General features: G+C 53.9%; 2 protein-coding genes across 9 annotated transcripts in view; both read right to left on the bottom strand.

The window, feature by feature from the left end:
• LRRC32 (leucine rich repeat containing 32) overlaps positions 1 to 4,436 on the bottom strand; it is an 18,066-nt gene extending 13,630 nt beyond the window's left edge. For 5 of the 8 annotated variants that reach the window (XR_010406973.1, XR_010406974.1, XM_064576896.1 and 2 more), the window contains exon 1: positions 4,256 to 4,436. The gene's annotated coding sequence lies outside the window, so the exon portion shown is untranslated. The other 3 variants (XM_064576898.1, XM_064576897.1, XM_045894479.3) reach the window with 3 other exon arrangements.
• A 15,298-nt stretch (positions 4,437 to 19,734) lies between these two features.
• LOC123856508 (guanylate cyclase D-like) lies at positions 19,735 to 57,899 on the bottom strand. The gene is made up of 20 exons (XM_064575850.1): positions 57,883 to 57,899; positions 56,929 to 57,659; positions 54,119 to 54,414; positions 51,597 to 51,951; positions 47,991 to 48,075; positions 47,225 to 47,321; positions 47,013 to 47,141; positions 45,807 to 45,825; positions 45,642 to 45,691; positions 42,970 to 43,146; positions 42,578 to 42,734; positions 42,151 to 42,300; positions 38,655 to 38,803; positions 35,370 to 35,533; positions 34,745 to 34,937; positions 28,037 to 28,211; positions 26,946 to 27,044; positions 26,010 to 26,104; positions 24,131 to 24,216; positions 19,735 to 20,054 (listed from the first exon to the last, which is right to left on the bottom strand). Exons 1-20 carry the CDS (start codon positions 57,897 to 57,899, stop codon positions 19,946 to 19,948), a joined length of 3,333 nt encoding a protein of 1,110 aa, XP_064431920.1. The 3' UTR covers positions 19,735 to 19,945.
• Positions 57,900 to 70,039: the final 12,140 nt, after the last annotated feature.

The raw sequence follows: 70,039 nt of genomic DNA, 5'->3' as shown, positions 1-70,039 counted from the left end.
GCTGCGAGGGGCTCACTTACTGAGGACTTGGCCCAACTGCTAGGAGTACACATCAAGTCCCTTTCTTTCTTTCTTTCTTTCTTTCTTTCTTTCTTTCTTTCTTTCTTTCTTTTCTCTTTCTTTCTTTCTTTCTTTCTTTCTTTCTTTCTTTCTTTCTTTCTTCTTTCTTTTCTTTCTTTTCTTTCTTTCTTTCTTTCTTTTCTCTTTCCTTCTCCTTTTCTTTCTTTCTCTTTCTTTCTTTCTTCCTTCCTTCCTTTCTTCTTTCCTTCCTTCCTCCCTTCCTTCCTCCCTCCCTTTCTCTCTCTCTCTGTCTCTCTCTCTTTCTTTCACACCTTAACTGAATGCTTCCTCAAGTCTGGCTCTGTGTTGGGAACTGGGGTCACAAATAAATGCACAGAAGTGACCAGATGCATACAGAGTGTTCACGAGGAAGGACACATAAAGCCCTCCAAGAGCACTGGACTCAGTCACCCATAACTGACTGCTCTCTCTTTCCCTCCACTTACCTGCTATGGGACCTGTACAAGTCACTTCACCTTTCTGAGCCTCAGTTTCCTCTTTTGAGATTAATGCCAACTTTGCTAAGTTTTGGTAAACATCAAATGAGATGCATTGTATGAAAGTACCTTTACAGAGCCCTTATTATGCACCAGGCACTCTTCTCCATACTTCAAGGTATTAACTCACTTAATCCTTACAGTAATTTAAGGACTTGGTTCTATGATTACCATTCCCATTTTGCAGATGGGGAAACTGAGGCTCAGAGAGATCAAGTAACATGACCAAAGTCACACAGCTCACTAGTGGCAGGCCCACGCCATCTTTACCCTTAACCTCTACTCTAGAACGTCACCCACAGGTGCTCGATAAATGAGTGCTGAATTGCAACTCTGAAGGGTGCTTTAGAAGAAGAGGCATCTATAGGATCTTTGAGGACTGAGTCTTTGACTGTTGGAATCCCCTAGTGTCCTGGTGATGAATTTTAAATTAAGATGGTTACTCTGAGGCTTTTTCTGGTCCACACACGCCTGGGCCACAGTGGTGTCTTTTCAACCCCATTCCCTGGGTTCAGCTCGGGGCCATGGGCCCCCTGCCCACCCCATCCCCCACAGCTGCTCTTCTCTCACCTCCTGCATTCATAGGAAATTTGGTTCTGCTGTTTAAGCAGAACATCATAACCCATTTGAAAGCTAGTGTATTCAGAATTGAATGGAAACCTCCAGTGGGACCTTTACACTCCTTGGGGAGTGTGCCTGCCCACCCCAGCTCTTTCCCCCAGCTTCATGGCTGACTGTCTCCCCTCTCCTGCTCTGGCTTCTGGCAGCCTCTATTTCCTTCAGTTCTGTGAGCACCTTTGCATCGCCCCAAGCCTTCACTTCCTACGCCCTCTCGTGCTGAATGCCTCCTCATCCTCTGGGTCTCAGCTTAGATATCGCTTCCTCCAGGAAGCCTTCTCTGATTCCCCAAGTCTGGGTAGCTCATCTTCCAGGTTCCCACAGATGCTGAGCTTCAAGTGAGCACAGCACCTGAGCACTCCGTGGTTCGTTCCTCTGACCCCGGCTCCTAAGGGAGGCACCCCAGGGCAAAGAGGACTCACTATCTACACCACCGGGCAGGCCAGGGAGGCACTGAGAACTGACACAAGGTGACACTGGCAAGAGCAGTCCTTCTTGACTCTGTCTTCATCTCCCTGCCATACTCCTGCCCCCCCATCAGCAGGTTCTGTCTGTTCTGCCTGAAAAACAGACCCTGAGTCTGCTACCTCCTTCCTGCATTGCTGCCCCACACTGAGGCACCACCACAACCCTGGGTCTCGAAAGCAGCAACACCTGCTTCCACCCTGACCCCCTTCAGGTTGTCCTCCACACACAGCCAGAGTGACGTCTTTAAATCATATATCAGAGCATGGGTCTCACTGCTTGAGAACCTCCAATGAAATCCAGGCTTTACACAATCTCCTCCCTGACCACATCTACCATTTGTCCTGCCCTTACCAAATTCTAGCTTTTTCACCATTCCTCAAACATAGCAAGTGCATTCCTGCCTCAGGGCCTGGAATGCTATCCCCCAGATTCCCACACATTTTGTTTCCTTGCATTGATCATTTCCTGCTAATTTCTTTCTTTCTTTTTTTTTTTTTTAAGATTTTATTTATTTATTTGAAAGAGAGAGAGAGAGAAGGAGCAGGGGGACGGGCAGAGGGAGAAGAACAAGCAGACTCCCCGCTGAGCAGGGAGCCGGATGTGGTGCTTGATCCCAGGACCCCAGGATGCTTGATCCCAGGACTCTGGGATCATGACCTGAGCCGAAGGCAGATACTTAACCAACTGAGCCACTCAGGAGCCCCTCCTGTTCATTTATTTCTGATTCTATGAGAACAGGGGTCTATTAAGTGGTGCTCACCAAACATCTATTGAACAAATGGCGAAGTGAGGGGTAGAAGCTCTACTTCAGGGGGCTGTGAGGTCAGGACAAGGAAGGACCTGGATTGGTTCTGAACCTGAAGGCAGGGCTGCTCAAAGGAGCCCTCACTACGCCCCTCTTCCGCCTGTCAAATTTCACAAATTACCCCCAAGGTGGGCACCTGTGCATCCAGCAGAAGTCCCCGGAGCCCGTGGACCTCTGCCCTGGCATCTCATCTGCGGGCCCCCTTCAGTAGTGTCCCCGACTCGCTGTGTGGCCCGTGAGGGCCACTCACTTTCAAGAGGGAGGACTGTGGTCACTTAGACCCAGGCTTACATTCAGACACTACTGCTTCTGTGCTCCCTGTGCCTCAGTGTCCCATCTGTGCAGCAGGTCGCCTGGTGGCTGTTCTGCCACTGGCTTCCCCCAGCCACTGTGATGATGGAGCTGAGAGTGGCTGTGAAGGTGTCCTGGACACATCGTGGACAATGACCCGGAGGGCCGAACGGCCCAGGTGAGGCACGCTGAGGAGGGAGGCCCCAGGCCTGCCGACTAGTAGCCTAGGCAAGAGAAGGCAGGAGACATTTTAAGACTCTGACTGGCCTCCCAAATGCCAGAGAATATCCGTGTGTGTGTGTGTGTGTGTGTGTGTGTGTGTGTGAGAGAGAGAGAGAGAGAGAGAGAAATAGTGGGGGGATGGGGGAAGGCAATGCCTATTATACTATTATAATAAGGCTGTCCCTACTATTTCAGGGCATTAGACACTGTTCTAAGCACTTGATCTGTATTATCTTATTGAAGTCACAATGCAATAAGGTGGTTATCATAATTTCCATTTTACGGATGAGAAAACTGAGGCTCAGAAAGTGACTTAGCCCATAGTTCATAAGCATTTAGGGGGTGGGGGTTAGCCCGGGTCTACATGACCCAAATGCTGTGTTTTCTCCATTAGGTGCTGAGCTGCCTGCTCCCTCCTCTATAGAACTACTCTTACTGTGCCCAGGAGGAAAACAAGGCTCAGAGAGGTGACTTACCCAAAGTCACACAGGCAGTGAATAGCAGGTGGAGTCAGAATCTGGTCTGTCTGCCTCCACTACACCAGGCCAAGATCTCCCTCCTTAACCACCTCCAACGACCCCCACCCCCACCCCTATACACATAAACAGACAAGCTCACAGGGCTGGGCTCTGGGGTGCTCCTCTCCCTCCTCTCAGCCCCAGTCACCAGCACAGTAGGGTCCTGGGAGAGCTGCTGTGGACGTTCATACCAAGCAGTGAATCACTAAGGGCAAGCCCCATTCTGGAGACATGTGCATCCCACGGGGGAATTAGACCTTAACCCAAAGGAATGTAGCTGTGATGGCGGAATTTCAGGCAGCTCGGGTGGGGGTGGGGGTCCCTCACATCTTACCATTCATGAAGAAGGCCGGCTTCAGAACCCCTCAGGGAGAGGTGGGTGCCCCCCCAGTCCCCACCCAGAGATGGGCAAGCTATTTGGTGCGGTGGGATGGAAAGCGCCGGCCCGCCTGAGTCCGAGGGCAGCAGGAGACTTGGATTCAAATCCTGATCCGCCCTTGACTAGCTGTGAGTTCCCAGGCAAGTAAGTGCCGGCCTTTTGGCCGCTGTTTTCCCATCTGTCAAATAGGAACGCCGGCCTCTCCCTTCGCGGGAAAGATCAGCTGAGACAGGGTCCCGCTCGGCTCCGCGCGGGGAGTGGGGGCGGCGGCGGGAGGGGCCCACTGGGGGGCGGAGGGGGGCATCGGGATGGCCCGGCCGCACCCCGCGCTCTCCAGGGGCGCGGGCCAGCCGGTTCCCCGAGGGGCCGGCAGCCTCGCCCGCGGGGCGGCTCCTACCTGGCTCAGCGCGGCCGCCGCTCCTCTCCCGCGCAGCCCCGGCACATCTTGCGCAAACCTGCCCCCCCACGGCCCCACCCCGCGCCAGACCCCGGGGTCACGGCCCGCGGAGGCCCACGGCTGCTCCACTGCCCCACGGGAACCCGACCCGCGAGGGGGCGGCTCGGGCTCCAATTTAAATACCTCTCCCGCCGACCCGCCCCACCACGCCCCCCCCTCGGCCAAGCTGCGGGGTCCTAGCGCCCGGCCGGCGCGCCCCCGCGTGACTCGGTTTCTCCGGAACGCGCGAGGGGTTGAAGCATCTTTCCGCGGGAACCCCGGCTGGGAAGGGGCGGGGTGGCAGGGGGCGGGATGAAAGGGCCGGGAGGGAGGGGGGTCGCTAAGGAAGCGCGGGGCGGGCGAGGCCGCCCGGACCGCCGCACGTGCAGCTCGTGGCCCCGCGGGGTCCGGAGGGGCGGGAGTGGGGCGGGGGGAGCTCCAGGAGCCCGCAGGTCCGCAGAGGAAATCCGGCCTGGCCCCGTTTTCCCGTTGCCGGCGCCGCCGCACTTAGGGTGAGCAAACAGGAGAGGTGACGGCGGGGCTGAACGCGGAAGGAAATGACCCTTCTCTGGCCCTGGGGCGGCCACAGAGGGGGTTCCCCACACCGCGGCCATCCCCTCTGACGAGTCCAGGCAGGTCCCTTCCCCTCTCTGATTGTGCTCTCTCCTATCCGCGCTGCGCTTCCTCCTTCATCTCCCGGACCCTTAGGCAGTCCTGTGAAATGGTACCATCAAAGTCCCCAGTTTTCAGATGGAGAAAGTGAGGCTAGGGATGGGACAGCGAATATCAATAAAAACCAGTTGTCTGGGACTAGTAAGGTCCCCATTTATATTTAGGGAAACTGAGTCTCAGAAAGGTTACACGGCACATCCAAAGTCGCACAGCCTGTAAGAGCGGGTATTTGAGCCCAGTCTGTCCACAAAGCTAAGTCCAGGCCGATCTGGATGCTCTTTTCAGGCACCATCTTGCTTAGGTAGGTTTATAAAGTGTCGAGGGAAAGTAGTATGGTTGTATTCTTGTCTTTTGCATTAGAGGTTGAGGCACATCTTCCCCCAAAGCCACCCCCTCTCCCAGATGCCTTGGCCCTCCCAAATCACAGGTACTCTGCCCTGCTAGGTGTTGACCCCAGGGTGGGGGTACCTGGGAGAGAAAGGTCATGGCCATCCTCTGGGCCCTGGTTCCAAGGATAGAATGTGTCTCTTCCCAGCCCTGACAGTGACACGGGGTGCCCCATTTTACAGATGGGAAAGTGAGCCCCCAAAGCTTCATGGTAAATCAGGGTAAAGCTGGGCTTAGAAGCTGGGATCCCTGAATCCCTAGGTGGCTGCCATCTTTACTTCCTCCCATCTGGCTCACGTTGGGGACAGGCCTGCGCAGGTGGGGACAGTCCAGAGAGGATAAAGTGTGATAGCAGGGGGCCCAGGGCCTAACCTAGCCTCAGCAGAGGAGATCAGGGAAGTCTTCCCTAAGGAGGGGCCTGAACTGCAATGAAGGTGTGGGTAGGAAAGGGTGCAGAATAGGGAAGGATGTCCAAACCTCCCTCGTCTCTCTCAGCCACTGGAGGCCTCAGATTTATGCTCATGGAGGTCCCAGCTGGTCACCCCAACCCTCTCTCTGGACCCTAGAGCTCTTCTGGTCGAATGGAACCTCTGTTTCCCTGCCTCTAAAGTGAAGAAGATAGCAGCTACTTCTTGAGGTTGGTGGAAGCCAGCAGAGTACAGGGAAGCCAGCCTGGGGCCTGGACCCAGCGGATGTTAGGTAACTGGTTGCTGTTTTTATTGGTGATACCTCTGCTGTAGCCTGCTGGCTTCCTTGTCCAGATCCTTGTGCAAGGGGCCAGATGTCCAGAAAGTGCTGCACAGCGTCTCTGCAGCATGGGCAGAGCACGGCTGCGCCAGAGGCAGGCATCTCCCGGGGTCTCCCATGCGACCTGCTCCCGCCACATCCAGGCCCAGGCCGGCTGAGTGCCAGCTCATCTTTCCCTGAGCTGCTGCCAAGCAGAATCACTGGGCTGGCACAGAGCTTTGGCTGGTCTGGGGGTAGGGCAGGGCTGGAGCTGTGACAGGCTGGGGGACAGCGGTCTGCCTCCCACATACCCCCAAAGGCTGTGGTTGTGGTTAGTTAGTTCATGGAGTTCCACCTCACTCAGTGTCCGGATGGGGCTCCCCAAGATTTGGAGATAGATGGGCAACCAAGTGTGGCTACCTGCTGTGGGTGCCCCTGGGGACGGGAGACTAAAAGCCAAGAACACCACGTGCTCAGCACCCCTTCCTTCGTCCTTTCACTTCTTCAGCACTCATGTTGCTATGTGACTTTTGGCAAGTTGCTTAATCTTTCTGACCTCAGTTTGAGGATCTGCAAAGTGAGACTAATAATATCATCTGACGTCGTGGCTTGCTGTAAAGAATCAAATGCAACCGTGTGTGTAAGGTACCTAGGCAGAGGTCTGGCCCGTGGTACTTGCTCAGTAAACATGACCTCCCTTCCCTGATGGGCCCCAGAAAGCTGAGGAATAAAAGCATCCGGGACCTACCCTTGTGGAGCTCCCAGACCAGATGGGAGGCAGATGAGAACATAGGATGATTGAGTCCAGAGGCCTCGAAGGCCGAGTCCGGGAGTCTGAGCTTGATCTGAAGGAGGGGGAGAGGTTGGAACTGAGCAGGGTCAGGGTGGCCTGGCAGCCATGTGTGTGTGTGGGGGGGCAGTGGCTTTCTTTAAAAGGCCACCAAGGCCAGCTTGCCATCCAGTGTTGATTAGTCCCAGCTCACGCACCTCCAGGAATAGGGAGTTCCATCAATGGGCAGCTCCGTCTGGACTGTGTTGGTATTTTTGTGAAAATGCTTCCATTCCCTCATCCCTCTGTCAATGAAGATAGTAGATGCGTCTTTTCCTGTGTCCTTAGGACTACCACCTTTAACTGAGAAGACCGTCTCAGGCACCAAGTTGGGCTCAAGGCTCCCTGGGAGGGCTTTACCTCAGGCCAAGATGAAACCCAAAAGTCTCAAGTAAGAGTGAGCGGCCCCTGAGACCACACAGGATGGCCCAGGAAGGCAGTGATGTGCACATCCTGTGTGACCTTGGGCAAGTCTCTAAACCCCTGGGCCTTGCTGTCCCCATGTAACTGTAAAACTGAAGTGGAAAGGACCATGGCACCTTGGGCCCTCAATTTGGTTTCCACTGCTCTTTGCTGAACCCCCACTGTGGGCCAGTCTTTCATCTCATGTGGCAAATCAGGATAAAAACAACCACAAAGAGCCTTTCAGTTAGCTGTCTTTATTATCAATTACTGACTAGGCAACAGGTTCACCGAGGTTAAGTAACTGGCCTGAGTCACACAGCTTTGGAGTCAGGAATTGAACCCCGGTCTCTGTACTCCCAGGCCAGATCTCAGTGCAAGGACATGGCCGTCCTCACTCTCTGCCCCTGCCTAGCGCCTCTGTGGGCCCCTGGGAGTCAGGAAGTCCCTTATCAGCCCCTCCTGGGGCCCTGCCTTCTGGGGCAGAACCCTGGGTTCCCCAGTTCTTTTACCGCCAACCCCCCCTTTGCTTCCTAGGGCAACTGGGTTCAGACCGTGCCAGCTGTGGGCCAAGTCCTGGAGTCACGGTAGGAGAGGAAAGCAAATGTTGCTGCATGTCAGCTGTAGGGAGTTTGTGAGCCAAAAGCCCACGTTGGGTGCTTGGGAAATAAGCACTTATAAAGGGGCAAGAGGTGTGTCCCTTGCTCTGAGAAATAGCTGATGTGTTAAATGGGAGTAATGAGGGCTTGCAAGACCAGGCCCGGGGCTAGGTACTACACTGGAACTCTCTCCTCCTCACGGCCATCCGATGAGGTGGGGACTGTTGTTGCCCCCTCTCACAAAAGAAAGACCGAGACTCAGAGGGATGGAGTGACTTGCCCATAGTCACACGACAGAAAAGGGCACAGCAACCATTTCCATCTGCGTCCTCAGACTCCAAGGTCCTCACGCATGGCCAGGGACTAGCTTGGTAAGTTTTCTGTTCTCAGTGGGGGCCCGAGACCAATGCAGGGGAAGGCGAGGCCCTGTGTACCCCTCCTCAGCCGCACAGGAGGCTCCGGGCTCTGAGCCTGGTCATCGAGAACTGGTTCTGAGGAGTCTGCAGGCTCTGGGAGGCCCCAGGGGAGAGGGGGGATGGTAGATGAGAAAAGTCGAGACTGGGCGAAACACGCAGGCAGGATCAGAAGTGTCTCCAGAGCTTGACTGGGCTGCGCTGTGGACCATGAAACCACAGGTCTCTGCAGCACCCAGGCTGCTGGGAACTTGAAGGTTTGTCCCTTTGAGCCACATAACTTTCTCTTCCATTTTAACCATTTGAAGGTTGAACCCCATGTAACCTTTGCTGATCCAGAGTTATTGGTATGGGCTTGGATTATAGTCCACGATGTCGTAAGGAGTCATGTCCAAGAGCAAAGCCCAGGGGGAGACAGCAGGCACATGAGTGCCCCTGAGGACAGCGTGAAGTAGAGGCCGGGCGGCCGAGCCGGCCCGCCTCGAGCAAGTCATTCTCTCCTGGTAGTCTCAGTTTCTCATCTATGTACTTGGGACCGTCATTCTGCCACCTCACCGTTGAGGTGTTGAGATGATACTGTGGAAAGCCGAGTGGAGTACGGGTTGTTGGGTCAGTATGATTATTGATGTCGTCTTGCTCACCTGAGAGGCTGTGACTCTCCGGTTGACTGAAGGGACCTGTTATTGGCAGATAAAGCACCCAGTGATAGGAGACCATGACTGGGAGCGGCTGAGGTAGAGGGACCCAAGTGCTATAGGTGCAGTGGGCCCAGGGCTGAGGTGGGCCCTGGGCTCCTCAGACAAGGCCCGGCTCCCGTGAGGGGAAGGACTGTGGCCCAGGGAAGGCATCCCATGGTGGGCGTACCCTGCATCCAGGGTTTCCCTGGAGGTCCCTTCCGAAAGTCAGGTTCCCCGCTGTGCTGAGCTCCCAGCAGGCTCTGGGCTCCTGTCTTCCCCTGGGAATGGGGTCAAAGCCCCAAGCTTCCAGAAACTGGCTCACACGTACTCAGGTGACCCCCACAGATAAAGATCACCTCCTGAAGTTTCAGAGAATCCTACTCGCCCCTTCTACTTCCACTCAAAGAAAAGAGCAGACGCAAGGCCCCAAGAGGGTGCTGAGGCGGTGATTCCCCTTCCCCACCCCACTTTCTTTGACTTGTCCCACATGAGGTACTCCGGGGTTCACAGCACAAGCTCTTCAGAGGCCTCGCCTAGCTCCTCTCAAACTGTGCAGACGATCAGAATCCCGGAGGGCTTGATAAAACAGACTGCCGGGTACCCTTGAGGCTCTGGTTCAGTAGGTCCCAGGTGGGGCCCAGAAGCTTCAGCTCGTGCAAACCCCTGGTGGCGCTGGTGCTGCCCGTCGGCAGGCCGCTCGTGGAGAAGCGCCGCACCTGTGAGGGTGAGGGGCAGCCTTCATCCTCTGTGAGACGGAGGTGACCACAGCCCCTCCTCACGGAGCTGCCCAGATGAAGGCAGGGAATGGGAAGCTATGGCTACCAGGGTGATGAGTCTTTCTTACCATGAGTGAAATTCTGAGACCAGCGTGAGGTGTCTGTACACTTTCCAGCTGGGAAGGGGATGGGCTGGCCCAGGCAGCTTTCGTGTTGTAACCCGTTTAATCCTACAACACCCAGTGAGGTAAATATTATTGTATTATTATTATTGTTGTTGTTACTATTACTGTCATTTCCTCCATTTTATATAGGTGATATACGAGGAAACCCAGAGAGGTTAAGTGATTAACTCACGCTTGCACAGCCAGTACGGATGAGTCCAGGCAGCAGGGCTCCATCCCCGACCCATTTAACACTCTAACGTGTTGTCACTGGTTGGAACATTAATTAGCCGAAAGAGCACTTGTTCTAAACCTCTTTAAATTTACCACAGTGCCCCTTGTGTGTAACGTTGTATTTTCTGCCCTCTTGGGTGGGAGGAGGAGTGTCCTGAGGGGGGCAAAGCCGAGGGAGAGAAGCAGCCCAGATAGCAGAGGGCGCCCACGCCGGTGTGCTGCCCACTGCTGTGTGACTTTGGGCCGGTGGCCTCACCTCTCTGAACACATTCCGTCTCTGTGAAGTGGAGCAGTGATGGACAACTAGGGCTGTTTGAAGAGTGAGCTCCTTTGTGTCAGTGCCTGCCTGCCCGTGGCGTTCATCCAGTCGATGGCACTGCTTATGATTTCTGGCTGGTTATTGTTTGCTTTTTTTTTTTTCTTTGGCAGCAGTTCTATCTTCTTCATGCTGGTTTCATTTGGGGAAGGAGCGAAGTGATTTGTGAAGTTTGCCCTGGCTGTGCTTGGAAGGTGTGGGGAGGGGGCCTGTCTAACGTGTATCTGTGGCTGCCCCCAGGGGCAATGAGAGTGGGCAGCGTTCCCACTCTGCAGGGGGACAGGTGGGGCCTCTGGAGCATGGGCCAGCGGGCGGAGGGCTGGGCACAGCCAGCTCTTACTGGGACCATCTTCTTTGGCACAGGCCACTGTGACCCCTTCCTGTCCTACCACACTGCCTTCCTCATGACCAGAAGGCCTTTCTAGAATACCTCAAGTACTGGACTTTGAGGGAAATCTGAGGCTGGAGGGGGGCAGTACTAGCTCATGTCACACAGCCCAGAGATGGCAGCGAGGAAGCCAGAACTCCAGCCCTCTCTGCAGTGTTGGGCTGCCCGCCTCCCCCTGTGACATCCCCTCACACCCACAGGCTCCCCCCATAGACACAGTGCACCTGCAAAAGCATACGCCCCCCCCCCCCCCCCGCCACGGCCTTCGTATATCCCCTCACAGACCATACAGGACACACAGGGCCCCAACTCATGAAAACAACACGCGTCACCCTTACACAAACATTACCCACAGGTACACACTGCCTACAGACGTTGCAAACATTCCAGAGAGACACCCTCGAAAGTCACATGGTCACAACACACAGATACACACCCCCTCACAATTCAACTCTCGCGTTAACACTACACAGGCAGCACGCATCCCAAACATACGCCTTGAGCATACGTGATGAGCACACGGTATATATATATCTCCTCTGCAAACACCAGTCACAAACGCCCCACATACGTTGCCCACAAACACACTCCTATCCCATATACACGGCAAAGACTTAAAATCCCCAGGCTCCCAGACCCAGCGCACATGTGCACATGCGTATGGGAACTAGGCTGTGAGCTCACATTGCTTGTGACTCCGATTTTCTCCAAAGTGGGTCATACGCGAGTCAAGTGGCCGATTTCCTGGGGTGTGAAAGGGAAGAAGGGAAAGGACACAGCTTGACAGACGGCCGTGGCCTCCCAGGGAGCCTGTGCTTCATCCCAGTGGGGTGCTGGGAACTCAGGAGTCCGGGAGCTTAGAAGTCAGGCTGGGGCTGCAGGAGGCAGAGGGCTGGATCCTGTCTCCTAAGCACTGGCTGCCTGTCCCTGTCCCCAAAAAGCCAGCCCCTCTCACTAGGTCTGGAAGCTTGGGAATGGGTATTCAGCCTTACAGACTGCTGTTCTCTGGCCTCTTCTGGGCTGTGTGACTTCTGCCTGCTTGCTCTCCTTCTCCTCTGTATGCTGGCGGCAGGAGACCTGGGTTTGAGGCCTGATCCAGACCCCCGAAACCGCCCTCCCCGCTGCTCGCATCAGGGCCCACCGGGCGTCCTGGAGGCCGGGCTCTGCTTCCCTCTGGCAGAGGCCATCTCTCAGGAGACCTGGGCAGCCCCTCTCCCTGCAGCCTCTCCCCTCAGCGTGGACACTCCCCTATCTCCCAAACCCCTCCCAGGCCGACCCACGTCCCCTCCAGCTACTGCCCCGTCCTTTTGTCTCCAGGTGAGCCTTGCCCTTGCTGTATCCATCCCCCCCTTGCCCCCCCCCACATGTCTCCCTTCTTCCTCCACTTGTCTCCAGCCTCCTCAGTCCAACCAGCTCATCGCCAGCTCCCTTGGTCCCTTGGTCACTTGGCTGCTTCACAGCTGCCCACTCCCTCCTTCCCGAATCGCCCTCTCCCCTTGGCAGCCACCCTGTGACGCCCTGTCCTGGCTCCAATGTCACCTCTCTAGCACCTCCTCCCGGACCCTTCTCTGGCCCCTCCTCTTCTTCCTCCTCCTCCTCCTCCTCCATCCGCTCTTTAAATGTGGAAGCTCCTGGGTCTCCCTCTGCCTTCGGCCTGGCTTGTTTCTCTCCTCGCCCTCCCTCCAGGAGACCTTCCTGCCCCGGGGTCTCCCTTTCCTGTTCATCCATCCAGCCATTCATCCTCCACGTGGCGGCCAGATGGAGTCTCTCCAAAACACAGATTTGACCAGGTCATTCCCAGCTTAAAACACTTTGATGGCCCTGGGGGTCCAAGCCCATGTCACATTTCCCATTTTCCTGTCTCTTTCACTACTCACAGGGACCAGATTCCGTATCATGCACCCACATACATCCTCCAGAGGCTCCTTTCCTGCTGTCGCCCAACTGTGCTCAGTGATCTCTGCCACACTCCCGCTCTCCCTGCCCCCCACTCCCTCCTGATCTTCCCACCGCCACCTTCCCCTTCTGTCTCTGTGCCACTCTATGTTTAGAGTCACCAGAGAACCACCCTCCCTAGGGTTGCCTGCCTTGAAGACATCTTGCCCAGTGCCTGGAAGGCCCCGCAAAGGCTTCTGGATGGCCAGAGTCCATTGGCGCCCTCGCTATTTCGTTCTCCCACCGCCCCACTACACCGCAGACACAGACTTTGACCTCTGTCCGCAACACACCCCGATGTCTGCCCACTCAGCATCTCCATCCGCCATCCGGACACCTGGCTGCTGGTCTTGGCTTCACCCGGGGCCCAGCCTCACCTTCCTGCTCCTCTGGACCTCACCCCAGAGCTCACCCCATTTCCTTTGGCTGGTCCCACCCTGTCACTGGCGGTTGAGGCCATCACTGTGGCCGCGTCAGCTTTTTCCATGTAGTGTGTAGCCGTGGCCAACAGGGCAGGTAGGATGGCGCACGCAGTGGGGGCTTTGGAGTCGAGGTCTGGCTCTGCCGTTGGCTTCCTGGGCAACCTCGGACTGAGTCTCAAGAGCTTCATCGAAAATAAGGGGAGAATAATGTCTACCTGGCATGATCGTGGTGAGGCTTAAAGCCCAGGTATTCCATCCATATCGGTTCCTTCTTTTCAGTGGGATGAAGACCCTCCTATGGGCTCCCCACAGGCAGGTGAGCCTGATTCGGCCCTTTAAAAGGCTCCTAGGGGGGCGCCTGGGTGGCTTAGTTGGTTAAGCGACTGCCTTCGGCTCAGGTCATGATCCTGGAGTCCCGGGATCGAGTCCCGCATCGGGCTCCCTGCTCGGCGGGGAGTCTGCTTCTCCCTCTGACCCTCCCCCGTCTCATGTGCTCTCTCTCATTCTCTCTCTCTCAAATAAATAAATAAAATCTTGAAATAAATAAATAAATAAATAAATAAATAAATAAATAAATAAATAAAAGGCTCCTAGGCCTTTGATCAATTTTATAATTGCTCTTCGGGTAGCTACCAATGAAGCAGGATGCGGAGGCTGGGTGCTGGTTGCTTTGGGACCATAGGGTGCTTGGGAGGCAAGGGGGGCATGGGGGAAAGGAGGGGCGGTGGCTCTGAGAGGGAGGGGGCTGGAGGGAGACCTGAGGGGCTGGGAGGGGTCCACGAAGCCCAATTGTATGACGCAGTGATGTGATCGCTTCTCTGGCTCCCGGGAGATCTCCAGCAAACTCTCCACTTCTCACGATGCACTGGGAAGTTGGGTCTCGTTTTAGGGCTAAGTCAAAGTGCTGCTTGTGGGCTCCGGGTGGACACAGAGGGAAAACACAGACTGCCCCCACAGCCTATCTTTCCCCATCAGGGCCATGCACCTGATGCAAATTGGGAGATGGGCCAAGTGGATATTGTGATGTTCCTCAAGCTAGGATTTGGGATTTGGACACCACGGTCACCTAGCCTCCAGGCCACTGAGTCCAGATATTAGGAGGTTATTAAAACTACTAATAAGAATGCCTCATAATAGCAATCCTCTAGGTTGAAACTGAGGGTCTGAGCAATTTGAGAGGACAGGTGGGGCTAGGCAAGGAAAGGGCTGGGCGCCAGAGGAGTCAGTGGGAAGGATCCATTGGCAGGAGCTCCCTGGTGAAGAGCTCTGGCCATCAGCAGTGGGAACATGCTATGTAGGAAGGTGACACGGCAAGGTCCGTGCTGCAGGTAGACCGGGAATGGCGTGGGCCAATAGGGAATGGAGGCAGGAGAGTGGCCCGGAGGTCGATGCCATCACCGAGTACCTCAATAGTGGGGTCTGGACAAAGGCAGAGGCCGGTGTAGTGGGTGGGACAGACTTGGGGATTGATGCTGGGGATGGAGGTTGGGGAGAGAGTCATGGGAACGACAGGGGAGGGAGGGTGATCACTCCTGCTTCTGACAGGTGACCAGGCAGAGCACAGTCAGGTGATCTGTGCCTTACTGGGGTGATGCCCAGCAGGCAGCTAGATGTTGGGCCTGGAGCCCAGAAGGAGATCTAAGTCAGCAATGGAAGAGAACTGCCAACAAGAGCTTCATTCTCCTGCCCACGCATGGGGACCACTACACCTGCCTCCCAGGGGAAGGTTTGGGGGCCATGTGAACGTCAGCTAGGTGTTATTCAATAGGAGTGCAAATGTCTGGAGACTGGACAAAACTCTGACTAAGCCAACTTGGACCAGGCTTTTTAGATGGGGAAAGGACACTGAGACCTGCAGTCCTCTCACTGTTCCTCACTCATCAGAGAGAGCCCCCAGCAGGACTCCTCTGTGAGGTGGGGCCCCACCTCCTTTTCTGGCTGGACAGTCAGCCCCTGGACCCTGGGGCTGGGGCGGGGCAGGGAATCCTGGGGTGGCCTGAGGGGCTCCTGCTTCTCTCTGGAACAGCTTGCCTGCCCCCTAGTGGACTTCTGAAGAGTCTCAAGGACACCCTGAAACTGGAAAGGGACCTTGAAGATTCAGTCCACCCTGTCCACATCCCAGTAGGGAGACTGAAGCTCCCAGCAGGAATGGCTTATGCGAGTGCAGGGCTGGAGCTGGGACGAGAGGGGCATGGCTGACCCTCCGGAAAGAGCCCAGGCTTTGACGTCCCGCAGCCCCAGGTGAACACAGTGGCCGTGGGGATGATGACACCCCCTGCCTAGGGCTACAAGACCAGCTCTCTGACACAACACACACACCGCATGTTCAGTAACGTGTGGCCCTTTCGTCCTGCTCTACATCACTTCACCCCCCTAGAAGAGCGTAGACTCAGTTCAAACGGTCTTTGAGCAAACCTGGATCTTCGTGCAGGTGGATTTCCTCAAAGTGAGGTTCACCTGCCACCATAGCGGCCTCCTCCACCTCCCCTGCCCTATTATAGTTCTTCTCCTACTGGGGTCACAGAAAGAGGGCTTAGACCCAGCCCGGCCATTAGTAAGTCCCCAGTCTGCAGGGACAGGGAGGGACAGGGGGCCTGGGGGACTGGGGGCCAGAGGAGGTGCCCCTCCTGCAATATGCAGGGGTGAAGCAAGGATTTCAGGGAAGGCTTCCTGGAGGAGGCAGCAGGGGAACAGAGGTGTGGAGGGTGAGGAGGAGTTGCCCAGAAGGGGTGGGAAGCAAGGGGCTAGGGAAGACTACCCACGCTAGTGCAGGGGTGGAGGTGAGAGCATCCATAGCCGCAGGAGGGGTGGTGGTGAGGAGAGACAGGGCAGCCAAGGGAAGCCATGGGCGGACACACTGCCCATACCTGGCCTGCAGGGTCCCAGCTAAGCATTTGACTAAGCAAGCCCAACACAGAGAAGAGCAGAGGAGAAACTAGGCAGGAGAGCTCAGGAACTGGCATTGCAGAGGGGAGACTGTTCGCTGGAAGACTCTGGGCTAGCCACTTCTTTAGTCTGTTAGTTCATCCATTCAGTTTCCCACTGCACACCTCCTCCTGGGCATTGGGCTAAAGGAATGAACTAGATACAGCTCCTGCCATCCAGTGAGGGTCAGGCATGCAATTACTGATTCCATATAGGGGGCGGTTTGAGAAAGGGTTTCAGGAAGAGGTAGTTTCTAGGTGGGCTTTGAATGATGTTTGGGAGTCCGCCAAATCTGGAAAAAAGGATAAAGACGTGTAGGTAGAGAAACTGCAAGACTAAGATGTGGCATCATTCGGGGCTTGGGGGAGAGCAGTCTGTCATGGCCAGAACGTTGAGTGGAAGGGGGCAGATGGGGTGAAGCCAGCGTGAGTAGAAGAAGGCCAGCCTAGAGCATTTGGCTTTCCCAGGGAGTCCGTCCTAAACTGTGCCTGCCTGAAGAACCATACACCAAATGCTTCCAGATCACCAGGCCCAGCAACGACCTTCTGTCTGCCATCATGAGTAGTCCACTCCTTAGAGGTGCCAAGAATGTTCTGTTGCTGGAAACCAACTAAGGGACAGGAGGATGGCACCAGGCTAATGGCAAAGGTGGAGGACTTCACAGGGACCAGCTAGCACTGACTCACCATGAAAGTCATGACTTGGGGCCCCATCTCTGGGGTTCTACCAGGGCAGATGCAAGGAAGCCCCATGCAAATGCCAAGCTGGCTCCTCATGAGAGGAGTGTGAGCTCCTCAAAGCCTCCTTAGCCTCAGCAGGAAGGTTCTGTCCTCACCCGCCATTCACAGAAAAGCTGGGTGCCCCCTGCGGCTGCCCCCTCTCGAGCTTTCCAGGGACCACTGCTATTTCTCTGGGCCTTTGTCACACTGTGTAACCACCTCCTATCAGAAGACAGAGGCATGGACAATCACTTCAGCCCTCTGAGCCTCTGTCTCCTCATCCAGAAAATGGGCAATTAACTTCTGTCTTGGTGAGTGTTGTGGTTGAGACAATGTACATGGAAGCTCCAGGCACAGGGCTGGTAGTGGTACGTGCACAACAAGTAAGCCTTAATGTCTCCCAGCATGGAGGAAACGAGCCCAGCCCCGGGGCGGAGGCACAATCCAGGAGTAAGGCGGGCGCTGGCCTTTGTCCTCAGCAATGGTGTCCCCAGCTGATGAGGGAAGGTTGGGGAAAGGCGAGTACCCCCGGGCGGGGGGGGGGGGCGGGGGGCATCTATTCATATGCAGTGTGTCAGCATTGGAGACCGAGTTGCCTCCTGGAGTCCCCAGGTTCTGCCCTGGAGGGTCTGAGAGGGACCTCTGAGAACAGAGCTGCCTCAGCCCTTCTCAACATGGGCAGCTCAGAGGGTGGCCGGAAGGACAAGGCCTGCTCTCCCCACACCACCATTCCGGAGGGCCCGAGAGCAAGGAGACCCATGGCTGGATCCAGGCACAGTCTGACACCAACCCACACACAGACACGGCGTGCACTTGGACACACACCCTCAATGCACGAATATATGGAGATCTGGCGCTGCTCCCAGACGCACACGCACGTGGACGCATGACATACACAGCTGAAGCAGTACGTGTGCAGACCCCCGAGGCCCACAGATGTACAAATGCACACGTGTGTCTGCATAAACGCACATCTGCGCGCCCTGACAACACGCACACGTTCACAGACGAGCACACGTGTGCCGACGCGGCACTCGCCTGCTCGGCGCCCTTTTGCCCCCGACATCCACATAACGTACACAGAGCCACGCAGGGCTGTTCACACATGGGTGCGCCCCAGGTGACGGCGTGTGTTCACAGCTATTGCCACCTTTGACCCAACGGCAGCCCCGTAAGGCAGGCAGGGCAGGGGCCTGGTCCCTGCTGTACGGTGAGGAGCCCAGAGCGCCGAGAGCCTGGGGTCTGGGATGCCACTGGAAAGCTGGCTCTTGCTTGGACTTCTGGTCTCCTGGGTCTGCCCACCACCCTGGGCTCCATTTCCTCCATGGGTGCTCACCGAGACTCACCGTGCACAAAGCCTCACGCCCAGAGGAACCTCGAAGTCACCCACATCCCTTCTACAGATGAGGAGAGAAAATCCACAAGCAGAACAGAGTTCAGTGGAGGAACCAGGGCCACGCTGCTGTCCCCACCACTCCCTTGGCTACACCACAGTCACAGATGTGGGCACACGCAAAGCCGTGGCGTGTCCCACTCCCGGGCGTGGGCGGCTCCTCGCTCCTCAACACCTCTGCAGGTAGGGTCCCCTCTCAGCCTCGTGTGCTGTGTCCGCAGAGCTCTCTCACCAGGGAGCTGAGGGCGACCGGCCCCGTTCTGCATTTCCAGAAACTCGGGAGTAAAAGGGTTAGGCCCAAAGTCATGCAAGGTCAGGAACGGCAGTGGCGTCCCCCAAAGCTGAGTCTAGCACTTTCCACCACGCAGCTGTTCGTGGCTCTGTACACACATCATCCGTGAGCCTCTCCCATTTCCTCTCTCATGCTCCAGTGCAGGCGCGCATACACACACGCATGCACGCACACGCACACACACACATGCATGCACGCACACGCACACATACACACACGCATGCACACACACGCACACACAGACACGCACGCATACACACGCACACACGCATACACATGCACGCATACACACACGCACGCATACACACGCGTACACACACACGCACACATACACGCACGCACGCACGCACACGCACGCATACACACACGCACACACAGACACGCACGCATATACATGCACGCATCCACACACACGCACACACGCATACACACACACGCAGCCTAGCTTCTGCGAGCGCACCCCCCACTGGAACATTTTTCCAACGACCCCCAGCTCCATGTAGTGCCAGCTCTGTTTCCCAAGGGGTCTTTTGAAGAAGGACAAGTTTGTTTAGGGCTGAACCTGCCCCCTGGCCCCTGGCCCTCTGCCCTTAGTCAGGGAAATGAATTCCACCTGCTTCTGTCTGCCTGCTCTGAAACCAACCCCGGGGGCTTTGGTGAGCACTCTTTGATGTCAGAAGCCAATCTGATGAGTAGGTTGTGGATTTGTTTGCTTTTTTTTTTTTTTTTTTTTTTTCCGGTAAGACAGAAGTCTCACTTTCCTAAGAACTAAGGAATTATCACTCCACTGCCCTTCCTTCCCCTGAGATTCTGGGAGCCCGCGACCTGGACTCCCCGCACGGTGCTCACAGATACCCAGAGGGTGAGGCTGGTTAGGGAAGGAGGCAGCATACTTACAGTGTTTCAGGAACAGGGCTTACATGGGCTTCGTCAACACCCATTTTAGAAATGACAAACAGTCTCGGAGACGTGAGGTGATGTCAGGAGGTAGTCCCTCTATGTCGGGGGCCCTCGTCTGCCTGGCCTGAGCTCCTGGTCCCCGTCGTGCTTTTCCCTTTGACAGCTGTGCCACCTGCCTCTGGGCCCAGGCACTTCAGCTGTACAGTGGGAACAGTGTTCTGGATGTGAGGAATAACAAGCTCTATGATAACAAGCTCTCAGAGTCCAAACGATTTGTCAGGAACAAAGCACTGCGTGAAAGGGAGGGAATATTTCTATTTTTATTGTTTTTGTGTCAAGCGGCAAGTTTACCCACAGGATTCATACTGGAATGCATCAATTAATATCGCTCTAGGGCACTTAGTAATGAGTACCCTGTTGGCTGCCAGGTTGCTCAGCAAGGGAATTCTTTGTGGGGACTGGAGCAAGGAGAGGGTTTGGGAATATCTAGGCACGAGACTTTCGGGGCTGGCACAGGCCCCTGCTCCCCTCGGTCCTCCTTCTCAGGGCCCAGCAAAGGCCCTCCCCGAGCTCCCGGGCCTGGCCATGCTCTGGCGCGCTTTGGCAAATGCCACCCTGATTTCTTGGTTGATGAGGTCCTGCCAGGGATCCCTAGGGGAAAAGGAGAAACAAGAATAATAAGACCACCACCCAGAAGAACAGGGGTGGGCATTTTGAGCCCCCAAATGCTTGCAAAGAGCCCCTCTGCTTCTTGGGCTTCTCCTGCTCCCCGCAGCAAACCCACCATGGGCATCCTCAGACCAGGCTCAGAGAGGAGAAGTGTGGTAGACTCGTGTGCATGCGGGGCTTCGTGTCCAGCAGCCTCCCAGGAGGTGGGGAGCTGGCCCCATCCCCTGCTCCAGATGGTTGCTAGGAAGCCAGAATGCCATGGGTTGAGGGGCTCTGTGACTTTTAGGGTACCAGGCATATCTGGGATAGGGACCTTGGACCCCCACCCTGCACACACTTTCATTTTTTTACTTGCTTCCCTTATGTGCCTGGAGGAGGGTAGGTTAGGGTTATGACCTTTGCGTGGAGAAGAGAGCAAGGATCTGGGTGACAGCCAAGGCCTCACATCAACCTGGCAGGGGACACTTCTGAGCCTGGTTGGCAGGGATAGAGGGAAGACAAGGGACCATTCTGCAGAGTGTTTCTGTGACATGAGAAGGAAGGCACTTCTGCGGGCCCTTCTGTTGTGGCTACACCAAGACATGGGAGGGGGCCTTGTGTCCCCTTCCCCTGATCTTCACCAGCTTCCCCAAACACCCCCAAATAGATAAAGATAAATAACTTCTACAGGTATGGCAAATACAGCAAGTGAGGATAAAAGCATCTTTAGAAAACTTGACTTTAAAAAAAAATTCATGTTAGAGCATATAGTTCAAGTAAAAATTTGGTAACTGCCTTACAGACAACTCCAAGCCAAGTCCCCCTAAGCCCTTCCTGCAGAGATTCCGTGTGTGCGTGTGTGTGTGTGTCTGTTGGTCTGTCTGTGATCTCATCTCCAAGTACGAAGAGGGCATGTGGTGGCGTTTCCATGTGTGCGTGTATCTGATGCCTACGACGGATGTAATGTGGGTGTGCACACGTGTAGGCACACTTACGTTTGTGGGTCCCGTGTGTCTCCGTGCTAGGTCTGAGCCTATTCTCCCCCGCCTGCCCGAAGGCCTGGGACGCTCCCGAGTCAGGTGGAACTCCCTGGGACTCATCTTAGCTCCCTTCCCTCCCTGAGCCAAGAAGATGAAAACGTTTCTAGCACTTTCTAAAGTTTCCATCGGGGAGTGGAAAAGTCATCAGCTGACGAGCTCAGGATGACAAATGGTTGCCAGACCTGCTATTCCCGCTCCTAGGTTGGGGTAGGCCAGGGCCTGATGGGAGCCAGCGGGAGCTTCAGAGCTCCCCTTCCCTGGGCTCCTGGCACTGAAAGCCCTGCGGTGCATCTGCCGCAGGCCAGATCTCCTGGTGCTTATGTAAGCAGGGGAAAGTTCCATAAAGGAATCAAAAAGAAGTGTCAGGAAGCGGCAAGTGCTATGGGGGTGTAATACTGGGAGATGGGAAGGAGGTGACAGCAGGGTTTCCTTTAGCGCATGACATCTGAACTGCCTGCCTGCCGAACGAGCGGCGTCAGAGCTGAGGACTGCAGGATAGCAAGGGAACGGGCCAGGGTACTGGGATAGCAGGTGCAAAGGCCCTGAGTTAGAAAGACGTTCAGGGTGTATTAAGGTAACAGCAAGGAGGTCCCGAGCAGGTGGTGTGCAGTGGAAGGTGGCCAGAGAGCCCAGGCCAGGGGCAGGCCCAGGCCCAGAGAAGCGGGCCTCCAGGGTAGCAGGAAAGAGGTTGGTCTTGAGGTTCAGAGCAGTAGAGAGAACCAGAGGGTATTAACCGGGGGACTTTCCTTTGGATCCTGTTCGTGTTGTACTTAAGACCTTGCTCGAGGGGCGCCTGGGTGGCTCAGTCGTTAAGCGTCTGCCTTCGGCTCAGGTCATGCTCCCAGGGTCCTGGGATCGAGCCCCACATTGGGCTCCCTGCTCCGTGGCGGCCTGCGTCTCCCTCTCCCACTCCTCCTGCTTGTGTTCCCTCTCTCGCTGTGTCTCTCTCTGTCAAATAAATACATAAAATCTTTAAAGAAAAAAAAAAAAAAGACATCGCTCAGGCTGCCAGGTGGTGGGTGGAGAGGCACAGTGGATGGGGGAGTGGTGAGCCGCCCCTGCCCCGGGCAGGAGACAGGTGCTCAGGTGGAGCCCTCGGGTGGGGGTGTGGTGGAGGCAGAGCCCCGGGGACTCCAGGACGGCGTCCTCCACCTTTCAGATGGAGGATTGCGAGGCCACCCACGAGGAGAGAGCTCTGGAGGTGGGCCAGGCTGCCAGGTGGGGCTCCCAAAAGGATCTGTTGAGGGACAGCGAGCGCTCCACAGCCCAGAGCTCCGGAGGAGGGGTCAGGCTGAGGCCCTTGATAGATGTCAGCAGCGTCTGGGTGGGAAGGGAACCCCCGCATTTCGGGGTCTGGGAGAGGCACGGGGCTGGCTGGCGGGGAGCCTGAGGAGGGTGAGTTGGAGAGGAAGGAGCCCAGCTGGGAGGCCTGGGGCATATTTCTGGGAAGAGGGAGGGCAAAGGGGAAATGCTGCCGAGCTGTGGGTCGGGTTGAGAACATAAAACTGGCCCGTAGATCTAGTGACACGGATGGAGGTCACCGGTGACCTTCACAGAGTCTTCTGGGTGCGTGGGGGTGAAAGTCAGACTGCGGGGGCTGGGCAGGGAGTGGTGGGTGAGGAAGTGAGGTCACCATCAGCAGACAGGCCTTCTGAGAAGTGCGGCTCCCGGCGGGGGCGGGACCTGGAAGGCTGTAGGGCGGAGGAGGCCTGCTCTGTAAGACCCAAGAGAGGCGGGCTGGAGCAGAGCACCTTGATGGACAAGGAAAGGACACGAAGGGCCACAGCTGTTCTCCTGCGGATGGGTGAGCCAGGGTGCCGTGGCACACGCCGTTCCTCACCCCACGCTGCTGCCCAGCAAACTGTCCACACAGACACTGTCTGCGAAGTGGAAGGACCCTGGGCTGCGTGGAAGCCTTTCTGTGAGCAGAAGCTGCTTCTGCACCCACGAGGCTGGGGTGGCCTTATAAAAAGGGTGCCCCTGTGTGTCCTGCACCCTGGTGGGCACACAGTGTGGGCCCACCGGCCCCCTCCCCTGCCCTGCTGTGCTGGACTCTGCTCTGTGTCAAGGGGAGGACACTCGAGATGGCCTTGGGGCACCCTGACAGCAGGTGCAGAGGAAACGGCCTCCGTGAGCAGCTCCCTGCCCGTAGCCCCGGCCCCGCCAGCCGGGCCCCTTGGGCTGCTTCAGTGCTGGGCATCCCACACACTTCTTGTCTTTGAGAGGTGGGGGCAGTCTTGGGTGCGGGGCCGTCCTGGAAGAGTGGAGGGGAGCCAGTCGGAAGTTCTGATGACAGAAAACCCTAGTGGGGCTCAGCCCCCACATCTGCAGTGGGCCCCTGGGCCCCAGGACCTTCTCATTTCTAGGAAACTGTCATTTTCAGCCATTGGCAGCACCCGGCCGCCCTGCCCTGGGCCCTCTGTGGACTGGCTCCTGCCCGAGAAGAACACGTCGCAGCAAAACAGCTCCCCCGCCACCCCGCCCTTATTGCCCTCAGGGAAGGACACAGGGTCACACAAAGGGAAGAGCCTAAGTGCCAGGCAGGCACAAGCTCTCTGAGGATCTGCCTCATTTGGCCCCTGACATGTGCGTGTCCTTTGATCTATAAATTCCTCATTTGCAGAAAGAGTCTGAACCGGGACAAACGCCCAGTCACTTTTTACCAGCGCATCACCGGGACCCGGCTCAGAGTGGGCAGACTGCGCGTGCGCAGCACCAGGAGCCAGGTGGAGCTCCCCGCGGCGCAGCCCCGTGTTGCGCTCCGGATGCTGTCGCGAGGGATGTGTGTTTCCGAAGTGCTCTGACCCGAATGGAGAGCACAGATCAGAATGAGAGACCAGCCAGGCAGCGTGACCGCATCCACAACCAACGCGTCAGCAACAGGCTGTCTCTCAACAGTGGGAAGAGGTGACTATTTAATCGCTAAAGAATTGTGTATTTTCCGTTTTCCCCATCGGGCAGGTGATAATCTTATAATCAGAAAAAGAACAAACTTCAAACAAAAAAGGCTGAGCTTTGGGGGAAATTCCTCTTACTCACCCAGGTTTGATGTCCAGAGGTGTGGGGAGGGACCCACGGAAGCCTGCCTTCCCCACCAGCCAGTAGGTCTCCTCTACGCCCTTCCCCTGGAGGAGAGAGGAAAGGGGATTGAGCACAGCTTCTCAGGCAGAGAGCAAGGCGGGAGGAAAGGGCACAGTTCCGAACAGCTCCGTGCAGAGCAGCCTGGAGCCGGGAGCCAGACTGTTTGGGTCCACATCCTGGCTCCGTCACTGGCTAGCTGTGTGACTTTGGCCAACTTACTTCACCTCTCTGTTCCTCAGTACCTCATGAGTTGCTGTGAGGATTACATGCATTAATATTTATCTCTTAGAGAAGTAACTGAATAATAAATCGTGAATTCTATGACCAGCAGATCTGGAATGCTAAGATCCCAAGATGCTATGATCTGTGATTTTCCCAAACTGTCGAAGGACCCCATTGCCTGAGATGGGGGTACGGCTGCCTGGAACTTAGGAGTAGAGGGGGCATTAGGGTCACTGGGGCCAGGGCTGGCTGGCCTATAGATTTGGCCACGGATGGGTATTGCCCCGTGGAGCTCCCAGGCCATCCTGAAGAACTGTGGTTGGTGTGCTGGCCCCGCCCCCCTCTCTGCATTCCCCTCTGGCATCAGAATCCTCTGTTCCTCAGGACATCTCTTGCCTACTCCCCCAAACAAGACTTATTCCGGCTCACTCTCCCATAACCTCCATAGTAAAGGTTTCCACATATGCCAGTGCTCACAGGCTGTGTGACTGTGGACAAGTTGCTGCTCCTCTCTGAGCTGTACCCTCCTGCTCTGACATTTCACAGCGTAATGAGGTGAGTTCCACCGAGCACACAATTTCTAGGGCCTGGTCATAGTTCTGGGCCTTTAAATGTCTGGGCTGCTCCGGTCTTAACCACCAGGCCTGTCTGTACCTGAGGAATGGGGGGAATGAGAGGAAATGCGATAGGAAGAAAAGTCACTCACTCACGGGAACACTGAACCATTACCTTTATTGAATGTTAACATTTCAAAAAAGAACGCAGAGGTGCTCATGGGCAGGTATCACCCAGTGTCACCCCTGCAGCAGCAGAAGGAGGTCGTGGGAGTGGTGGGTGCATAGAGAAGGTATGGTAGCTACCACTGGGGAAAGGGAAGATGGGTGTTCACAGGGGCGCCTGGGGGGCTCAGTCATTAAGGGTCTGCCTTCGGCTCGGGTCATGCTCCCGGGGTCCTGGGATCGAGCCCTGCATCGGGCTCCCTGCTCAGCGGGAAGCCTGCTTCTCCCTCTCCCACTCCCCCTGCTTGTGCTCCCTCTCTCGCTGTGTCTCTGTCAAATAAATAAATAAAATCTTTAAAAAAAAAAAAGATGGGTGTTCCTGGGTCAGGGCAGGCTTCCGTGAGAGGTGAGATCTGCTCTAGGGTTCTGAGGGATGAGTAGGAACCCGACAATGTTATGAGAAAGCACAGGCTTTAGTGACATCAGATCTGGGATACAAGCTAATGTGACTTTGAATGAATCACTTTGCCTAATTTCATTTCCTCAACTATAAAATGGGGACATTGAGCCTTCTTTCATGATTGCTGTGGCAATAAATATGTTAATGTTGGGCACCAGCCTACTGCCCAGGTATGTTATCAGTAGAAGTAACTTCTCGATCCTGGCCCTTCTTCCTATGAGGAGTCAATGAGGGAGTGGTTCCCAGGAAGAAGTGTTATTTTTAGAATTTGGGGAATGATGAGGACAGGTGATCAGGTCCATCCTCGACTACAGACAGAGTATTTCCTTCTCTATCAGTCAAATGAGTAAGAATCTCTCCAGCTCCCCACAGAAACTGGATTTGGCAGGGGGGGGTGGGATTTTTCCATCAATTCCAGGAAAGAAACTTCCCCTACCTTTAGCTCTGTCTGGCCTCTGATGTCAATTCTGTAGCCTTCGTCCAGGCTGAGCAGTGTCTGGACTGTGCTTCTGCTGACATGAATTCTGTATGCTGACAAGAAATGTAGCAATCAAGTCACCACCTGGTGGCAGCATACCTGGTGTTTAGTAATATCATTAAGACCTGTAACAGCCCCAGTGCCAGCCAGTAATGCACACAATTCTGATTCCTACAACACCCTTCACCTGACCTTCCTGTCCCTCTGGTAGACTTGGTCACTAAAATAGAGGCCTTGAGGAAAAGCAGATTCCATAGATTGAGTGTTCAGAGGAACTCAAGATGAAGTCAGAACACGTAGGAACATAATTTTCATTTATAGGGAAGTCTATGAAGGCTGAGTCAGAGCAGATAAGCTGTTATTTTTCTTTTAAGAGCAAGACTCCCCACTAGGGCCAGCACTTCTAGTCATGCAGGATATGTACCAAACAACATTAGGGAGCACACGACTTCTGTAGCCAGAAGCAGAGGTCCTAGGACTCCAACTTTTACACCTGCTCTAACCAAGCCATCAGAGTGGCCTCTGCTGCCAGCAAGGGCCTAAAATGGCATTAAAAACTTGAGAGGGGTCTCCTCGTCATAAAGATGTGGAAACCAAGGCCTAGAGGAAGAGTATTTTGCTCAAGGACACCAAGCAAGCCAGTGGCAGACAGGGCTAGGACCCAGGCCTCCTGCCTCTCAAGTCATTGTCTTCTCCCATGAGATCACCACAAAAGCCCCATGGAAAGTTAGAAGAACCAGTGACATACATTATCTCCATGTAGTTGTTTTACTGACAACTAAGGTACACTGCCACCAGGTGGTGGTTTGGTTACTAAGCACTGTTTCAAATAGCCAGCTTGCCGGGGTCATTGAGAGTCCTCACCCAGGCAAGATAGAAATATAAGACACTCACGCAGCCCTGTGGACTCCATCCGGGATGCAGTGTTAACAGTATCGCCGAAGAGGCAGTACCTGGGCATGGTGAGACCGACGACCCCTGCCACGCAGGGCCCTGAAACTCAGATGTGCCCAGTGAGTTCCAGGGGGTCCTGGACCCAAGAGAGGCTCCCATGGCAGTCTTGCCCTTCCCCATGCCGCCCCCACCCCTGCTGTCTCTACCCCACCTCCTGGGCTCCAGCTGGGGGTGAAGATGAAGCTATATGGAGTCTCCAACTGTACCCAGAGAAGAGATGATATCTGTGCCAGGCTCTGGGCCGGGGGTAGGGGGACACAGATAAATCAGAGCCAGTTTTTGCTCTTGGGGAGCTCCCAGCCTCATGGTGGGGGGGCATGTAAGCTGTGATCAATGTTGTCAGATGGAAGCATCAGAGCTGTGCCAGCCCAGAGATGGGGGTCTGACCCAGCCCAGAGGACTTTCTGGAGGAGGTGGTGCATGAGCTGTGTCTTGAAGGATGAAAGAATGAGTGGGCAGGGAATGGCAGGAGCCCAGAGGCAGAGAGCCCACCTGTCTGTGGGAAGCGGCAAGCAGCTGAGCGTGGTTGGAGTGGCAAGGGGGGAAGTGATGGGAGATGAGGTTGGATGGAATAGCAAGGGCCTGGGAGGCTGTGAGGGGGGCAGGAATTTGGATTTTATCCTACAGGGGAAACCATGGAGGGAGGAAGGGGTGGGGCCCTGAGAAGCATGTATTAGAGACCCCTCGGTCTCTCCTAGACCCATCCCAGCAACATTTCGTTGTTGGCATAACCACAGAAGGTCTCTGTCCTGCCTCTTCCATCAGACTATCAGCTCCCCGGCACAGCCTCAGATGATTCTGACAGAGGCTGAGACAAAACATGTGCGTGTATGTATATATATGAATGAAACTGAGCATCACAGATTCTTTGACTTACAACATCTCAGAACCTTCAAATAATAGAAGAAAAAGAGGAATGTCAAATTTTCTATCGTAGAGCTTTAGAATCTCAGAATGCCAGAAGCACACCATTGGGGTTGCCCCAGCCCAAGTCGGTCTGGCCCGTCGCCCCCACGGCCCCCAGTTTGTACCTGAGTGCAGGCCAGCGCGGATGTAAATGGGCACGTCGGGCGCATGCTTCATCTGGAAGCCCCTCAGAGAGCTGAGGATGTCCAGGGCCACGTCGGCCATCTCAGCCGCGTGCCGGCTGCCGTTGCGCCGGGGCAGCCCCGAGGCCACCATGTAGGCATCCCCGATGGTCTCCACCTAGAAGCCACAGCCTTCACACTCCGTGCAAGAGCACGCCCTCGCTGGACCGCCCCAGCGCCCGCACAAGGCCCTTCTGGGGAGCCCTGAGCCACCCCTCAAGTCTCTGGCCCACAGTGCCGTCCCTATCGGGCCTCCCGCCCCAGGCGCGCTAGCGACAGTTAGATCTGCACACTTCAGATCGCCTTGGTCTGAAGTGGAGCGGACCGTGCCTATCTGGTCTCTTCCCGCCCCAGGCCGTGAGCTGGCAGCAAGACCTGGGCACCCCGTCTGCACGACGCCACAGCGACAGATCAGGCCTTCATCTGGAGAGGAGCACATGCGTATTGGATACGCATATATACCCCCTGGGGGGGGGTGTTTGTAAGTAAGTACACCTAGTATGCCTTCCAAGGTGTACTAGACAAAATGTAGGTTTGGGAATCATATAAACGTGGGTTCAATCCCTGGCTCTGCCATTTACCTTGGGCAGACCACTTCACTTGTGCGAGCCTCAGTTTCCTCTTAGGTGGACTGCACATTAAAGATAAAGTATTGAAAGAACTAGGCTTTGGTTATCAGAAGGGAGGTGGCTGGAGGGGTGGGTGAAACAGGTGATGGGGGTTAAGGAGGGCACTTGTGATGAGCACCAGGTGTTGTACAGAAGTGTTGACTTACTAAATTCTACACCTGAAGCTAATATTACACTGTATGTTACCTAAAAAAAAGTTTTTTAAAAGACTTTATTTAGGGGTGCCTGGGTGGCTCAGTCATTAAGCGTCTGCCTTCAGCTCAGGCCATGGTCCCAGGGTCCTGGGATCGAGCCCCGCATCGGGCTCCCTGCTCCGCGGGAAGCCTGCTTCTCCCTCTCCCACTCCCCCTGCTTGTGTTCCCTCTCTCACTGTGTCTCTCTCTGTCAAATAAATAAATAAAATCTTTTTTAAAAAAAAAGACTTTATTTACTTATCTGAGAGAGAGCATGAGCAGGGGTGGGGCAGAGGGAGAAGCAGGCTTCCCGGTGAGCAGGGAGCCTCATGCGAGGCTCGATCCCAGGACCCCAGGATCATGACCTGAGCCAAAGGCAGACGCTTAATGACTGAGCTACCCAGGCACCCCCCAAAAATTTTTTTTAAAGGAACTAGGCTCATTATAGTCACTCAATGGATGGAGACTTCTGTCACCACCACCATCATCATCATCATCATTTCCTTGGCTGATGGTGTTGGAGATGAAAAAATCCCAGAATCTCAGAACTCAGAGGGACTTTAAAGGCCTCCCATCTGCCTCCTCAGTGGCTGGCCTGGCCTGCTTGCATCTGTTAATAGGAAAGTCCCCCCTTCTAGAGGTGGCTGCTTCTTCCTCTAGGTAACTCTGGTTTGGACCCAGATGTGTACTGTGGCTTTCTCTGCCACCGGCCAGGCCAGCCAAGGTGAAGAAGGTGACGCTACCTCACCGCCCCCCCAAGTCTTTCCCTCTCCAGGCTCAAGAGCCCAGTTCCTGCGCTGCATCTCCGGCAGCCAGCAAATACCTCCTGGACCTGGGGAGCAGAGCTGTCCTTCTGGCGCCGCACGTCTGCTCTCCCTCAGCACCCGGTGGGCAATAATAATTATAATAATAATACATCCCCTGCCCAAAGGGGGCATTGTAATTCAATAAATCTCTCCCACATTTGCTGTGGACTGTGCCCTACTCCCTATGTCCCCCAAACCTCTCCCCCACCCAGGCTATCTATCTCTACCCCAGCACCAGGCAGTGATCTGCCCTAATCATGCCACATTCTGTTTAGATAATTTGCTCCCAGTGGGCTGGCAGTCAGGAACTCCCATTACTTACAGAATTTCCTGACTAATTCCTAGCCGTTGCTCCTGGTGCCCCATGCTTCCGCCAACGGGAACCTTTCTGCCATCCGCAGAGACACTCAGTGCTTGCTTGATGGCCTGGCCCCTCTGCCTCAAATGCTCTCTCTTGGTCCCTGTCTGCTGAGATCCAAGCCCTCCATCAGCCCAGCTCCCACTTCATCGAGTCCGTAAAATCTTCCAGGTCACCAGATGCTTCCCTCCTCGGGGCTGTGAGCTCCCCCTCCTTCTCCATCACCTGCTCTTGTCCACCCAGCGCTGGTGGGCTGGCGGTGAATGTGGCAGGGGTCAGGGACATGGCTGGTCCCCTCTGTGTACATTTTCCACAGAGGAGAAAGACCTCCCACCCCCGTGCCCCAGGAGGGAAAAATAGGAGTGAGGCCCAGCTTTCCCTCTGCCCACCCACTTCTTCCCTACAGGAGGAAGAACCCGTGATCTGCCTGGCAAGGTTGGAAGGACTAAATGCTTAAGAACTTGGATAGCAGCTATTACATGCCAGACGCTGTTCCAAACCCTTCACAAATATCAACGCATTAGACCTTCACAAGAATCCTACCAACTCACAGGGGGATGGCGGGCCAGAGAATTAAGTCACTTGCCAACGTCACAGTGCAGATCTGAACTTGGTCAGTCCGGCGCCAGAGCCCGTATGCTGTGCTGCCTCTTGATACACAAGGCTTGGTTCCATTCCCTCTCTGTTTTGGGGAGCGATGCCTGCTGTGTGGGGTTTCCCTCTGCTACTGCCCTGCACGTGGTTAGCACGTGGTCAGCATGTGTGTGTCGGGCAGCCCCGCCTCCCGGAGGCAGCCCCGGAGACCTACAGCGCGCTGGCCCCGCTTCTAGCCGCCAAGCGTACAGTACGGGGACAGTACGTCTGCTCTGGGGACCCAGCGCTGCCTTAGTTGGGTGACCCAAGGTCCAGACTGGGGAGGAGGAGCATGGTGGTTTCTCTAAGCTGTTACCCTGACCTGTAGCCCTCGATCTGCCGGCCACCTGAGCTGGGAGAGTTTGGTGTCGTTAGTAATCACCCCTACAACTCCAGTGACAGAAAGGTGACCAGGCACAAGCCCCACTGTCTAGGAGCTTGGATCCATAATCATGAGCACTCAAAGACTCCTATGATCGTGGGCACTCAGCCACAAGCAAGGGTATACACAGGTAGACACAGGTGTGGTCCTTTTGCAGATGGGAGAACACAGCCAGAGGAGAAGTGAGGGCAAAGGCTTCCACACTAGCAAACACAGATGTGCATTCCAGCTCCACCACTGACTTGCTGTGTGACCCTGGGCTAGTTACTCACCTCTCTGAGCCTGTGTTGCGTCTGAAGGAATAACGGCCTCTGCGGGCCATTGCAAGGGTTCATGAAATCCCCTGTGATAGTCCCTCGGTTGGGCCAGTCCTCTGTAGAGGCTTACCTAGCGCTGGCCCCACCCCCGACCCCTGTCCCGTTCCATGCTTTCAGCGGGAGGCGTCAGCACCTCTCAGCATTGGCATCACGCTGGTGAATGAAGGGGCCATAGCATTTCCTCTCACATTGCTTGATTGGCGAAACCATGCTAAGCCATAGGCACTTTCCCCTGTTTTACAGATGGGAGCATGAGACTCAGAGAGGTCAAGTGATTTGCTCAGGGTCCTCTTGGCAGCATGGCCAAGGCCGGTCTCACCTGCAGGGGCTGAGTGGCTGGGGTAAGTGCTCTCCGCCCCTGTAGCCCACATGGGCTCAGCGCTGGAGCTGCGTCCATAAAGTGCTCATCCAGGGTGCGCTGGCAGGGGATCACAAACCCCAGCGGAACCAGGAAATGACCACCTGGCTGCCTCCCAACCCAGACCGGATTAAAGATCAGTAACCAGATCCTGCTGGGGATGGAGGGGAAACCGAGGCAGATGGCGTGAGTGATGAGAGACACACTTGCACATCGTCAGCAACAGGCTGCCTGTTTCCCCACATCTGGAGGGGTGTGCAGGCCTTATTTTATTTCATTTCATTCTGCCAGAAAGATGCAGACCTCTTGGCCAGGGTTCAGAGCAGATCAGAAAGCATGATTCAGAGCTGGGAGGGACACATGTGTGAGAAAAGATTAGCAGGAGAGGAAAAGACAAGGCCAGGGGTGACTCAGGGCACATCAAAGCCGCGGGGCTCAGCAAGACGAGATGAGAGATGAGGCATCTTTTCCTGGGGCCCACGGGGCTAGGGCGGCTCTGGAAGCAAGAGGGAAACTCAGCCAGCATGAGAGACAACACTCCGAGCCAGGGGCCGGGGCAGGAGTGCGGGTTCTTGAGCAGGGAGCGGGAGGGAAGCTGCATTCTTGGAATGTTGGTGGCTCGGGTCTCTGAGGCTCCGTGTGGGGCAGTGTGGGGTAGTGGACAGAGCCGGACAGTGGTGGTAGGCATTGCAGATTCCTGGCTCTACCACGTACCGGCTGTGTGACCTTGGGCAAGTCACTTTCCTCTCTCTGGGCTTCAGCGAGCTCCTCAGTCAGTATCTATTTCCAGAGGACCTACAATGCGCTGGACATTGCCAAGCACTGGGGACAGAGTGATTTGGGTTCGAACCATAAAGTGTGGCTGTGCTATCTGGGGGTAGTTATGAGAGCACCGCACAGGAGCTCCTGACCATGTCTGGGAGGGGAAGGAGGCTAACCTGAGACCAGAGGATGAGTAGGAGGGAGCCAGGTGAGGAGGAGGGAGAGCAGTGTCCCAGGAGGAGGCAATCACGTGTGCAGAGGCCTAGTGGCTCCGAGAGCAAAGCACGTGTGAGGGGTGCAGAGGTCTGCGTGGAGTGGCCAGTGATACCATTGGGGAGGTAGGTGGGGCCAGTTCCTGGAGGGTCTTGTAGGCCACTATGAACCTGTGGCTTTCTCCTGAGGATGTCCATGTCATGAGGATGGCGAGCCCCCCGAAGGAGGGGGGGGTCTTGGGATCAGAATGCCCCAGTTCAAATCTCAGCTCCACATCCCATCCCATTGGAAATACGTAATTAGATAAGCCCCTACTTACCCATTTCCTCTTCTATACATTAGGGGCACTACTACCTACCTCACAGATTGTTAGGATGGTTAAATGGAATAGTACATATAAAGCACTTAGACTAGTGTCCAGTATGCAGTAAGCACTCAATAAGTACTGGCAATTATTGTTGTTGGGATACTGTACATAGCGCTATCAGCAGACTGTCTCTGAAACTTCCTGCCCAGGCCTCCTGTCCGTCCTGGCTTCCACCCCAGGGCCCGGCCCTCCCCTGTCCCTGCTTCCCTGGAGGGCTGTGGCTGGAAGGGGACTGTGGGTCGCAAAAGAAGGCTAAGGCCAGTGGAGTCTGAGTATGGCGGTTTCTGGGGAGCTCCCTCCCCATCCCACCCCCACTGTGTCTGAAGCAACCCAAGACCTCCAGCAACTGGATGAGAATAAGGGACAGGATTGGGGTGGGGTCCCCACAGCAGGCAGGGAGGGATAGGACGCTTGTCACTTTTACAATCTCAGTTTACACAGCACTCCTACAAGAGGGATAGGATTCGCCCATCATCTGTGAACCCCCCAGGGCTAGGGTCATCATTCCTGTTTTATAGGTGAGGAAACGGAAGTCCGGAGAGAGGAAGCCATTTGCCTGAAGGTACACGGATGCTGGTGGCCAAGCTGGGACTCAAACCCAGGATGGAGATATGCACAGGGACTAGATCAGGGAAGGTCTTGACAGCTCTGCCCCTGCTCCTCTCTCCAGTGTCCCCCAACCACCACCCCCTCCACCACTGGCCCACTTCATGTCCAGCCATTTCAACACATTCAGTACTCCTCATCTCACTAGGCCCATCCTCTTAAGGCTCAAGCTTTGGCACATTATTCCCCCATGGCTTGCCTGGAGCAACCATACCCAGACTGGACAGCACTAGGAAGACAACACCTCCTCCAGGAAGACTTTCTTGCTTTTTACTCGACACATCTATCCCTAGCTGGATTGGGGGCCCGCTCAGCCTCCTCTGCCTGCCCTGATCATCACTTTGACTCTTTCATCTACAGCACTGAGAGCTCCCGGAGGGGAGGCACAGGAGATGACTCGTCTGTTGGCCCTTGCCCAGCACAGGTGGAGTTTATTTTCTCCCCCTCGAATCTGGGTTGGCCTTTTTTGTCAGGTAAACTCTATGCCCAATGTGGGGCTCAAACTCATGACCCTGAGATCAAGAATTATATGCTCTACCGACTGAGCCAGCCAGGTGCCCCTGGATTGGCTTTTTGACTTGCTCGACCAGTAGAATATGTCAGACATGGCCACATGCCCAATCCCAGCTCAGACCTCCTGAGGATTCTGTGTTTCTGCCTTCTCTCTCAGAACCCTGCCACACCATGGGAATGATACCAACCAGCCTGCTTGAGGTTGACAGACCATGTGGGCTAGAGCTGTCCCATTCAAGGTTCCAGAGATGTGAGAGAGCCCAGCCAAGATCAGCAGAACTTTATATCTCACCCACAACTGCCCACAGATATATGAGTGGTCCAGCTGAGTCCAGAGAACTTTCTAGCTGACCTATAGGTTTGTGAGCAATAACAAATGCTTATAATTTTACACTACTGGGTTTCGGTATTATTTGTTACACAGCAATAGCTAACTGATAAAAACACACAGATAAATGACCGGAAATGAATGTATGACACAAACACAGCAGTAAAGGAAGGAAGGATGCGATACCGGCCTCCTGGTCTCCTCACCTTGTACACATCGTGGCTTCCCAGAACAGCATCGAACAGTGTGTAGAGGTCGTTGAGCAAGCCTACCACCTCAGTGGGCTCACTCAGGGCTGAGATGATGGTGAAACCCACAATGTCACTGAAGTATATGGTGACCTGGTCAAAGTACTCTGGCTCCACAGCTGCCCCCATTTTCAGAGCTTCAGCCACAGACCTGAAGGAATGGGAAGGACCAGAGTCACAAAGTGGGAGGACCCCCTTCCCACAGTTTGGAGGTGAGGGAGGGATCTCGGGAGGAAATTCCTGGGTTGAGCATCAGGGGATCTGGGTCAGGTCTGCTTGTGTGCTGGCTGCCCTCCAGCAAATACCTGTCCCTCTCTGGACTTTACTTCCTCTGAAGTCAGATGGGGGACACTGCACCTTCTCCTTGCTCTCAAGGGAGCGAGGTAGCAGAATTAATACTTAAAACCCCAGCATAGTGCCTGGTACATATAAGGGCTCTGTGAAAATATGTTAGATAAATAAACAATGAATAAATTGAATGAATTCATGGAGCCCAGATTTACTGAGCACTTACTCTCTCCCAGGTCCTAGGCTCAGAGCCACTGAGACTAGAGGCACAATGAAGTCCTAAGGGGCCACTCACAGAGGGAGCATCTGAGAGAGCAGCCTCTCTGTCTTCTGCCTCTCCAGCTCCAGTTCCTCAGTCCGATCCTGGATCAGGTCCTCCAGGTTCTGGGAATACTTTTCCAGCATCCACAGCATAGAGTCAGCAACACTGGTCTTCTTGCCTTGATTGATGCTTTTGAACTGAAAATGGAACAAAAATCTCAATTCATCCATGAAGGTCAGCACACTCACTCTCAGGTTGGAAATCTCAGCCACAGGAACGAAGCAGACATAGTCCCTGCCCGGAGGAGCTCCACTGGTGGGGAGCAGATATGGAACAGACAAGGGATGGCGGCAACAAGAGAAAGCACAGACAGCTGGGAGGAAAAGTGAGCTAGTTCTCTATGAGCAGGTAGTCAGGGAGATGACTTTACAAAGGCGCCTATGCCCAGCATAGCATTACCACTGCTCTGGTTCTCACAACAACACTGTAGAAGAGACGTTCTTTGTTCTTCTTAAAGATGGATGGATGGATGGATGGATGGATGGATGGATGGATGGATGGGTAGATGGGTAGATATGATGGATGGAAGGATGGATGGGTGGATGAACAGATGGGTAGATAGAAAAGATGTATGTAGATTATTTATGTATATAATCGTTTCTACCTCTCCATTTCTCTCCTTGTTCAAAAAAACTTTTTTACAAAAGAAAATAATACATAGGTAAGGATACTGGGACCAAAGAAGAATAAATGCATGCTATTCTGGTCCAGCAAAATGCATGCTAGAAGTTGGTCACAATTTTGAATATGAGCTTCCTAGCAACAAAGCAAAGAAGGAAATAGAGATTACACAATCCACAGAGTCCATGAGACAGTGGAGCCTTAAGGTGGTTGTTCAAAAGAAACACAATTCCTGCTCTTTGCTGCACAGAGAAAAATAACTCACATAGGTCTTCATAAGAGGACATTCATGTGTGGTCATAAATCATACGTTCCATGAAAAACTTGCAGGAAATATGGCAGTGTGTTCCCTAAGGAGGTTTACTAGAACCTTCCCCAATCTGGTTTGCAGCTTTCCAAAGTGCAGTCCGTGGGAGACGCAAATTAATGATGGTCAAAGTGAAGGAGTCCACTCCTGTCTAAATCCAGCAGCTTAGCATTTGTATGCGTGTGTGTGCATGTGTGCGTGTGCGTGCGTGTGTGTGTGTGTGTGTAGGTGTGCATATCCAGCCTCCATCAATACCAAACATCTGTAAGGTGGGGAGTGGCAGCAGCCCCTAATGCCCACCTACTTTGTATTGCCCGTTAAAAGCAGAGGCGCAAGCTTTAAAGGTCAGTCGGGGTGGCACGGCAGCTGCTGACCTTGAGACACCAAGGACACAATGCTGACGGGCATCTCACCTCTGCAAGGAAGGCCCCCATTATACAATGAAAAAGCAAAGGATATGAGAGGTAAAATACTTGCCAAGGACCTCATAAAGGTGGAACTGACTTTCAAACTGAGATCTTTCCTCTGCTAATTTTATCAGCAGCCACCCCACTGAATTATTTTAAAATTTGGGATGTGTTTTCCATTGTTTCCCTCGGGTTGCCCAGGAACACAATTATAGGATTTGCAAATAGCAATCATTTTCTTCTTCCTTTCTAATATTCATCTTCTTGTTTAATTGCATTAGCTGGTACTCCCAGAACAATGTCAAGTGAACATGAACCCAAGCCCTTGGACTTCGAGGTCAGCGTTCTTTCTCTAATGCCTCGCTCACTCTCTCAGAGAACCATCGTGTTTTTAACTTCATTCTCTCACTTGATGGTCACTCCAGTATGGCAAGTGGGGCCAGAGTTCGTCTTTCTGGGCAACTTTTAGGGAGGTTGAAGCTCAACAGAGCAATCAACTTGCCCAAGGTCAAGGAGGTGAACTGAAGTATAGATGTGAAGGCAGGCATTCTGGCCCTTGGCCCCCACAGTGTGATGCAGTTCCCACCCTCATGCTGTCTCTCACGTGCCCGTGCCTGCCTTCTCCGCCCCAGAGCCTTGGGCAGGATCTTTCCTCACAGTCACCCGACACTGGCCACCGCAGTCTCTGATCCCTGGATAGATCCCAGGCTCGTGTTTGAAGAATTGGCTGCTGGTCCTAGCTCTGCAACCCGCCCTCACCGTGGCCACTGAGAGCTCATTTCCTCTGAGACCCAGATTTCTGTGGGATGGGGACACTGCCCCTGAGGCCAGAGCTGAGGTGGGGAGAGGGTGTGGGAAGTCAGGGGATGTGGGGAGGGTTCCCGGAGGACACCTGTGCATTTCTCCGGTCTGTCTTCCTGGATCTCGCTCCCTCATCACCTGTCTGGACGCCCCTCTCGCTCGCTGAGCCTCTCCTTGGCAACGTGCCACCGTGGCTGGGGAGTGGAGGGTAGGAGGGGAGGCACGAAGCTGTCACCTCAGGCTTGATGGGTTGGTCCCGTGGGAGCCATTAGCCAGCTCAGTCAGGCCCACACACTCCACCTCCGCCCTGCAAACTCGTACGGGCTTGCCTCACCCCTCCGGCTGCAGTTCCCAAGGCAGGCCGGGGGCGGGGATGCACCCGTGCCCCTCACAAATTCCACTCACGGACAAGGGGCACCAGGGCTGCCTCCACGGCCACAAAGGGCCTCTGCTGTGGTGCCGGGGGCCCCAGGGAGGGTCGCGGTTTCCAGCACCAGCTCTGCAGACAGACAAACCCGAGTTTGGATTCCAGCCTCACCTTGCGCTCCCTGAGTTACCTTGGGGGAGCCCCTCACCTCTCTGTGCCTCAGTTTCTCTCCTAGGAAGCCAAGATAATACGGGTACTTCTTTGGAGGGCTATTATAAGGATTAAATGAAGTGAGCATAACACTTAGCATGGGGCGTGGCACTTAGGAAGGCACTCAACAAACATCCCTGGAACCCAGGGTTCTGAGAAAGTTTTCCTCAGAGGCTGGACCTCAGGCCCAGCCCTCCAGAATGGTGGTGCTGGGGGCGCCTGGGTGGCTCAGTCTGTTAAGCGTCTGCCTTTAGCTCAGGTCATGGTCCCGGGGTCCTGGGATCGAGCCCCACATCGGGCTCCCTGCTCAGCAGGAGGCCTGCTTCTCCCTCTCCCGCTCCCCCTGCTTGTGTTCCCTCTCTCGCTGTGTCTCTCTCTGTCAAATAAATAAAATCTTAAAAAAAAAAAAAGAATGGCGGTGCTGACCTGCGCACCCTTACTACATAGGATTTCTTGGCCCCAGCGGTAATGTCTGGCTCCCACTGGGCAAAGTGAGGTGAACTGATGAGCCATTTCGTGTGAGCACTGGCCTGGGGAGCACTGACCTGGGTGTAGATCTGGTCTAGGCTGGGTCTGTCCTCCGGAGCCTCCTCCCAGCATTGCTCCATCAGCTGGATACACTCTGGTGGCCCATGGTCAGCAGACACCAGGGGCCGGCACAAGGGAGGGGGTGATACCACCTTCCTGATGATTTCTGCAATAAACACATGCCATGTGCATAATGGGCTCGTGGTCCCCAGCAAGGCTCATGGGAAGGGGTTGGCCTCGGGTCCTGAGAGAGAAGGCAGGGGAGGCCTTTGGGGGTGCAGGGATCGGGCCCTGAGGGTATTCCTTGGATCCCCTGCTCTGTACCCCAAGGCATGCTGGCCAGTGGACCCAGGATTGCCCAGGATGTGACCAGAGAAAGGGTCTCACGCTAGGAGCTGGAAGAGCAGGTTTTGAATTCTGGATCTGCTACGACGTCTCCAGGAGATGGTAGACAAGACAGAGATCTCTCTAAGCCTCAGTCTTCCCATCTGTGAAATGAGCTTAATAAACTGCCTTCTTAAGAGGGGTGCAGAGGAAAGAGAGAACCTAGCAGGCTCTCCCCCACCCCCAAGGCCAGCTGCTGCTGCTGGCCAGCAATGCTCACCGATGTGCTTGAGACCTTGACGCTGTGGCTCTTTCCACCAGCCCTGTCACCTGGAGACTTTCTGGTGCCAGTTCCCGGGGTAAAAAACAAGACTGTCTGCTTTCATTATCATCATCATTATTATTTTCCCAAGACAGCTCCTGCCATGATCTTCCCATCCCCACTCCCTGTAATAAAGACCACCAGACTAAGTCGAGGTCCAACAGATCAGTGTTCTAGCTCTGGCTCTGCCACTTGCCATCACTCTGTGCCTCAGTTTCCCCATCTAACAACTGCTCAAAAAAGCTCCACCTCGGGAAGCTACTGGGGACACTGGGGGAGCTGAGAGATTCACAAGGGCACTGGGAGGAAGTGGGGCTGAGATCAGGAGGGGACTTCTAGATCCCCCACTGACGTTCTAAGTTATGTCACTTCTCTGAGCCTCAGTTTACTCATGTATAAAAAGGGCATAAAATAGTACAGACTTCCTAGGGCTGAGGGGTACAGCTGGTTACTCCCTGAGGAGGACTAGGACCCTCCTCTTTTGGCCGAGGAGGCGGGGGCCCTTAATGGCACTGAGAAGAAGCTTCGTTCTGGATTGCAATCCCCTCCCCGCTCCTTGTTGGCCCCCTGGTTGGGGACAGGCCATGAGTCTCATTTTACAGATAGGGAAACTGAGGGTCCTGGGAGTGAAGTAGCTCACGCACAGCTACAGGGCTGGTAAGAAGAAAACTCTAGATCTGAGCCTGATCTCCTCCTGCATGATTTTCTTTGCCCAGAGGCCTCCAGCCTGCAGGCATCAGACCCTGAGGGCCTCTGGGTAAAGGGTCTGGAAAGCTGTATGCAGATGGAATCAATAATACATCACACACGCATGTACAACTCTTTTTCAAAAAGTATTCGGATGGTGTTGGGATGAATAAAATACAAATCCATTTCAAAGTGTTGCTGATTTCAGAGCAGATTCTGTCTTTGGGTATTGTCTCGGTGAGCGGATATTAAAAATCAAATAGTAGCATGTGACATTAAAGTGGAGTCCTCGTACGTGAACATGCTGAAAGCCACCAGCCCAGGCCAGGCCGGGTCTCGCATTCCCTCACCACGCCAGGCGCGCTGCCCACACCCAGTCCGCACCGCATCACCGTGACTGAGGGGCCATGTCCGTGGCTGCGGGAGGGGGCTGCCCATCCAGCTTTGTGGGAATGTGCTCCACGGATGGATGGCTCCAGGAGACTTGAGGGCAAGAGCACGGACCCACTGCTTCCCGCTGAGAAGTCCCTTCCCTTCTCTGAGCCTCAATCAATTATCCCAAAAGAATGCCCTTACCCCCTCACAAGGTTGTCCAGTGGAATAAGGCAGTTATTATTCTGGAAGCTGCAGGTGCCCCCCTACACACACAGACACACACACACACACACAAGATCTTGAAAAGATATTATTTCTGAGAGCGAGGAGGGTCTGCTTCCACGTTGGGAAGTCAGGAGAGAATGTGGGGTCCCCCATCAGCACATCCCTAAAACCACTCAGGCAAATTATTTATAGAGTGCCCACCAGGGGCCAGGCACTTCGTGTAAAGAATTTCACTGAATCCTCACAACCACTCTGGGAGGCAAGTATGTTCTTCTAGCTGTCCCCCTGCTGCCTGTGTCCAGGCCAGACCATGTTTGGTCCCCATTTTACAGATGAGGAAACTGAGGCTCAGACCCTGAAAGGGATTTCAGACTTAGGTCAGTGTCCCCCAGTACCTGTGCTCTTTGCGTTTCCTCCCTGAGACCAGGGAGGGCACCCCCCGCCCAAGAAGGAGCAGGCCCTGGACTGACAGCCCAATCCAATGGTGACCATCCAAGGATTCCAGGCCTGGTCCCTTCCCCTAAAACCTCATGAAGTCCAGGCCCAAGGGGCCGTGCCCTGGCAGCCTGGCTTGCACACTCCATCTGGCCGGTCTCCCCTCTCCTGGCGGGCAAATGTGGGGGGCCAGGCCGCTGAGGAGTGTTAAACAAATGGCCTGACAAAGGCCCCTCTCCTTCCCACTCCTCCACCTCATAAATCTGGGGCCTGGAATGCTCATTACTCACTGAGCAGTGCTTTGGTGGAGAAAGGAAGTGAGCCAGGCCTCCCTTGAATGAGATTATCCACTGGGGGTGGGAGGGGATGGAGGGCTCAGCTTCGTCGCTGCCCTGCACTATGGCTGAGATGCCAGGCTGTCTGTGGGGACAGGTCCCCGGGACTGGACACAGGCAGCAGGGGGACAGCTAGAAGAACAACACAGAGCGGGAGGAAATGTTTCTGAAGTTGGGCCCTGGCACCGGGGTCAGAGAAGAAAATGTCTAAGACCAGGTGATGATGAGGAAGGTATGAGTGAGGATCCTGCACACCTTGAAGGAGATGAGATGCTTTTGAAGGAGCCCCACCTGGACAGAGAAGCAAGCCCCCAGATACTGAGCAGCTTAGCCACATCCGACATGGGCCAGATGTCTGGCCCATTTTTTATTTCATCCCCATTTGAAAGATGAGAAAACTGAGGCTCAGAGAGGGGGAAGTGATTTGTGTAAAGTCGTGTAGTAAGTTAGTGACACAGCTGGGGAAAACTGAGGTCTGCATGAGCACAGAGTCGACACTAAGCAAGGGGGCTGTTTAGGGCATGAGCGCCCACAGACACCGCAATGACCCTGGAAGAGGCAGAAGGGGGTGGAGGTTTTCTCCCAGAAACCAATGTCTTTAGCCCCAGAGCTGGTCAGCTGACATTTTGGCAGAGCTGCTGAAGGCTGCCTGGCTTAAGCCAAAGAAACTCAATTCTCACAGTCAAACCAGGCCAAGTGTGTCTGTGTGGTTATTCCCAGGCCTGGATTTCCTGATGGCCACAGGGCTCCCCAACTACATGGGGACTCCAGCCAGGGGAAGCCCGAGGAAGGAGGACAGGGGTGCTGTACCTTCTGCGGAGAGCCCCGAGGAGCTGTAGGGTGGGCCTCGCGTCAGCACCTCCTGCAGGACAATGCCGATGCTGAAGATGTCTGCTTTGAGGGTCCCCCGCCCAGGCGCCCCCGGCATGCGCAGCAGCTCCGGAGCCGTCCATAGCAGCTCTGCAGTCACAGGGCAGGGCCACACCGTCCTCACCCACTGACCCCCAAGCTGGGCCGAGATGGGCGGACGCTTCACACGTGTGGTGTCCTTGCCCAGGAGGATGTAGGTGCTTCTGTTCTCCCCCGTTCACAGGCAAGGGGCTGGAGGCAGCTCAAGGTCACACCACGGGAGGTGCTGAAGGATTGGACATCTCCCCCCTCCCCCTGCCTCATAAGCATCCAATTGAAACAGAGGCCTCAGAACCTACTGGAGGCCCCTGCCTACCCCTGAGCTGACCTTCTGGAGCTGGCCGGGGGCGAGGAGCCCGCTGAACATTCAGGAGCTCTGCATAACCGTGGTCAGTGACCTTGAGAACAAAGCATCCATCCACCACACAGTTTCGGGACTTGAGGCGGCCATGAGGGAAATGCTGATGGTGCAGATACCGCATGCCCTGGAGTGGACATAATGGTGGTCCATAAGGCCTGTGATGAATGAAAGGGGCCCCTGGTCCTCTCAGAATCCCACAGACCCTAAAAACCCTTCCTGCCTTCTCTCACCTTTTCCCACACTGTTCAAGTTTTTCTTAGACAAAGTGGAAAGAGACCAGGTCTTGGAAATCTGAGCATCTCTTGTCTCCCTGCCCTCCCCATGGCCCCCGTAGCTTCAGACCTGGGGAGGGTTCTCACACGGATCAAATCCAGCAGCAGAGAGGCCTTGAAGGTCCAGTCCAGCCACAGAGCCTCATTCCGCAGCAGGTCCTCCAGGCTGCCCCGGGCACAGTGCTCCAGCACCAAAGCACTGACCCCAGGGGCTACAAAGACGCCCAGGCAGGCAGCAACATTCTCATGCCTCAGCTCCCGCATCTGTTGGGGCAATGGGCACAGTAGCAGCCCCCAGGGGCTTGTCGAAGGCTGGACCAGGTACAACCCACATCTGGGCCTCCAGTATTTAGCACCCAGCACAGGGCAGAGCACAGAGAGACACCAGAAATATTGGATGGATGGATAGATAAGATGGATATGTGGATGGATGGATGGATGCATGCATGGATGGGTGAATAGATAAATGGATGGATGGATGGATGGATGGATGGATGGATGGATGGATGGATGGATGACGGATAGATGGATGGATGATGGATGGATAGATGATGGATGATGGATGGATAGATGGATGCATGTATGGATGGATGGGTGAAAAAATGGATGGTTAGATGGATGGATAGATGGATGATGGATGAATGGATGCATGGATGCATGGATACATGGATGGATGGATAGAAAATGGATGGTTGAATGGTTGGATGGATGGATAGATGGACAGATGATGGACCGATGAATAAGTAGGTGAAAAACTGAGTGGAAATGTCGTGGGTAAATAAGTAAGTTGTAGCCAACTCCATGGTATAGGCATCTAAGCCTGTTTCCCCAACCTAAGTGGCACCATGTACCTGTAAACTGTACATTCTCTCCCCCCAAGACTCAAGGACTGATGAGGAGAGGCAGAAGACCAGAAGGGATCAGCCTCAAGAAGAAAACAGCCTCCCTGATGGCTGCCCAGCAGGTCAGAGAGCTCCAACCCAACCAGCAATGCTAACATTTGTCCAAGCAAGAGAGATGGGTTTGGTGTGGACCTCCTCACAAAAACAGTTCAAGGGTCAACTAAGTGGGGGAGACCTGAATGTAAGTCACAATCATACTAATATATCTGGTGAGTTGAGAATGGCCTCCATCCTTTGACCCTCCTGATATCAAGAGGCGGGACATCTGTCCTTTCCCTTTGAGCGAGTTCTGTGATGGCTGTGACCAACAGAACATGGTAGAAGTGGTCTTGTGCATTTTGGGTCTGGGTCTTAGGACACTGGCAGCTTCTCTTTTCTGTCTCTTAGAGCCCTCTCTGTTGGGGCCTTGAATGGCTCTAAGAAGTCCCTCTACGCAGAGTCATCATGCTGGAGAGACCACGTGGAGAGGCCCTTAGACTACACAGAGTGGAAAGTCAGGTCTGGCTAAGCCCACTCTTCCAAATGCCCTGCCACGCGTGTAAGTGACCAAGTGTGTAAGTAAAGCCATTGTAGGCCCTCTAGACCTGAGGTCAGCAGACTCTCTGCAAAAGTACAGTTCATAAATATTTTATGCTTTGCAGGCCATACGGTCTCTGTCACAAATACCTCGGCCATCTGAGGGCAAAAGCTGACAGAGACAGTATGTAAAGGAATGCGCATGAGTTCCAGTAAAGCTTTTTCTATAAAAACAGGCCTGTGGGCCATAGTTTGCCAACCTCTGACAGCCCATTTAAAGCCTAATACCATTGAGTGGCTCCCAACCAATGCCAAATAGAACCAAGGACTTGCTCAGCTGAGCCCTGCCCAAATTTCCTACCCACGCAAGCATATCATAAAAATGATTGTTGTTTGAAAGCACTACATTTCGTTACGCGGTCACAGATAACCAGAACATAGTGAAGGTTCTGAAAAGCCCGATGGCTAACTCAAGCAATTTCCAAACTTATTTGACCACATCTAGGACTCTTCCTTTTAAGAAACATCTATTCACTCTGGTTGCAAGATGCCCACCAGGACATGCCTACCCTCGCCTCCAGTCACTTAATCTTTCCAAACTGGATTTCAGGTGGTGGTCATGTGGGAAATAATTATAATAAAATTCACCATTTATCAAAGGCACACTTGCTGAGCAGGGACAGTTCTAGGTTATTTCATATGTCCTCTCCAATCCTCATCCTTCCCCAGGAGTGGACTTCATTAGTTCCATTTTACAGGAAAGCTAAGCGTTTCATGGAGGCAGAACTCTCCTTAGGACCCTCCTGACTCAAATCCTGTGCTCTGTCCTCCAGCCCACAGTGCCTCTCAGGATGGTGGCAACCTCAGGAGTGAAGGGGCTCATGTGGTTAGTGATGAACAAGTGACTGGAAGCTCCCTGAAGGAAGGAGCCCTGTCCCTCTTCTCCACAGCTGTACCCCCAAACCCAAACATGGCCTGGCACATAGGTGGTACTCAGTACACAGTGAATAAATGGGTGGACGGGTGGAGGGTTGGAGGGCAGGGGATGGGGTCCTTCGAGGGTGTTGATGATACTGATGGAAGGGACTGTGTCCCTGGTGGTCGTGGTGTTGGCCATGTTGGGGTGGTGACGTGACTTCAGGGATGCTGGCGTGTGAAGATGGCAGTGATGGTGTATAATAGTGGTTGGGGGGTTGGCCATAGGGCAAGACTGTGACTATAGGAAGGACTCCTTCCGGAGGCTAGAAGCTTCTATGTTGAGTGGGGCCCACTCCATACCACTAGGGGTCTCCTGGCAGCACCCGCTCCACAGCCCGCCCCCCACCCCCTCTGCAGCCCTACCTTTCTCAGGAGGCTGAGACAGCTGGGCCGCAGCTCAGGGGCCACTCTCCCTGTTAAGGAAGAACAAGAGTTTACCGTCTCTGGTCCCCAGCTGGGTGGCCTTGGGTAAATCCCTCGGTGTTTTTGGGCCTCAGCTTCTTCCCCATAAATGTATCCTTTCTGTACGCTCCGAGCCAGGCAGAGCCTAGCCAGCGGAAACCAAAGTTAGACTTTCCCTTTGGTGGGGCGAAGCCAGGGGCCCGGCTTTGGCTGACAGACCTGCGTTCAGTCCTAACTCCGCCACTGTCTAGCTCTGTGACCTTGCGTAAGTGACTTTGGTCCTCTGAGCCTCGTGTTCCAGCTCCAGAAAGTGAAGATGAGACCCCCACCCACAACGCAAGGCTAACAACTGGTGCATATAAAGCATGTGAGCTCCCAGTCTCAAGGTCAGCTTTACTCTGCAGGCCTCAGGCACCCATGACACCCCAAAGCCTGGGAAGTGACTGGGGCTGGGGAGGGCGGTCTGTGACCCAGGACCTGTAGGAGAGGGGAGGGTGGGTGAGAAGGAATCTTTGGGATGTGGCTCTGTCCTCGCCCCGGCCTGGCCCAGAGCTAGCTGCATTCTCAGCCCTTTGCCCCCTGTCACTGATGGGTTTCTGGCTCCTCAGCCGCACCCACGGCCCGTCAGCTAACTCAGAGAAGCAGACAAAACACGCTGTGTACATCATTAAAGCCTCCTTTCAGCATAAAAGAAAAAAGATGGGATTCCCCTGGAGAGAAGGTGGAAAAGAAGGAGCATGAGCCTCATGTCGCTTCCTGTACAGTTAGCCCGGCTCGTCAACCGTGAGTCACAGAGCATGAGAATGGAAGCATCAGTGAATTGTCGAATTTGCGAACACAGCACCTGAGAAACCACAGCAACTTTAGAATCCTGCTGGTCTAATCTCTGACTTTGCAGCCTTCCTATCAGCTGGTGGCGAGGCTCTGCCCAGAGGTTGTCTCGGGCTGGGTGCCGGCCCACACCTCTGAGCCTCAGGGACCTGGGATCTCACTGTCCCTTGCCGAAACAGGTGGGACAGTGACCTAGGCTAGAAGCCCTGGGGTGGTCCCATGCTGGGAGTGCTCAGGCCCAAGTGGCCAGGAACCGGTTGTTTCTTAAGGTCCGATCACGAACCATGCTGAACTGGGAGCTGGGAGTCCTGCTTCCCACTCTTACCATGCCACTGATTTGCTGTGGGACCCAGGAAAGTCACCGGTCCTCTTCAAGCCTCGTTTCCCATCCCGTAACAGGAGTAGGGCATACCGACGACCAAGAGGCCATGGGCTCCCTCGGCTTCTCCCAAACTGACTGCAGCTCCTCAGGCCTGGACATGGGGTGGCAGAGGCCCTCACCTGGTACAGGGCCACATTGGTGGGCTCCTGGGGGGCCGGCAGGCTCCTGGCTGACCCCTGGGCCACCGACCTCAGGCTCCCGCCATCCACCGGACTCCTTGATTCGCTCACGCTGTCCATGTGCAGCCTCTGGGGGGAGCAGTCGTGGTCAAGAGCCTGGCCAGGCTTCAATCAGTGGCTTGCCCAGCCAACCCGGTGCCTGCCCCACCTACCCGTCTGCTTGGGGGCTGATGGATGAAGGTGAGCTCCTGGGCTGTCAGCAGGATCCGGTGGGGGCCCCGCACCAGCCACAGCTGTTGGATGCCCAATCTGGAGGCAGGAGAAAGTGCAGGGCAGAGGGATGGCACACATGTCACTCCCACCTTGATCTGGTCCCTTGGACCTGCGCTGACCCCAGAGCCCTCTTCCTGTCTCCCCAGCAGTACCAGCTGGGCTGGGAGGGCACCGCTGAGCACTTCCTCCTACAGAGACCCTCGGCCCCAGCTCAGGGCTTGCCATCTGGCCTGATATGCCTGCTGGTCCCTAGCCTGCGAGTTCCCAAATTACCTGGAGGCTTTCTGAGGTGATCAGAGCCTGGGGTGAGGGCTGGGCGTGGAGGGCTACCCCTCCCAGGTATGGCTGAGGCTCAGGGAACACAGAGGACTTCAGACCCAGGAAGAATTGTTTTCAATGCTGAAGGGCCCAGGGAGTCATCCTGGTCCATGTTCATAACCTAAAGCTCAGCAAGGGACAGACCTGTGTAAGGTCCCAGGCTTCTTCCCCAACTTTCAAATGGACCTTTTCGGGAGGCACCCCAGCCTCGACAGGGCCCTGACCGAGGCTCTAGGACGGACAGGAGTGCTGGGCAGTCCTTGAGGTGCTGGGATGGGGAATAGGAAAATCTCCTGCAGGTGGCCAGGTGTGCCTACGGAAGAGAGGCCCTGCAGGGTGGGGGGCACCGAGGGGCAGAATTAAGCTCCAGTGCAGACAGAGTCTCACCTGATGAGGCAAGTGAGGGCCCCGCCGGCCAGCACCAGGAGACAGGCCAGGGCAAAAGCGAGGAGGCTGCCCGGGGGCTGTGCATCTGTGGCTGGAGCAGGGCGGATGTGAGTCTTAACAGTAACAACAGCACAAGGCGGGCAGCCCCCTTCCCCCAGCTCCTGCACCTCGTCCTTGGCCTTCCTCTGGGAAATGGGAACAGAAGCCCCTACCCAGACCCTCCCCAGGGATGAGGCTCAGAACGGCCTCCAAGTGGGAAAGTCCTATCTGTGGACTGGTCATCACACACAGATACTGATTCCTAGCGTTTCTGTCTGGGTTCTTGGGCTCCCTGTCCCCAGGTCCCCATGGACCCTGCTCAGGTCCCATTATAGTCCTGATCATACTATGGTCTTCTGTCTCCTGGCATAGCAGGTCCCTTCCCACTAGACAGAGTAGCTTGATAGCAGGGCCTGTGTCTTATTCATCTCACTGTGCCTGGCACCCAACATAGGGCCTGGATGTGGCAGGTGCTGAATAAAAATTTTGTATCCCTCTCAATTGCTGTCCTACTTTTTACATCCTCCTTAGGATGGGCCACTTACTGTTTTGGCAGCCAGTCTCATTGTCCTTCACTCTGTTAGGAGAGCCCTCCTTACACTGATTCCAAATCTCCAGCCCTCATGTCAGAAGTTGGCTATAAAGAGGCTGCTAAGGATCACTGGGCAAGGTTGGGAGGGCTACTTGGTTTGGGCAACACCAGCATCCGCTTAAGGTGGGCAAGAAGGCTAAATGCCCAGCCCTGTTCTGGAGAAAGGACATTGACCTCAGCTGCCACAGGAAGGGGGCCATCCCTTCCTCCTTCCTTGCCTCCTCCTGTCCTCTTGTTGGAGGACCAGCACTGCTGTCTGCCCTCTGCTGAGGCCCCCAGTCTGAGTTAAGTCCATCATAATAATAGCAGCAAATACCTTGCAATCCTCTTATACTATCGTACTGCATGAAGCACCTATTCTGAGGCTATTATGTATTTCAATTCGGTTACTCTGCACAATGATCTCTGGAAGTAGCTATGGTCATGATCACAATTTGGCAGAAGAGGAAAGAGAGAAGTAACAGTCTGGGTGCCAGAGACTGGGTTCAAACCCAAGCAGTTTTGCTCTGGCCTCTGGGCTCCTCACCACCGCACCATCCTAACACTCTCCCAGGCTCCAAGGGGCTAAGCTCTGAGGCTTAATCTGGAGGCGACGAGGGAGCAAGCATACAGCCCGCGCAGAAAAGCATTCCGGACCTAGAGGGCAGCGAGTGTCAAGGTTCTGAAGCAGGATCGGCCAGGTGTGATCGAGGGAGGGCAGGGCAGAGCGGGAGGAAGACGGGCCAGGATGCTGAGGGGCCAGGGTGCTGTGAAGTCTGAGGCCAGGACTCTGGTGTGACTCTAGGTGAGGCCACAGCTCTGCAGGTTCTGCTGGGGGCGTGCCCGATCTGATCACGGTTCCAAAGTATCCTCCAACCTGTCAGGTTGTGCAAGGACAAGGGGGAAGCAGGGTAGCAATCCAGTGAGAGATGATGAGGGCCTGGCTCGGGGAGGGTGCAGTGAGTAATGGGAACAGCTCTGCTTCTGCGCAAATTCTAAAAATGGAGCCCTCATGGCGTGCTGACCGACCAGATGTGGGGTGTAAGGAGACAGAGGGTTCCTGCACCTCTGGGAGGTTGGGGGGCCGTTACCTGCAATGGGGAAAATGATGGGAAGCAGGCTGAGGGGCAAACCAGGAGTTCAGGGTCAGACAACATCAAGTCTGAGATGCCCACCAGACCTGCAGGTAGCATCTTACTGGACATGTCCAGTAAGAGGTGGGGCAGATGCAGAGTGTGGGAGCCAACAGGCTGGAGACGTCAATCTGGGGGCCACAAGAATGAATGAGATGCCAAGGGAGTGAGTGCAGAGAGAACACAGAAAGGCTCAAAGCGCCGAGGCCACAGGAGTTGGTGGTAACAGGTCAGCACTGCAGGAGAACAGAAAGGTGCCGGAGAAGGAGCAGGGGAGGCTGGAGAGCGACGGGGCGGCAGGGAGGAGGGAGTGGAGCTGACCGCTCCCTGGCCGAGCAAGGCACAGACTGACTGCTAGCGCTGGGCCTCAGCCCCATGGAGGCCACAGGGGCCTCGATATGGCTGCTCCTGTTACGAGAGTTGTGGGTCCGTGGAGAGGGTGCAAGAGAAGAGGGGAAGTGACATTTAATCCCCTTAGCATGGACACCATTTCAAGGAATCTTGCTCCCAAAGGGAGTCAAGGAATGCGGCAGAGGCTGAAAGGAGAGGTGAATGAATGAATCTCTAAGGTTAACATTTCAAGACAGAGATAATCAGAGAAAACAAAGAACGTGGCACATCCTCTTGCCAGCAAGACCCCTGAGGCTCAGGCGGCAGGGAAGCCAGCCGTGGACAGGACAAGTCCAGCCAGTCCTGGGGTTCCTAAGTGCCCCCTGGGGGAGTGGTTTTCACTGAGAACCTGTGACCACACAGCCCCTTCCCATCTCCTCAAAGTACAAGCTCTGCTCCTGGGCTCTGCCTTGCCCCTCGTACAAGGACAAGCCGTTGAGGGTGCTAGGTCTTTGTTCCTATTTATACATGAGAGACGGAGACCCAGAGAGGGTATGCAACTTGCCCAAGGTCACACAGCTAGTCGGCAGCAGCATTGGGCACATTTGTCCCAAAGCCCCTGCTGTCTGGTCTCTCAATCCATAATGTCTGATCAGTTATACTGGAGATAATCATGACTATCCTGGGCTAGAGTGTGAGTTGCCATTTTCGGATCCCTGAGAGAAGACACATCTTGTGGCCAGGACTGCTACTCAAGCTCCCACCACCTCTTGGTGTCCCGTCTCAGAGCCCTGTCCCAGAGCACCTGCCCTACCCTGTCCCCCGTTAGCTGGTGAGCTTCATCATGGGTGCTAGCTGTGAGCAGGAGTCTTATCTGCCATTGCATCCTCAATTCTCAGCTCGAGCTTAGGACACAGCGGATGCTCAATAAATGTTTGCTGACTGATGTGTTGAGTGAATGAATTGAAACCTGCTAGACAGTGAAGTCTGTGAGCCAGGGCTGATGGAGGAGGATCTCCTGTGGGCTCCGTCAGCCCCTGGCTTCCCCATTCATCGCTCTGATCGCACTGTGTTGTATTGTTTTCAGCTGTCCCTGTCTCTGCCACCAGACAGAGGCCCCTGGAAAGCAGGCCCTGGGGCTGGTCTTCAAGTACATCAGCTCTATGAGGGCAGGGACATCATTTCATTCACTCCTATATCCCTGGGGCTGTGCACAGTGCCTGGCATGTGGGAGGTCCTCCAGCAGCATTTGTGGAAGACGAGGGGCAAAGAAACAATTGAGGGAAGGTAGCTTCCTGAGCTACCTGCTAGTCTAGGGGACAGGTGACACTGGTCCTCCCCAGCGTGGGACACACACCCTATGAACATAAAGCAATTCACCCAGGTGCTGTGGGGAGCACAGAAGAGGGGTTCCAGGCCTGACAGGCAAGGTGGGGGGCACTCCAGGAAGAGGAAAATGCATTAGATGGATGGACAGCTAGATGGATGGATGGATGGATGGATGGATGGATGGATGGATGGATGATGAATTACCTTTTATGCACAGCATATTGGGGTCAAACCAGCAGCTGGAGTCACGTGCCGGAGGGGCCCCTCCTGGAAAGTGTATGGCCCTGTCCAGGGGCTGCACTCGCCACGTGCCTGTGTCCAGAATGTGGGTGGGGACCAGCTGGCTTCCCTGACCATCTGTGTCCAAAATCACATACTGAGCCAGCCTCCTGCCCTTCTCATCCGTCCGGATCCTCTGGCTAAAGCCAGCCACGTTCAGAGCCCCTGTATGGTCCCCCAAGTGGGCCCCTGAGAGCCCAGCACCATGGCTTTGAGAGCGGTTCAGGGCATGGGCCAGCAGGACAACAGCATCATAGATGGTCCCAAAGAGCGGGGACACCTGTGGAAGAGAAGGTCCCTCAACCCCTTAACCCCATGGCACTGACTCCCAGACATCTCTGAGCCCTGCCAGCCGCAATCATGTGGATTATCACCCCCACCCTGCCCTCAACGCAGCCCTCTCTGTGGTCCCACCGTGACCTCAGTCCCCACTCAGTGGTGTCACAGTCTCCGTGGCCACCCCCAACTCCGATGCCTCACAGGCACCTCAAACCTGCCTGATATGTCTGAAACTGAACTCCTGTTCTTCAAGGTTTCTGTCTAGTTCTGTTGCCCAAACCCCACTCCTCCCGCACTTTGGGAAATGGAACTACCACCTGGTGTCTCAAGTCCAGGTTTGATTCCCAACTCCTCTCTTTCTCTCTTCCCATTCGTCATTGAATCTTTTTGGTTTTATTTCAGAACTTATTCACAACCCAATTGACTCCTCACCCCCTCTGCTCCTGCCACCTGGGTCCAGGCCCCCTCACTGCTTACCTGGCCCACACAGGAGCCTCCTAAAGCCTCCTTGCTTCATCGGGTCTCTTCAGGCCACTCAGGCAACCAAAGCGATTTTATTTATTTGACAGAGAGAGACCCAGCAAGAGAGGGAACACAAGCAGGGGGAGTGAGAGAGGGAGAAGCAGGCTTTCCGCGGAGCAGGGAGCCCGATGTGGGGCTCAATCCCAGGACCCTGAGATCATGACCCGAGCCAAAGGCAGACGCTTAACGACTGAGCCACCCAGGTGCCCCAAAGCGATTTTTTAAAAAAAAACATAAATCAAGGGGTGCCTGAGTAGTGCAGGCGTTAGGTGGCCAACTCTTGGTTTCAGCTCCGGTCATGATCTCAGGGTCATGGGATCGAGCCCAGGGTTGGGCTGTGCGCTCAGCACGGAGTCTGCTTCAGATCCTCTCTCCCTCTCCCTCTGCCCCTCCACTCATTCTCTCTCTCTCTGTGTCTCTAAAATAAATCTTTTAAAAAAATGACTCAAATTATTCCTTACTTAAAACCTGCTGATCATTTCCCATTTCACATATAAGTTGAAACTCCTTACCCTGGCATAAAATGCCTCACATGGCCTGGCCCAAAGCTCATCTCAGACCCTTGTTGCCACGTTTCATGACAGTCCAGCCTCTCTACGCCCTCTGCCTGTTCCTCTAGCCTCCAAAGCTCACTGTGCCTCCAGGCCTTACACCTAACGCTGCCCCTGCCTGGTCGCTCCTCACCCAGATCTGCACCCTGGCTGCCTCCTTCCCATTCAGGACTCAGCTCAAGAGGCACCTCTTCGCAGTGGGCCCCCCTGCCTGTCCTAACTCCTGTTGCCCATTTCTCCATCCTGGCCATTCTCTGTCACTTTATCCTATTTCATTTTCTTGGCGACATTATCACTATTTGAATTTGGTTATATGGTTGCTTGGATATTATCTGTCTCACCCTAATGGAAGTTCCCTGAAGGCCAGGTCTGTCTTGTCCATTGCTGTGTCCCTGAGGCCTGGCCCAATGGCACAGCAGAGAGACCCAATGCACATTTGTCAGATGAATGCCTCGTTATAAAACCTTCCATCAGCATCTGCATCCCTGTCATCACCTCCAGACACGGTCGCCTTCTTGTCACCAAGAAACAGACATCCCAAGGGGGACTCAAGCGGCTGAGTCCTGTACGCCAACACTGAGCCTGCACCCGCACCCCCCGCCCCACTAGCCCCCCTCAGATTCACAGCAGTGACTCCAGAAAACCTTCCCATTCTCCCACACCCCAGCATCTCTCCTGCTGCTCTGCACAATTTGCTAGGCAGATGCAGAGGGAGAATGTTTGTGAGAGAAAGAGCAGCTGGGCCAGAAATGAAAATTGCAAGCGCTGAGCTGGAGATAGAAAAATAGAAGCAAAAAGTCACAAGAGAGGGAGAATTGACGAAGCGGGCCAAAAGCGATCAATAGGCACCCACACGCAAGCAAGCACGTGCACACACACAGACAAGAGAGAGAAAGAGGGAGAGAGAACTAGAGATGGAGAGAGAATCCCTAGGGACTAGGCAGGGACACTTTGTCCAATAAGGGACAGGTCATGTGCCCACAGTGGAGCTGGGGCTGGCCGGCCGGGTGGGTAGCTGGCCAAGGCCAGGAAGGCCTAGAGTATGTGGGGGGGCGCACGTAACCTGCCTGCCTCACAGGGCCCGGACGGACCCACCTGCTCCGGCTCCAGCTGGGCGGCCACCTCTCCACTGGCCCTGGCGGCTTCAGAGGCCTTGTCCACGGGGCTGGACTCCAGGCTGATGGTAAGGACGGCGTCGTAGACCTCCTGCAGGGGTCCGCTGTCGCTGAGAGCCAGGTAGGAGTGGTTGCGGTAGGGCAAGGTGAAGAGCATGGTATCGTAGGGCAGGAAGACCAGCCTCCCGTCTGCCAGGCCCTGGGCCCACGCTTGGCTCAGCAGGGCGGTCTGCTCCGGGCCCCCCAGGAGTGCCGAGTGCATGCAAAGCACCACAACTGGGGGGTGGGGGGAGAAGTGGCAGGCTTGCCTCTGCTGGCCTTCCCTGACACCCAGGATCTGTGGCCCGGGAGAGCTGCTCCTAACTCTCAGGTCAGCTCCCCTACCGTGAACTCATTCCTCTGCCTTCGCGCGAGAGATAGGCCCTTGGTGATAAGGCAGCCAATTTCCTCCCCAGGCCCCCAGGACAGAAGAGAGCCCCTGCCCAAGGCAAGGGTCTCACACATCTATCCAAGGTAGGGGTCCCCTGTATCTTTCCTCTTCTCCACCTGGGTCCCTGACCAGGGCTACAACCTTAGCCAACGAAGGGTCTCCACTCAGGTTCCTGCTGCAATCCCTTTCTCTAGCAAATCCAGGAAAACAGAGCCACCCAGGAAGCCTGCGGGGTCTCCTTGCTGGCGCCTGAGGCCCCCTGGTCATGTAGAAGTCAGAGCCTGGAGCCCTGGGCTCTGCTGAGCCCCTGGGTAGCCATGCTGTGTAAGCCGTGGGCCACAGGCCTCTTGCTCCCTGTGCCGGCGTAGAGGGGACGACCTTCAGAGACACACACCAGGACTGGGAAGAAAGAGAACCAGGGCTTCCTTTGCCCTATCTCTTCTGCACTGTTGGCTCTGGCTTCTAATCAAAAGAACCCTTTGTTTGATAAGTTGGGGGCACTGTTCTGCAGTTGGCCACGGGGAAAGCTGATAACCACAACCTGGGAGGAAGCGTGGACTGGGACGGGGCGGGGGGGGGGTTGGTTATTAGCCTCATGTCACCATGTCTAGTGAGGACACTAGAGCTCAGAGAGGTTTAGTGAGTTGCCTGAGGTCACACTGCTGGTAAGAGTTGGGGCCAGGAGTGTGACTCCAGCAATCTGACCCCAAAGAATATGCCCTGAACCACTCAGCCTCCTGGCTCCTGAAAGCCGGCAATTTGGTTAGAACTCAATACTCTGCAACAGGGGTGGAGAAGGAGTCTGATGAGGTGTCCCCTACCCCTTGCCGCCAAGCTCCGGCCACACAGAACTGAGCTGTCCATTGTCCCAGTCCCGTGGACGTGTTACTCCATTACCTTGCACTAGCTCATCCCTCTGCCTGGAGCGCCTTCCTCCCCATTGCCGCCTGCAATCAGCTTCTCCTTCTCAGGCCTGCCTGGTGTCACCTCCTCTGGGAAGCCTTCCCCACTCCCAAGCGAAGCAGCTCCCGCCAGACCGGAGCTCCTCACGGCTGGGGCCTGGACACCCTCTCCCCACCTCCTCCCCAGAGCCCAGCCAGGCTCGGGCCCAGGGCAGGGCTCAGTGGCTCTTGGCTGAATGAGGTGTTTACAAAGCGCTCAGCCACAAGCAGTTGCTGCTCATGACCCTGTGAGGTGGCTGTCATTATCCCCATTTCACCCACTGGAAAGCCGGGGCTCAGGGAAGGGATGTCCTGTTCCTAACGGGCAGCGGGCACCCCTGGGCCAGGTCTCGCTGTCCACCTGGCGCGAACTCTCGGCCGCACGAGCCCAGGGGCTGCCCACCCGCCCTCCTCAGGCTCCGGCTGCAGTTCCCTCAGGTGGAGGGCGCGGCGGCGGCCGTCAGGAGTCTCAGCACACTTTCCCCTGCTGCCCGCCACGCATTCTCATACTTGCCACCTTTGTCCCATTCTACTTTCTCTCTTCCACTCAGTTCTGTTCTTCTCTCTTTCTAGCCCATTCTTTCTTTTTTTGTACTGCTAGTCTCGATTCGCTAGTTTCTTGACCCCGATGGGCCACAAGCCACAGTTTGAAATAACCCCAGTCTAGATTAACTTTAAGGTCCCTTCTGTTCTCCAGGCGCCGCCCTTGCCCTACAGTCTCCCCACCGTGCGTCTCCCTAGCTGACTACTTCCTGAAAGACAGGCACTTGCCACCTCCTCCAAGAAGCCTCAGACCCCCAGGGCCCAGCCCTAAACCTCATCAGATTCTCCAAGCCTCTGTTCCCTCGGATGGCCTTGACCTCTCTGTCATAACCACCTGCGTATATTCCTGTCTCTCCATCACATCATTGCCCCCGGAGACCCGCCCCTTGTCGGTCCTGTTCCCCCACGTGACCCAGCACTCGGCACAGCAGGGGCCTGATAAAGGCAAGAAGTGGCTGGCTCAGTTGGAGAGCATGCCCCTCTTGATCTCCGGGCTGTAAGTTCAAGCCCCACGTTGGGTGTAGAGATCACTTAAAAATAAAATCTTAAAAAAAAGAAAAAAAAGTGATTCTGACTCTAGCTGCCTTCCTGGGCTCAAGTACTGCTTCGCTCTCATTTCCTTCAGTGTGCCAGGCGGGAAGCAAGGAAGCTTTTGGCTCCCACTCCACAACCAACGCTTGAATCAGAGCTCAAAATCCGACTGCACTGCTTGCCAGTTACATACCTTCTCTGAGCTGCAAAGTGCAGAGCTCAACAGGACTAGCTCACAGGCTGCAGCGAGGTTAACTGCAAGGCTGTGGTCAAGGGCTCAGGCCAGTGTCTTCATGGCCAATGAAGTCCTGTGCCCACAGGAGGAAGGCACCCAGGTACACTTACTTTTCAGGCCGTCCACACTGCAGAGCTGCTCCAGGACCTCCGTGGCCCCCTGCTCTCCGGGTCCTAGAGAGGTCACCAGCCCCACAGGCAGCCCATGTGTCCTGAGAGTCATGGCCACCTGCCGGGCTGTGGCCACCCAGATGTCCTGGTGGGAGGACATGATGGCCACGCGTGCCCAGCCTAAGTGTCTCATGATAGACAGCAGCACGTGGGCAGCCGGAGGCAAGGTGGGCACTAGCTCACCTCCCCCTTCTGGAGCTCCACATGCCCAAGAGAAGAGGGTCTTGCCCCAGCCTTGAGCCAGCAGCGCTGCTGCTTGGCAGTAACCGGGATTGACAGGGCCCACAAAAGCAGCTGTGGTATTCTTGTGGGCCAGGAACATGGCCAGGGCATGAGGGGTGTCACAGCCTGTGGAGAGGACCACGGAAACCAGCCTTGAACCCAGCACCAGTGAGGGGTCCTGGTTGGCTTGGTCCACAGCCAGTTGGGCAGCCACACTGGGGAGGGCCTGGGCAAAGATGGGGTCACAGGCCCAGGGACCCAGCACCCCTAAGGTGAAGGTTCCTGCCCCCAGGGCCAGATCAGGGAAGGAGCCAACCCACAGGAGGGCACCCCAAAGCACCACAGAGAGAAGAGGAGGGAAAAAGGCTGTCCTCGGATGACTGACAGTGGCCCCCCATCGGCCCTGGGAGGGCAGGCACATCTTCTCGTGTGGCGCACCCAGCACCAACCTTCAGGGTACAAGCCCCCCTGTAAGTCCTGGGAAAGGGAGACAAGAATAAAATTTGCGCTCTAACACTTTCTGCCATTACTCCCTGCGTGATTTTGAAGCAGACGGCACCACTCCCCAGAACCTCAGCCTCCTCACTGATAAAATGAGGGATTTGGACCCATCATGTCTGAAGACTCCCCCCCCATTTTAGGGTCCTAACATCCTCCCCAAGGCCGACTCACAGCCTGGTGATGCCCATGCACGATCCTGGGCTGAAGCTCAGTCACTCATTGTGGGCTCCAGAGTCAGAGCTATCCAGCCCCGTCTCACTGCTTCCCCGCCTTGTTGCCCTAGACCCATCTCTGAGGTTCTGACCCTCACTTCCCTCTTCTATAGAAATGTGGGAAACAAAGCTTACTTTATGCAGGGACTGTGACCATTAAGTGGGCATGACATGAAGCACTTAGCACAGTCCCTGGTACTTAGGTGTTCCATAAATCCTGCTTTTCTCAACCTATTATTTGTTTCCTGCACTCATCCCAGTTGGGCCAGTTCTCCTGGTGCCCCTCTGAGACTCCTATGCCCATCCCCTCAAGCCCAGCACCGTCCTCCAGCACTTGACTCTGCTGGGCTCCAGGGCCCATAGTGCAAGCATGTTTGTAGCAAGTGGGTTTACAATACACGTGCACAGTCCTCTCTCTAATCCGCTCAGCCCTGTTCAGACAAAGGTCATTCTATCTCCACGGTACAGATGAGGAAACTAAGGGAGACTGAATGGAGTTGGCAGAGAGCCAGGATGAGGACAAGTCTCTCTAACTCATCCTCCACCCCACACAGGACCTCCTTGACAAGGACATTTGGACTAGAGCACCCCCCACTCCATCCCACTGTCCCAGGACTTTGATGTCCACCTTGCAACCCTGCCACTTCTGCTTGGCCTCTGCCTACAGCCTGGTCATGGCCCATTCCCCAGGCACAGCCCTCGGCCAAGTCCTCCCACCCCCTTAGTGCAGCGAGCAGCCTTCCTCTCTGGGTGCCCCATATGGATAAAATCCAATCTCACCCTTAAGAAACTGCCAGGCCGGTAGGGAGGTAGGTTCCAGCCAAGAGAAGAGCTGGTCGACCACAAGTGCAGGCAGTAAGCAGGACCAGTAAGGAGGTGCTGTGAGCTTAGGGAGGGCTTCCCAGGGGAGGCAAGCTGGAAGCAGCCTACGCTTGGAAGTGTAGGTCAGGAGAGTAAAGGGATGCCTTCTCAATGCCAACAGCAATGGTCTGTGCAGAGGAAGTCCTTAGAAATTATGTTCAGGGGCGCCTGGGTGGTGCAGTCGGTTAAATGTCCGACTCTGTTTCGGCTCAGGTCGTGATCCAAGGGTTGTGAGATCGAGCCTGTGTGAGCACGGAGCCTGCTTGAGAGTCTCTCTCCCTCTCCCTCTGCCCCTCCCACTCGCGCTCTCTCTCTCTCTCTTTCTCTCTCAAATAAATAAATCTTAAAAAAAAAGAAATTATGTTCAGTGCAGAGGGGTAAGAAGGTCCTTGGAATCACAGAGCGGAATAAATCCGGATTTTATCACTCACTTGTCCCTAACCCTGGATGAGATGCTTAACGTCTCTGGCCTCCATTTTCTCGCCTGTAAAGTGGAGATGACAGTAGTTATCTGGCAGATATTGTGGCAAAAACTAAAATGCATAGAGTATCTACACTGGGGCAATCATTATGGTAGGGAGGTAAGTAAGTAGTAAGTAGTACTTGCCGAATGGGAGTAAGAGGGTACTTACTCGGAAGAGTTAGCATCATCACCAGCACTGTCACTGCCACAATCATCACCATCTTGGGATCTTTGGGGAGTGGCCAGGCTACTGTGGTGTAGAAAGAGCTGGACAGGGAGGTGGAGGCCTGAGTTTCAGCCGCAGCCCTGCCCCCACCCCCCTTGAGGGCTCAGCCTCCCGATCTGGGAGAGTAGCCAGTCGGCAGTGCTGGCCACCCCTGCGATGCCACCCTTCTCCCCGCTCCGGGCTCAGGGACTTGGGGAGGGCTGCTCTCCTGCCAGCCTCCGAGGAGCGCCCTGGGCCCTCCCTCCTCCTCTGTCATGATGTGCCAAGTGGTCTCCTAGCATCCCCACCCCTCGGGGTGAACCCCTCTGGAGCAGCTGGGCTTGTTCTGGGCTCCCGGAGAGCTAATTGTTTCCGGTTGGAAACGTAAGCCTACTTGCCTGATATGAATGACAACCGCCTCCCCCCTTATTTGTACTTTCTAAAGCACCTGTGATCCACGACTTTGCCTTGTCCTCTCCGAGGCCCCCAAGAAGAGACCTTTTACCCTCTTCTTCAGAGGAGGAAACTGACTCTGGTGGAACAGCCATGTGATGTCTGAGCTCTCGCCAAAAGTTAGAGCTGAGTTGGAATTGGAGCTTGGCTTCCTACTTCCCAACCAAAGACAATAATCCCCATTTTATCAAACACCTAGAACATCACAGCTGAAGGATCCTTGAAGAGCTAAACATCTAAACCAACCCCTCTGTGTAAAGATGGAGAAACTGAGGCACAGAAGGCATATGGATTTCCTTCCGTCTCACAAAGCAGCAGCAAGCTGCCCTGGCCCCATGGTCCCGCTGGCCACACTGAGCGTCTCAGGAATCCTGCAGCTGATGGCATGCAGGGACTCAGAGAACTCAGGCGTGGAGCTACTTTTAGCTCCAGCTCTGCTCTCGACTTGTGGAACAGAGCCCACACCCCTTTCTGTGCCTTGGTTTTCCCATCTGTACAGGGAGGGCTTAGTTTAGATGTAGGTACCCAAAGATCCTTCAGCTCTAGTGCTCTAGTTGTCAGTAAAAATCAGGAAATGATTTGTTTTTGTCTCTGAAGCTGGCCACGTCCCATGTGTCAGCCCTTCCCCCAGGAGTGTGTGAGCTGCCAGTGCTCCCACCTCCAGCACAATGGGTTAATTCAACACCCTTCTGGGGAAAACCATTTGTATTTTTAGACTCTAGGAGATGGATGCCAATGATTAGGCACATATTGCTTGGCTCATAGAGCCAAGCCCATGGAATTAATCAACTCATAGTATCCAAACCCAAAAAGATAAAGATGCCTTTGGCTGCATTAAAAGACAAATGAACAAAATAAAAAAGGTAATAGGAACCCAAGGAAGGAGGACAGAGGATTCCTGTTAGAGCCAGGGCCCCTTCAGCTCCTGTAGCCAAGGGTCACCCTGCTGACACCCCCCCCCCCAACCTGGCCCTTCTTGCCTTCCTTCAGGGCAGCTCCCCGAGGACCCACCTACCATGCTGTGCTATGCTGTGCCATTGGGGCTGACTCACTGTCTCTTTGAGGATCCTAAGGTTGCTGCACCGGGTCTCAGATGTCAAGCTCTTCAAGTAGGTTCTGGCTTGGGGAGCCCCCATTCCCACCACAGCCCCCATGGTTAACACTCCAGCGCCAGCTGCCTGTCAGCTTCCCAGCCCTCTTGCCCAAGGAGTGCCTCATATATGGCTCATTTCCTCCCTGTACCCCTCAGGGGCATGAAGAAGCCACTTGGAAAATTTGATCTATTCAAGCTCTAGGGCTCTGGGGAGCCAAGCAGAGAAAGGAAGGGGAGAATGAAGGACAAAGGAACTGAGGGAGGAAGGGAGGGAGGATGTCTTCAGCACTTCAGACAGCTCCAGGCCTGGCTTGTACTCCCTGGAGGAAAGAAAGATAGGCTAATGCTAAAGTAACCAGCATTACTGAGCATCCAGTATGTGCCAAGCCCTGTGCTGGGCAGTATTTATACAACCCAGTGAGAGAGGTATTACTGTTATTCCCATTTAATAGATAAGGAAAATACTACCCAGAGAGGTTAGATAATTTGACCAAGGGCACAGAGCTAGTAAATGGTAGGGCCAACTACACATCCAAGCTTCTGCTCATCACAACACATTGATTCTTTGGGATTATAATGGTGATTTTTCTGTCTTCATTTTTGGGGTGGACCCTTCTATGGAAATAGATACCACAGTCCAGTGGATTTTCAACTTTTCCTTTTCCACCTGTTCTCTCCTACTTAGGCAAAATTGACCTTTACTAAGTACACAAAATATTTACCATGTGCTAGTGATCCCAACTCATTTAATTCTTACAACAACCTTGTAAAGTGGGTGTTGTATTTTGCTTTGTTCACATCACTTAATTCATACTAACAATATTTACTGAGCACCTACATGTTTCAGGAACTGTTCACTTAAGATACACCAACAAACGAAAGAACCAAAGTTTTTTTTCCCCTAACAGAACTAACTTTCTAACAGGAGTAGGGCATCAACACACAATACACGTGATAAATAGATTTATTTTTTATTTTACAAAGTGATAGGTGGTATAAAAAAAGAAAAAGTAAAGAAGGTAATAATGTATTATAATTCAGTATAAGTATTTTCGATATTGCTACACAATCTTCATATTTATCTCAATGGTCAAGGAACACACTGGGTGGATGTGTCATAAGTTAGTAATTATCTTTTTGTTGGATATTTTTAGCCCTAATCTTGTTCTGGAAGGATTTTAGGGTCCTTGTTGATGTGCCAGACTCATGCCTGTTTGCTCTCAGATCCATTCACTGACCTCCCCAAACCTGACTGGGCTCCGGATAGGGAGGTTAGAGAGGGCCCTCTGTCCCACAGAGAGCTGACCTTGAAAACTTCATTCCCAGCTTCCCTTGCCCCTGGTTTCTGGCTGGATCTAGCCAAAAGGAGACACTCACAGGAGACTGGAGGCAAGGGGAAAGAGAGAAGCCAGAGATGCCCCACTCCCACCCCCGCCTGTGGAAAGTATCCCAGTGACGGCTATGTCTCTCTGGTTCTGGCCTCTTCAAACAACCCTCTGGATGCAGCTCCAATTTCTGGGCTCAGGTACTACCGCCTCCTTCCCCCCTTCTCCCTTCCCCAGTAGGGGTGGTAGAGATTTCCTACTGTTGCCAATGTCTGAACTGCTTCATATCCTAACATCTTTGTAATCACTCTGCCACTATTGATATACTGATGAGGACTATGTTTTCCAGAATATACCATGACTCATATACTCTATATCTGAGTTGTTTGCAATTTCTCACCATTATGAATAATTCTTTAATAGATATCATGCCTTTATCATCTTTTGAATTTTTTCTTTATGATAAACCTTCAGGAATAGCCATACTAGATCAAAGAATAGGAACATTTTTAAGGTACTCATTACATATTGCTTCATATTATAATGTATTAATGTCAAGGTATTCTTTAGGTAATTGGAGACGTTTGAATATGGACTGAGCAGTAGCTGATACATGGTTATTCTTAAGATTTTTAGGTGTACTAATGGCGAGGTGGTTATGTAAAGAAATTTGCCATTTGTTTTCAACTATGCATATTTGAATTATGTAGAGGGAAATGACATGATGTCTGGGGTTTTGAAATTATCGTACAAAAGGGAGAGAGATAAATGAAGCATGAAAATATCTTAATTTTTGAATGTAGGCTGTGGTTGTACTTGGGTTAATTATAACTATTCTTCCTACTTTTGCTTGTGTTTGAGAACTTGCATAACGAGAAAGTAGTGTTAATACCAATTAACAATGTAGGTATACAAATTTCACCAAATCTTCTTCAACATTCAGTATAATAATTTTTTTTAAGATTTATTTATTTATTTAAGAGAGAGCATGCACAAGGGCTAGTGTGGGGTGGGGGGAGGTGCAGAAGGAGAGGGAGAGCGAATCCCAAGCAGATTCCCCTCTGAGTGCAGAGCCCAACTCAGGGCTTGATCCCACAACCCTGAGATCATGACCTGAGCTGGAATCAAGAGTCAGATGCTTAACTGACTGAGCCACCCAGGCATCCCCAATTTTTTCAATTTAACCAGCATTTAAAAAAATCATGCATTGTATTAGTTTTTTATGTTGTATGACAAATTACCACAATCTTAGTGACTTAAAACAGCACATGTGTATCATCTCAGTTTCTGTGGATCATAGGTATGGGTGCAGCTTAGTGAGACTTCAGCTTAGGGTCTCACAGGCCACAGTCAGGACATTGGTCAAAGCTGAGTTCTCATCTGGAGGCTCAGCTAGGGAAGGATCTGCTTCCAAACTTCCTCAGTTTGTTGTCTATAGGATTCATGAGAACTTGCTTCTTCAAAGCCAGCAACAGAGAGAATCTTCTAGCAAGATAGTCTTAGAAAACATAACGTAATCTAATGCAACATAATCATCAGAGTAGCATCATACCATATTCTTCACCATATTCTATTGGATCGAAGCAAGTCACAGGTTCCACCCACACTCAGAGGGAGGGGTTATACAAGGGCACAAATGCCAGGAGGCAGGAGTTGTGGAGGCCACCTTAGAATCTATCCACCACAGGTATATTATAGTGGAAGAAACTGACAGCCTGGAGGAGTTCATTCCACAGCAAACTGGGTCAAGGCTAGAACCAGAACCCAAGCCTCCCTATGAAAATCAACATCACCTTCTTTATGACTTTGCTAAAGGGAGAGGAGAGCCATCTTCTTTTCTTCCCCCCATACTCCACCCCTAACTTCTATCATCTCTCTCTCACTCTCTGCAATACCCCAGGCAGGACCCTGTTCTCTAGTCTAAAATCTTCTATGAGGAAGGTCACATAAAGATCATTCTTGCACTAACGGACCAATGGTAGATATAAACATACTAGGATTTCCAGCCTGGGGTATCTGCTGGACTGATACAAGACAACAAGGCAACAAGATGATTTGCTCCAAGAGAATGAAGGTTGACTCTTAGACACTTGGGCCATGAACAATCACTGGGGACAGTTTTTGAATGGAAGGAAGAATCAGTTATTATCTCAGAGTGGGTAAACTCATCCTGGCACAGTAACCAGGAGGGAACTCTGAGGTCTACAGACCTCGGTTAAGATCCTCAACCCATCATTCTCTCTCCGAGTAACCCTAGGCAAGTCACTTAGCCTCTCTGGGCTTCAGTTTCCTTACCTATAAACACAGTGATACTATTATAATATCTATCTCACAGGGGAGCTGTGAATGAGTGTTAAAGCATTCAGTAAATTATGGACACTAATGACAATAATCACTATCATCACCATTCCAAACACTTACTAGATGCAGATACAGATCACATGATTCTAAAAAGAAAGTGCTCAGTGCCCTTGAGTCATACAGGAAAGGGGGATGTTTAAAGAAAGAAAAGTTTATACCAGTCAGGATCCCAGCTAGAAGCAGAGGCACATGCAAAGTAGGATAATTCAAGGAGGATTTATTTACCAAGGAACTGTTAGCAAAAGGATATAGAATCTAGTGCTATCACCTGTGGTTAGCAGTAGCAGAGCTGCTACCATTCCTGGCCCCAAAGGGGGGTCGGGCACCGTTACTAGACCCTAGGAGGATAAAGTCATGAGAGAAGGCTGCCTTGATGGAGGCAATGACCTCTGGTTGAGGGATACAGCCAGCTCGAGACAACCCTGCAGGGAAGCAGCAATGGAAACAAATCTCTTGACCTCGCTCCTTTTGATCTCCCAGGTCTCTCCTTGGTCAAACCCAAGCAGAAACCAGCAGGCATGGAGGTTTGATGGTGAAGCCAGCCTCCCAGGTCAGAGTAAGGGAGGGGGAGAGATCACCTGGCAGGCAAAGGGAAAGTATGTGGTACAGTCTCTACCTGGTGTAGTGATCCAAACCCTCATTCCCGAATGAACTGAGTCCTCAGTGGCCTGCTCTTTACTGGGTTGCCCTATTCACTATTGACCAGAACCCAGTGGCAAGAGAGGACTAACAGGCTCCCCAGTTAATGTCCTGGGTGCTGGTCACAGTCCTCCCTGCCCCATTGTAAGACAACAATGACATTTTCTCATAGCAGTTGGGACCCATCATTTGACTCATATAGTCGTGAATTCCGTTCTCTGCCTGTTGATTCAGGGTCATGAGGATCCCAAAATGGTCAAGGGACAGTTTCAGCTTCCAATTCCTAAGATGAATTACTGCGTCCTCCGGTGAAACTGTTCCTCTCCTAGGAACTAGGTGCTCCAAACTGCCAAGTCCAAGATCAGGCATAGGTGGCAGCAAACATTCTTCCAGTGAGTTTGTGGGTTAAGAGTGAGAGATACCACTGCTCTTTATTTTTTGGTTTCCAACCTGTGCATTCTGTCCATAGGAAGACAGCACACTTGGTCACTAGTATAAAGCATATATTGCATCCTGTAAGTACAAGCTAGTGTCTCCAGCTCATTCTATAACTGAGCGTCAGCAGACCATTCCACAATCCCATCAGGCCAGATGCTTCTGGATGATGGGAGATGAAGCTCAACCAGTGAGCCCACTGCTGCAGCTTGTTTGCAGTCAGATGCTCCCCTAGTCGGATCACTGTTGTAGAAGACACCATGGTAAATCCAGGAATAATGGTTCTGGCAAAAGCACAGTGGGCAGGGAAAGCAAATCTATACACAGTTACAGCCCTATCTCTGTGAGTAGGAAAAAGTGTTGCCTCCTCTGTGAGGGGAGAGGTCTGATATAACCGGTAGCTGGCTGATCCTCCGAGGTGCCAGTTTGTCTGTTTGGCATGGCCTCTACTATTGGCAGGTTGGGCACTGAGCTGGGGCAGTGGTCAGATGAGGCACGGAAGTCCGTGTTACGGAGCCCACACACAGCCTCCATTCTGGCTGTCGGGGCCACTTTGTATGGCCATTGAACAAGCGCTTGGGGCAGCCGGGAAGAAGATGACTGATAGCCACAGCTCATCTTGTCCACTGAAGTACTGAGGGCTTCCTCTGTCATAGATACCCTCTGGTGGGGCATTCATGTGGGATGTGTATCTTCACACCCTGTGACGATACTGAGATCCATCCACATACCTCATTGACACCAATTTTCCAATTTCATTTATACTAAGACCTTGGTCATCCAGATGACCAATTATCAAATACCCATGAGTCAAAGTGAATTAGGTCCTCAGGCCATCTCTCCTGCACAAAATTTTTTTTTAAGATTATTTATTTATTTATTTGACAGAGAAAGAGAGACACAGCAAGAGAAGGAACACAAGCAGGGGGAGTGGGAGAGGGAGAAGCAGGCTTCCCACCGAGCAGGGAGCCCGATGCAGGGCTTGATTCCAGGACCCTGGGATCATGACCTGAGCTGAAGGCAGATGCTTAACAACTGAGCCACCCAGGCGCCCCCTTCTGCACAAAACAGACAATGAGAGGGACCCCCTGAATTTCTGCCCACTGGGAAGATTTCCCTTCATCACTTGGGTCTAATACAGCTGCCATCCACAGCGTATCATAGTACCCATCCATGAACCAGGTGCACTTTTTTCTCCTCCACTAACTGATGATAAGGAATTCCTAATAAGGTCATGGGTACGGGTTGAAGGAGAAGTGGCAAAAAGCAGGGGTAGGTACCATGGGAGTTTGAACCATCTCCTTGGTCTCCCATTTGCCACCTCCGTTTTATTAAGGAGTGCTTCTGTGCATATCAATATTATTGTTCAGGGGATCAGATAACACCCAATTCACTTGTCAGCTCTGGTGGCGCGGTCACTGGGTGTTTGCAGTGTGTTTCAGTCTCTACCAGGGCCAGGAGCAAGTCATAAATTTCTTCCTAAATGGATAGAAGTTGTCCACAAGAAAGAATATGGCTTGGGCACCTGGGTGGCTCAGTCATTAAGCATCTGCCTTCGGCTCAGGTCATGATCCCAGGGTCCTGGGATCGAGCCCCACATCGGGCTCCCTGCTCCGTGGGAAGCCTGCTTCTCCCTCTCCCACTCCCCCTGCTTGTGTTCCCTCTCTCGCTGTCTCTCTCTCTCTCTGTCAAAATAAATAAATAAAATCTTTAAAAAAAAGGAAAAGAAAGATTATGGCCTTACTCTATACCACCACCACCGCACTCCCCGCCGTGAATGCATCCCTTATGCTCTAGTGAGGGGAGTATACTCCAGCTTCTCCTAGGGCTGTGAGCAGGTTGCATATAATAGATCCATTGCAACACATTTACTTTCCTGAGACTTCAGACTCTTTCCTACACAGAATTCCAAGGAAGTTCTGACATGTCAACCTCATCTCATGAGGCCATCATGTGTTTAAATTTCACTTAGGCAAACTAACAGATGATTAAAACCACTCTTAGGGACGCCTGGGTGGCTCCATCGGTTAAGCGTCTGCCTTCTGCTCAGGTCGTGATCCCAGGGTGCTGGGATCGAGTCCCGCATGGGGCTCCCTGCTCAGCGGGAGGCCTGCTTCTCCCTCTCCCTCTGCCTGCCGCTCCCCCTGCTTGTGCTCTTTCTCTCTCTGATAAATAAATAAATAAATAAATAAATAAATAAATAAATAAATAAAACCCTTCTAGGTGATCAAATGAAAAAATTAAACCCCAAATACCAGGCTAGGGCATCTGTCAGTGAATTTGGCCCAGTCAAGTCTTACAATTCTTCCCCTTGGTCTAACATCCTTGGAATCCACTCCCACAGGCTCCTGCCAATATAGATTGACAAAGTCTTCTAAGAATTTCACTGTATAGACAATCTTCTTGCGCTGTAGGCTTTGTATTTCTCCTCCATGCCACACTCCAGTTATGGGCTTGGAGGCCATTAAGAATGATAAGCATATATTCTGAGGAGCGTAGGGATCCGCTTCTGGAAGGACTGCTCCTGGTTGGACCACTGGAAGTCTTTTATGCAGAGAAGGGGGTACATTCAGACAGGTATGGAGGGACTGCCTCTGCCGGCAAAGGAGGTTCAGGGGAATTTGCAGGTGGAAGTTCTCAACCCCAGCCATGTCTCCCCAATGCCTTCTCCTTCCTTGTTAATCCCTCACTTAATGCGAGGCGCCTGCGCTGGGGATGCGGTGCCTCTGCAGCCTTTACCACCAGAACCTGGGTTCGGTCCTGCTACCCCCGCCCCAGCCCCAGGGCATAAGGGAATCCTTCAAGCTCTCATGGGAGCCTTCTGCTGTTTACGCATCTTCTCAATTCCATGGTCATAGTTTTTCATTTATTTCCTCTATATTTTCTCTTGGGCTGTAGGAAGAAGCCAGGTGCCTCTGCTGTCTTTATAAAGAGTATTGTTGCCACAGGGCCATGTGCCACAGCCACCTGATACACCGACTGGCCTTCCAAATGCACGACATCCCGTGTGACTACTAATGATCACCTGAGTCATGGCGCTTCTACTGGATGCCGTGAGTTGCCTCCTGTTTGCCTCAGCAAGGAGATTATCCCCGCATTGCTCAAATACAAGACCGACTCAATTCCCGAATCCTGTTTGAAGGGTCTGCTTCCTAAAGCAGCTCCTGGTGCTCAGTCAGGGTCCCAGCAGGAAACTGAAGGCACACTCAAATTAGGGTAATTCTAGGAGGGCTCCTTCACAAGGGCCTATTATCAAGGTGGAGATGGGGGTACTGTAAAGAATATTGTAAAAACTCGAGGCTAATGGTAGCAGAACTGTTGCTTTCCCAGGCCCAAAGAAACAGGAGGAGAGAGCTTTCCGGAGCCCAGAAGACAGCAGGCTGCCTTGAAATGCGGAAATGCACACCCAGACTGCAGCATCCCTGCAGGGAGGAATCCAGGGAGTGAGAGGCCCCGATGATGCTGTCCATACAGGCCAGCCCCCTGGAGCTCAAAGGGGTGGTTAAAGGTAAAGTGCTGATCTGGGTGGGCAAATGGAAGATGCTGGTACAGCCACTTTACCCCCGAGAGTCAGGAACCCATAGCTTTAGTCCATCCAGAAGGGGAGGTTTGCCCAGGAGCAGATCACAGGAGTGCACCTAGGGAGAAAGGGGCAACACTGGCAAATGTGCAGAGACCAGAGAGTGCCAGGTACATCCAGATGTTGGCTGTGTGCCTAGAAAGAGGGTCTGGGCAAGACACACAGCTCATGGGCAGGCCTGGCTCAAACCTGGACCCAAATCTCCACCCATCTGGAAGACTCCCTATTTCTGGAGTCCATCTTCCTGCACTGGGCATCCAGAGACCTCAGAAAACTCTTCTCTCAGTGGTCTATCCAGGGCTGATGGCTCCAGCTAGGACCCCACACATTCTACCCTGCTGCCCACCCAGGATCCACAGCCTTCCGGCCCTGCTCTCACCAGGGTTCATCTGACCAACTAAGTCTTTAATCAATTTGTCCTGAGTGCCCGGCCCTGCAATCAGACCTGGCCTCCATGCCTAATGGGGCCATGGTCTGGTGTCTGCCTCCCGAGAGAAAGTCCTGGGGCAAAAGGTCTGAGAGAGAGAGTGCAAGATGCACACAGAGCCCAGCGGAGGGGACCAACTGCCTGGGCAGAGGCAAGGAAGGCTCTGGGAGGAGGTGTCACCCGACGAGTTCTCAGGAGTCCGAACCAGTTTTCCACGTGGATAGGAGAGGAAGGTAGCTGAGCCAGTGGGACCAGCAGAGACATGTGTCTGGAA

This window comes from Mirounga angustirostris, unplaced genomic scaffold (genome assembly GCF_029215605.1).
Source record: "Mirounga angustirostris isolate CCGP_5_RB_7025 unplaced genomic scaffold, mMirAng1.0.hap1 SCAF_13, whole genome shotgun sequence".
Classification (NCBI taxonomy): Eukaryota; Metazoa; Chordata; class Mammalia; order Carnivora; family Phocidae; genus Mirounga; species Mirounga angustirostris.
Note: the sequence above shows the minus strand (reverse complement) of the source record. Positions and strands in the feature narration are given on the sequence as shown.

Excerpts from the sequence above, each read along its gene's own strand:
- LOC123856508 (XM_064575850.1), bottom strand. Across the intron at positions 42,301-42,577 it reads CCCCCGGCCAGCTCCAGAAG|AGCTGCTATGGACGGCTCCG; the intron begins GTCAGCTCAGGG and ends CTGTGACTGCAG. Across the intron at positions 26,105-26,945 it reads GATGGAGTCCACAGGGCTGC|CATACAGAATTCATGTCAGC; the intron begins GTGAGTGTCTTA and ends ATTTCTTGTCAG.